Source organism: Aegilops tauschii, chromosome 5 (genome assembly GCF_002575655.3).
Source record: "Aegilops tauschii subsp. strangulata cultivar AL8/78 chromosome 5, Aet v6.0, whole genome shotgun sequence".
NCBI classification, from domain to species: Eukaryota; Viridiplantae; Streptophyta; class Magnoliopsida; order Poales; family Poaceae; genus Aegilops; species Aegilops tauschii.
This window is the reverse complement of record NC_053039.3, coordinates 447,929,991-448,002,079: the sequence shown is the minus strand read 5'-3', so window position 1 is coordinate 448,002,079 and position 72,089 is coordinate 447,929,991. Positions and strand designations below refer to the sequence as shown.

The window sequence follows — 72,089 nt, the reverse complement described above, 5'->3', positions numbered from 1 at the left end:
CGCCCCGGGGCCAATCCACAAAGACTCTCCGTCATCCAGATCCGGCGACGGCAGTACCTTGAACCCACCCAACTCTAAGATAGCCATCTAAGCACTACTACCGTGGCAAACTTGCGGCCCCGCACCCTTACGTTAGACACCAGCCAACCGGCAGCCTAGGAGCTCCGCCGCCTCGAGGGGTCCTGCTTCCCATTGGGAAGCGATTGGCCTAGAATAAAAATTCAGACAACTGATGCCTAAATAAAGTGATTTGAGATGAGGGTGCGACCTATCTGGCAGCATGGTGAAGTAGGCAGGTCCAGCTGCCGAGTCGGTGAGGCCGGCGCGATTGCGGTGGCCACCGGCGGCAGGGAAACAGCTATGTCGCGATGGTCGACGGCTACGGGAAAGCAGCGCTGGGAATCTGGACGGATCCAAAGTTGGATCCGCTCTGGCGCCCTGAACAACAGCGGGGGTGAATCGGCTCTGGTACGGTTCACGCGGCCATCGTCGAGGCAGCTCCAGCAGCACGCAGTAAGAGGCACACGGTCCAGTGCACGACGGCAAATGGACAGCGTCTCCGGCATTAGGGAGGAGGGCGGCTGTGAAATTGGTGCGGTGGGGCGCCATGGAGGAGGGTCTGAGGTTTCGCGGCTCGAGAGAAGGGAGCTTCCGGGCAGAAGGTGATTTGGCGCCCACGAGGTATGAATGGGGGGGCAATTGGGATACGGACGCATTTGTCTGAAATGTGAGGGGGAGTTACAGTTCTACCCCTGCCTTTAGGCTTCTCAGCTTGGGTCTGTGTACTGAGGGTCGGGGATAGTAGAGTAACTTTGCTTCTCCCCAAATAGTGGGCGGGAGCGATTTCGGGCGAGGAGGGCGTGTTTTGAAATATAGTGGGCGCAAGCGATTTCGGGCAAGGAGAGCGTGTTTTGAAATAGTGGGCGCGAGCTATTTCGGGCGAGGAGAGCGTGTTTTGCCGACCATGGTTTATGAATTATTCGGCACATGTCATTTCGGCTGAGGAGAAGGCGCGCTTGGATGAAGTTACGAACCTACCCTCGATGCACAACGGGCCAATTAATGCGTCTCCCACATAGGACGGTAATTTCGCGTCTCCCATTTATTTGCTCGGGCGAATTCCACCGAGCAGAGGATGTTTAACGGTTCGTTCAAAATTTGCGAGAATGAGCATCCACGTCTACCTTACCAAGTCGATTTCAATCAAGCTCGAAAAAAAGTCGATTCGAATCAAATTTAGAAATATTAGCTTGCCACTTCTTTTTTAGATGGAGAGATGATGCTCGGGAGTAATGTGTTTTTACATGCTCGTTGCTAGCGATTTACTATATGACAAATAGTTGACCCACTCAAAAACGGGAATCAAACCCAAAATGAAATATCTTGATTCAATGAAATAGCTCGTTCACCAGGTCAAAATAGTGAACTAAATCCAAAATTGAACACCTCAATCGAATAGCATGTTGTACAGTATTATAGTACTCCATGAACATGTTGAAAGTCAAATTAATGAACTTGTTTGATATACGCATATATCTATTCATGTGTGGATTGCAGACAACATGTTCTCCAATTTAAATATTTGAATACAAGTTTATATCGAAACATGGTTTATATCAGTCTTTAATGCATAAAACGCGACCTCCCCCTCTCCCGGACTCCTGCTCTCTGTCTCTCTCTCTCTCGCCGATAATCTTCAATTCTGTCGCACGCATCCAACACACAAACCTTGTTGGTCCTCTCTCTTTCTCTCCATCTCTCTCTCTCTCTCTTTGTGTGTGTGCGTGGGTGGGGGGTCTTTCTAGTTCGCATGCATATATACTCCATCTATAGGTCTCTCTTGCACACTATGTATGATTCTCTAGTCCAAGCTAGATATCTTGGGTGCACTCATCGTACGCACACAAATTCCTTGGCTCGTTGCCCGTAACTCTCTCACGCACCACTCTGTCGTCTTGGAGCTCTTCCCCCTCTCTCTCAAACTCTCCATCTACCTGGGTCACACATACACATGCATATCTCACTCGCACTCGATAGGCCCATCTAAAACTCTATCTCTCTCCCTCGTTCTCTCTCCATCTCACACGCACACACACAATCTCATGCTTAGCTATCCAAGTATGATGGTCTCTCACTCAATTGTAGGCACACGCAGTCCCCCCTATATGTATATGACTAGCTAATCTTAGTCTCCATCACAAACATGTGCATGGTCTATCTCGATTTCTCTCGGGGCATCTTTCTATCCCGCACGCACCTCCATCGATCTCCCACCCATATAGTCCCCTCACGATCTCGAGGGGTCTCTCTATCACAAACACACCCTCTCGCCCTCCCCGTGCGTCCATGTTCTCCATGTGTCCCTCTCGACCTTTGTTCCTTGTTGGCCAGACCTCTATTGGACATGTGCTATAGGGGTGTCTCTCTCCGTTGCAAACAATCACACACTAGCTATCTTCGTGTATCTCCTCGCCTCGCTTTTCTATCTCGGAGATGCATGTGTGATATGTTCGCCTAAGAAACGAAAAAACACACTCTCTCTCTAATTTATCGTTTGTTGTCACTTTCTCTTTCACACACATACTCTTTTTGCACACTTACTCATTCTCCTTCACACGCACTTGATCCCTCTTGACTTAGGCACTCTCCTCGGTCCATAACATATTGATTTATTGAGAAGTCAAACATCACAAAGTTTGACCATGTACATGGAGAAAAACAATTACATCTGGAACGGCAAACATATACCATTAGATTCACCATGAGATGTAGTTTCGTATGATGTATCTTTGGTATTGAAGATATAAATAACATTTGTGTAAACCTGATCAAAGTTTCCAAAGTTTGACTTCTAAAAAAGTTACATGCACTGCATTATCGAGCAGATGGAATATCTCTTCCCCCTCTCAGCTATCTGACGCACCACTCAGCCTTATCGGGGCTCCTCAATCTCTCTCAAACTTTATATCTCTCTGGTTCACACATACACATGTCTCGCTCGCGCTATACATATAGACCCATCCAACACTCTCCGCCCTTGTTCTCTCTCTATGTGACACGCACCCCCCTAATAAGTATCATAATCCCTCACTTCATCATAGGCACAGGCACTCCCCCCCTAAGTATGATTATCTCTCACTAGCCATCAGGAACACACGTATTGTCTCCTTCCATCCATACGTCTATCTCAATATCTCTCGGGGTATCTTCTATCGCGCACACTGTGACGTCGCCGATTCAATCGTACACTAATCATACACGCAAACGTGTACGATCAAGATCAGGGACTCACGGGAAGATATCACAACACCACTCTAAAAATAAAATAAGTCATACAAGCATCATAATACTAGCCGGAGGCCTCGAGGGCTCGAATACAAGTGCTCGATCATAGACGAGTCAGCGGAAGCAACAATATCTGAGTACAGACATAAGTTAAACAGGTTTGCCTTAAGAAGGCTAGCAAAAACTAGGATACAGATCAAAAGAGGCGCAGGCCTCCTGCCTGGGATCCTCCTAAACTACTCCTGGTCGTCGTTAGCGGCCTGCACGTAGTAGTAGGCACCTCCGGTGTAGTAGGAGTCGTCGTTGACGGTGGTGTCTGGCTCCTGAGCTCCAGCATCTCGTTGCGACAACCAGGAAGAAAGGAAAAGGGGGAAAAGGGGGAGCAAAGCAACCGTGAGTACTCACCCAAAGTACTCACAAGCAAGGATCTACACTACATATGCATGGGTATATGTGTAAAGGGCCATATCGGTGGACTGAACTGCAGAATGCCAGAATAAGAGGGGGATAGCTAGTCCTGTCGAAGACTACGCTTCTGGCAGCCTCCATCTTGCAGCATGTAGAAGAGAGTAGATGGTAAGTTCACCAAGTATCATCGCATAGCATAATCCGACCTGGCGATCCCCTCCTCGTCGCCCTGTGACAGAGTGATCACCGGGTTGTATCTGGCACTTCAAAGGGTGTGTTTTATTAAGTATCCGGTTCTAGTTGTCATAAGGTCAAGGTATAACTCCGGGTCATCCTTTTACCAAGGGACACGGCTATTCGAATAGATAAACTTCCCTGCAGGGGTGCACCACATAACCCAACACGCTCGATCCCGTTTGGCCGGAGACACTTTCCTGGGTCATGCCTGGCCTCGGAAGATCAACACGTCGCAGCCCCACCTAGGCACAACAGAGAGGTCAGCACACCGGTCTAAATCCTATGCGCGCAGGGGTCAGGGCCCATCGCCCATTGCACACCTAAGCGTTGCGTACGCGGCCGGAGAGCAGACCTAGCAACCTCCATTTCAAAGGAAGTTGCTTTACGCGGTCCAACCCGGCGTGCGCCGCTCAGTCGCTGACGTCAAGAAGGCTTCGGCTGATACCACGACGTCGAGTGCCCATAACTGTTCCCGCGTAGTTGGTTAGTGCGTATAGGCCAGTGGCCATACTCGGATCAAATACCAAGAACTCGTTAAGTGTGTTATTTTAAAGTAACCGCGAACGCCGACCAGGGCCAGGCCCTCCTCTCTCCTAGGTGGTCTCAGCCTGCCCTGTCGCTCTGCCGCAAAGTAACAGTCGGAGGCCGTCAGGAACCCCAGGCCCACCTCTACGGGGATGGAGCCACCTGCCCCTTCAGCCCCCATCTCTGAATAGTATCATAAGTAATGTAACAGTATAAAGTTTATAGCATATGCCCGTGATCACCTCCCGAAGTGATCACGGCCCAGTAGTATAGCATGGCAGACAGACAAGAGTGTAGGGCCACTGATGGAATACTAGCATCCTATACTAAGCATTTAGGGTTGCAGGTAAGGGTAACAACTGCAGCAACAATGACAGGCTATGCAACATAATAGGATTAACCGAAAGCAGTAACATGCAACACAACTCTAATGCAAGCAGTAGAGAGAAGGAATAGGCGATATCTGGTGATCAAGGGGGGGGGCTTGCCTGGTTGCTCTGGCAAGAAGGGGTCGTCAACACCGTAGTCGTACTGGGCAGCAGCGGCGTCGGTCTCGGTGTCAAACGAGAGAAGAGGGGGAAGAAACAATAAATATAATGCAAACATAAGCATGACGATGGAAGACATGACAATGCGCGGTGCTAGGTGTGCCCTAACGCGGTAGGAGGTGGTACCGGCGAAGGGGGGGACATCCGGGAAAGTATTCCCGGTGTTTCGCGTTCTCGGACAGATGAACCGAAGGGGGAAAGTTGCGTGTTTGCTATGCTAGGGATGTGTGGCGGGCGAACGGACTACGTATCCGGACTCGCCTCGTCGTTCTGAGCAACTTTCATGTATAAAGTGTTTTTATTCAAGTTACGGATATATTAATTTTTAAAGTTTTAATTCAATTTTGGAATTAACAGATTTTAATTAATTAGAAAAGGTAATTATTGGGTCAGCGTGACATCAGCATGATGTCAGCAGGTCTACAGGTTAACTAGGTCAACCCTGGCACGTGGGGCCCGTTCATCATAGTCTCAGGTAATTAAACATGGTTAAATAGTTAACTAAATGATTAGGTTAATTCATTTTAATTAGATTAGTGAAATAGGATTAATTAACTTAATTAACTAATTAATTAATTAATTACTAAATTATTTATTTTAACTCCTTTTCTTTTTCTTTTAAAAAAAACATTCTGGGGCGGGGGCCCCTTGTCATAGGCCCCTGGGGCCTTAGCGGGCGCTGGGCAGTGGTTACGGGCGCGGGCGCCAGCCCGTTAGAGCTCTCGCCCAGGCCAGATGCGGGGCAGGACTGGCGAGGCGAGGCGAGGCTTGGCCGCGGCGATGCGAGGGCGGCCGCCGGAGGCCTGTGGCAGGGGCGACGGCGGCGCAGCAGTGGGGGGCGCTGCGGGCATGGCCGTGGTGCGCGATGGAGGGCGCAGACGAACGCAGAGGCGGGGCTGTGGTGTGAGGGCAGGGCGCGGTGAACGGGACAGCGCGGCGCAGTGGCTCCGACGAGCGGTGGCGAGGGGACGAGGTCCAGAAGGGGCGCGGTAGGAGTGGGCGCGCGCCGGCGGTGAGAGGCCAGAGGGGGAGGATGCGGGCAGCACGGCAGGGGCGAAGGTGGCCGGCGCACGGAGCGGTGCGGGTGCCGCGGGGTGTTACGAGCTCCAGCGAGCTCGGGCGACAGCGGGGGAGAGAGAAGGAGAGGCTGGGCCTCACTTGCGGTGCAGGGAAACGGAAGTGTGCTCGAGGAGGAGGACGAGGAGGCGACGACGATGGTAGGCGGCTCAGACGAAGCAGTGGCGGCACGAGGCGGCGACGGTGTGCGGCGGCGGCGTCGAGGCGAGGAGGAGGCCGTGGCACGGGCGCGAGGGAGGGGGTCCTCTCCGGCGGGTGGCTCGTCCACCTCAGCAGGGTCGCCGGGTGACGGGGGCGCGGTGTCAAGCCTCGATCCAGATCCGGATCGAGGAAGAGCGACATGGGGTTGTGGGGGAAGAAGTGGGTACGGTTAGGGTTTGGTAGTGGGCAGGGGAGGCATATAGGCCTGCTTAGCTGGGCCGGCTAGCGCAGCGGTCTGCTGGGCCGTGGCCCAGTTGGGCCAAAGTGGGGTTGCTTTCTCTTCATCTTTTTCCTCTTGTTTAATTTTATTTTTTGTTTTATTTTAGTTCCTCTTTTATTTTAGTTTTATAAACTATAAAAGTAGTCCCTAATTTAGTGTTAATAAAGAGGCTACTGCCACATAAGTTTGGGCAACCAAATAAAATAGTTTAATATTTTATTATTGTAAAAGGCATACAACTAATTGTTCTTGCTACTGTTTAAAACATTTTAGAGTATTTTACACTTTTATAAAAGTGTGGTTTCTCCACCATACTTACCTATGCATAATTTGGCTCACCCCGAACATTTTAGTTTTAATAATCGAAAACTTTTATTGTTTGCCTGATTTTGAATTTGAATTTGAATCGGTTTTGTACTAACGCGAGATTAGCAACAGTAATCGAGGTGACGTGGCATCATTAGTAGAAAGTTACTGTAGCTTAATTACCCGGGCGTCACAATTCTCCTCCACTACAAGAAATCTCGTCCCGAGATTTAAGAGGTAGAGTTAAGGGGAAAGAATTGGTTATGAATTCTAACGAGTGTTGTCGGCCTTCATTGCTCTTCCCGAAGACGTTGATCTCTTTCGTTGATGCCTTCATTTCTCTGATTCAGGTCATCCTGATGAAGTCGTCATCATTCCTTCGGGAACTCCATCGTACTTACGAAAGAATAAAGGGTGGGTATTCCGGGAGAACGGACCTCTGTAAGGTTGACTATCTGGTTGATAACATCGGGGAAGGTGGCGGAAAGTAACTCTCGAATTGAAACTTAAGAAATTATCGAGAGCAAAGTAAGAAGGTGCAAAATAGAAGTTTCAATCGCATAGGCAATTGTTCGTTGCCTGAAATGAAGTGTTGAAGGGGTTTAGAGCAATGTGAATAAGCATTGCATCGGATACCAGAATAGATGACTATGCAGGTGGCCCGTGAATTACTTACAAAGTCAAGCGCGAGGAATAACTTTGACAACAGGGTGTACAGGAGAGTCAGGTTTCGATCCTGCTGAACTGTGGGTTATGGGCCCACCATGTGGGTTAAAAGTAGGAAGGGCGGTAACGTCTTGCACGATCATGTAAGCAAGGCATGTCAGAGGATAGCTTGTCAGTTATGTCGGCAACAACATCGGTACCAAGGGCGAGGGACGAAGAGAACCATTTTCCTGCTCGTTGAACGAGGCGGACCAATAGGCAAAGTTCTTGTCCATCGATGGCTACCGGAATGTCATCAACAATAGTAACAGGGTCTTACCGACACGATTGTACACCTAGGTGTTTACATAAGCACAAGAATATTGCTGCTTAGATCATATAGATCACCAGAAAGGTTAAACAAATCAATGGAAAGGAAAATGTGTTTAAACACATATTTCAGGGGTATATCCTTCCCAAGGACAACCAGAGCATGATTTCCATGACAGGATATAACATAGAAAACCCTTTAGGTAAGAGGAGAGAAATTTCATGATATTACCCATAGAAAGGTGTTTGGATAATTGATAAGGAAAATTTAGCATTGTGCTACAAATGTTCTTATTGATGATAGGAGTACCAGATACATGCTTCGAGATAGCATTGACGTGGTTTTCAAGCAAAGGTCAGACTTTGCATGCATAATGGATTCATGAGGAACAACTTATAAAATAAGTCTGACGATTTCCTCATGGAAGAATCGCTAAGCTTGCTAAAAAGGAAACTATAAAAATAGGTCCTCCGGCCAGGTGTGCTAGGCATGACATTACCTTATCGGGTCACATAAAGACCAATGTTATAACTCTTGGAAATATGTTCCAACCATCATATCTGACCGAGATTCAGATTTCATTGGTGTCAGGATACCTCAGACTCAGTATCCTGAGATAAAAAGGTGCGACACGAATTGACAAGAAGACGTCATAAGAATCTCAGGAAATGAACTATGGTAGTGAGTTCTGAAACAAAAGTTAATCAGTAAACCAAGGAGAGAATGAAAAGGTGGATGATAGGCTCAGCGACAAATCATCGAGATTTCCAAAGGATGAATTTCCACAATTATGTGAACAAGGAAATAACCTTTGTCGGATCAAATGATATAATGATGTATGCTCGAGGAAAACATACACAATTTAAACATTGGTTGAAAGGTCCACCCGGAATATGGGCTTAGGTAACATGATCAATGTTCAGAATGATGATCCAATAACCAATACACAAAGAATGAAACTATCGTTCATTATCTTACAAGCAATAAGGTTGCTAGTAATTTTGAATTTTACACCTCACAGTTCAATCATCGGTATTCCGGTTGGAAACAACACGGGGACCAAGAGATGAATGTAGATGGTGGGATGTATCACTTGTACCAAGAATTCTTTAAGAGGTGGAGCAGTCCTCACAACATCCTTGACATAAAAGACAGTAATACTTCAAGGTAGAACATAATATAAGTTGGATAGCAAGTTGCATCCATAACATGAATAAGTTGTGACAAAAGAAGGTAAGGATGTTGTCAATGGTAACTCAGATTACCAAGGGACGAGGTTGGTACTTATCATCATGAATTCAATTGATATCCTGGAAAGAGTCCAATTGTCAAAGAAGATCACGACAATTTTGTCGAGAGGCTCCACGAAGATGTAATCGATCGGCGATGACATCAAGTCAAAGGAATGATGGAGCGAAAGGTTAATGGATCCAAGGGTACGACACAAACTCCAAACCAAGCTTGTTGTCCAAAGCGAAATGATATGACGAGGAAGATCAACGTAAGCTTAGCTCATCGTCAAATAATTGTGCTCCGGGAAGAAGGACCATGTAGCACAGTTAAAATTTAACGTGGTAATGATATAGCCGATCAGGCTAGAAATGGCGTGATCGGGTACAAAATCGTACTTAAGTAAGATTACTACGATTTGTTGAACCGTAGTGCGGACTCGGTTCAGTTATCGGTGTCTTTGAGTGTTTAATAACTCAAAGCCCATGCAAAATTGTAATCAGTGAGAACATAGTACTTAATGAAGAACTCATAGGAAGTTATGCAGTTCCAAGATAATCTCGAGATACCAGGGGGGTAATACTCGATGAAAGATCAAAGTAAAGGTTGGACTGGTGTATTGATCCACAGAATACAAGTGCTTAAACTTGCCCGAGAAATGGGATCTAAGAAGAACATATGGTCGGAACCACGATTGCAAAGGATCAATTCACAGATACCAGATGATATTATATCAACGAAATAGTTATTATTACAAGAAGCTTCTATGGTAGGATCTACATTGTGTCCATGGGCATGAACACAAAGTTCAAGGTCGACTCCCACTTCTTCAATGTATAACCTTCCATTCACCTCTCACTTTCGAAGAAGTTGTAGTGTTGAAATTTTATCTAGCAAAATACCAGAAGAGTATGACTCGCGAAAACTTTCGAGTTCACACATATTAAGGAAGGCATAGGTTCAACCCGTCAGGGTATCGTGGAAACATATACCACAAGCTTCAATAGTAAATACCACCAGCTCGAAAACAGAGCATGGTTGAGAAAGCAGAGGATACAATTTACCAAAGGCTTTATATATCCATGGAAAGGCTCACAAGGTTATTTGAATATGGAGGACACTGCCGGATAATAATCCAACAAGAGGTCTGGTGGTCTACAACAGAGCTGATGTGAGTACCGGTACTCTATCAAAGCAAGAAGGAATGCAAGTGCATCGGATTATAGAAACAACTGACTAACTCAAAGCACAAATGCAAAGGAATTATGAATTCCAAGACAAGGGATCAGAAGCAATGCTCTGATTAGGGATGGATAAGTTGAATAGCCTTAGGGGTACAATCGACGGCAATTTGATTGGTCGAGAACCAGCTCCTGTTCAAAATGACGTCTGAGCTGGAAGGATGAATTCTAGGATCTGATTGAGGATTGCTGGCATTCGCAACATATTGAATCAACGGACTCAAGATGATAATGACAAAGGATGCCAATAAGATTACCAGACTTATGGGATTATCCATAATGCAAGCAAGCAAAAATTTCAAGAGCAATAAGCTACTGAGGATTTTCGGAAGGTTGAATAGTATTTCGAAGACCTTTCTGAAACACATGAACAACTGGGAATGAGCGGATACTCAATAAGTACGAGGAATTATCCGTAAGGGTATTCATGTGGCTAAGAATTGTAAGATAGTAGGCACAAAGTATTCTCGGAACAATAGAGAGAATTTCGAGGTATCTTGTAATAATAAGATCAACGGAGAATGATTGTATGAATGGCAAGTGTACGTGGTTATCCATAGGGTTTATCGATGGAAGGGAATTGCAAAAGCGATGGCACAAAGTCTCGGGAGAACATCAGAGAGTATTGTCAGAATCTTCTGTTGAAGCAGACGATCATCTGGAATGAAGGGGTTCTCCGGGTGGATGTGATCACGAGATCCTAATGTTAGAGTTAGCAAAGTCTTTAACCCGAAGAGAAGAAAGATTAGAATCCCAGAGTAAAGACGAGGAATAAAAAGATCCTAATACCACCCGATGGCGACGTGGGCCTGTAAGGCACACAACCATGTTAGTAAAAGTTTTATAAAGTCTAGACTCGACTTCGGCCAAGGAGTGTGGAAGGGGGATTCCTACAGGCAGTCGGCTCTGATACCAACTTGTGACGCCCCCGGTTCAATCGTACACTAATCATACACGCAAACGTGTACGATCAAGATCAGGGACTCACGGGAAGATATCACAACACAACTCTAAAAATAAAATAAGTCATACAAGCATCATATACAAGCTAGGGGCCTCGAGGGCTCGAATACAAGTGCTCGATCATAGACGAGTCAGCGGAAGCAACAATATCTGAGTACAGACATAAGTTAAACAGGTTTGCCTTAAGAAGGCTAGCACAAACTGGGATACAGATCGAAAGAGGCGCAGGCCTCCTTCCTGGGATCCTCCTAAACTACTCCTGGTCGTCGTTAGCGGCCTGCACGTAGTAGTAGGCACCTCCGGTGTAGTAGGAGTCGTCGTTGACGGTGGCGTCTGGCTCCTGGGCTCCAGCATCTAGTTGCGACAACAAGGAAGAAAGGAAAAGGGGGGAAAAGGGGGAGCAAAGAAACCGTGAGTACTCATCCAAAGTACTTGCAAGCAAGGATCTACACTACATATGCATGGGTATATGTGTAAAGGGCCATATCGGTGGACTGAACTGCAGAATGCCAGAATAAGACGGGGATAGCTAGTCCTGTCGAAGACTACGCTTCTGGCAACCTCCATCTTGCAGCATGTAGAAGAGAGTAGATGGTAAGTTCACCAAGTATCATCGCATAGCATAATCCTACCTAGAGATCCCATACTCATCGCCCTGTGACAGAGTGATCACCGGGTTGTATCTGGCACTTCAAAGGGTGTGTTTTATTAATTATGCGGTTCTAGTTGTCATAAGGTCAAGGTACAACTCCGGGTCGTCCTTTTACCGAGGGACACGGCTATTCGAATAGATAAACTTCCCTATAGGGGTGCACCACATAACCCAACACGCTCGATCCCCTTTGGCCGGACACACTTTCCTGGGTCATGCCTGGCCTCGGAAGATCAACACGTCGCAGCCCCACCTAGGCACAACAGAGAGGTCAGCACGCCGGTCTAAATCCTATGCGCGCAGGGGTCTGGGCCCATTGCACACCTGCACGTTGCGTACGCGGCCGGGGAGCAGACCTAGCAACCTCCATTTCAAAGGAAGTTGCATTATGCCGTCCAACCCGGCGCGCGCCGCTTAGTCGCTGACGTCAAGAAGGTTTCGGCTAATACCACGATGTCGAGTGCCCATAACTGTTCCCGCGTTGTTGGTTAGTGCGTATAGGCCAGTGGCCAAACTCAGATCAAATACCAAGAACTCGTTAAGCGTGTTATTTTAAAGTAACCGCGAACACCGACCAGGGCCAGGCCCACCTCTCTCCTAGGTGGTCTCAACCTGCCCTGTCGCTCCGCCACAAAGTAACAGTCGGGGGCCGTCGGGAACCTCAGGCCCACCTCTACCGGGATGGAGCCACTTGCCCCTTCAGCCCCCATCTCCGAACAGTATCATAAGTAATGTAACAGTATAAAGTATATAGCATATGTCCGTGATCACATCCCGAAGTGATCACGGCCCAGTAGTATAGCATGGCAGACAGACAAGAGTGTAGGGCCACTGATGGAATACTAGCATCCTATACTAAGCATTTAGGATTGCAGGTAAGGGTAACAACTGTAGCAACAATGACAGGCTATGCAGCAGAATAGGATAAGCCGAAAGCAGTAACATGCTACACTACTCTAATGCAAGCAATAGAGAGAAGGAATAGGAGATATCTGGTGATCAAAGGGGGGGCTTGCCTGGTTGCTCTCGCAAGAAGGGGTCGTCAACACCGTAGTCGTACTGGGCAGCAGCGGCGTGTTAGGGATGTGTGGCAACAATGACATCCGGGAAAGTATTTCCGGTGTTTCACGTTTTCGGACAGATGAACCGGAGGGGGAAAGTTGCGTGTTAGGGATGTGTGGCGGGCGAACGGGCTGCGTATCTGGACTCGCCTCGTCGTTCTGAGCAACTTTCATGTATAAAGTATTTTCATCCAAGTTACGGATTATTTTATATTAATTTTTAAAGTTTTAATTCAATTTTGGAATTAACAGATTTTATTTAATTAGAAAAGGTAATTATTGGGTCAGCGTGACATCAGCATGATGTTAGCAGGTCTACAGGTTGACTAGGTCAACCCTGGCACGTGGGGCCCGTTCATCATAGTCTCAGGTTAATTAAACATGGTTAAATAGTTAACTAAATGATTTAAGTTAATTCATTTTAATTAGATTAGTGAAATATGATTAATTAACTTAATTAACTAATTAATTATTAAATTATTTATTTTAACTCCTTTTCTTTTTCTTTTTTAAAAAAACGTTCTGGGCGGGGCCCCCTTGTCATAGGCCCCTGGGGCCTTAGCGGGCGATGGGCAGTGGTTACGGGCGTGGACGCCAGCCCGTTAGAGCGCTCGCCCATGCCAGATGCGGGGCGGGACTGGCGAGGCGTGGCGAGGCTTGGCCGCGACGATGCAAGGGCGGCCGCCGGAGGCCTGTGGCAGGGGCGACGGCGGCGCAGCAGGCGGGGGTGCTGCGGGCATGGCCGTGGTGCGCGATGGAGGGCGCCGGCAAACGCAGAGGCGGGGCTGTGGTGAGAGGGCCGAGCGCGGTGAACGGGACAGCGCGGCGCGGCGCCTCCGATGAGCGGTGGCGAGGGGACGAGGTCCAGCAGGGGCGCGGTAGGAGTGGGCGCGCGCCGGCGGGCCAGGGCCAGGATGCGCGTGCACGCATGCAGCGGCGGCGAGAGGCCAGAGGGGGAGGATGCGGGCGGCACGGCAGGGGCGAAGGTGGCCGGTGCACGGAGCGGTGCGGGTGCCGCGGGGTGTTACGAGCTCCAGCGAGCTCGGGCGACAGCGGGTGTCAGGACCGGGTTTTCAGGATATTAATTTCCCAGAAAATGGCCTTTGTGCTCACCAGCCCCAGGATTACTGTTAGCTGATGAGGTACCAACTTGATACAAGAATTCCAAGCAAGTACAGAATATGTAGTACAAGACCATTGTGGCCTATGAGTACAACACTAGATTTCTAGTGGTTGATGGCGGAAGCGGTTTATGGTTCATCTGCGTCTATGGGACTCCATTTCCCACAAGAACAGCTGACCAGGATAACTCCTATCTTCGCGAGGCTGCTGTCATCATTGCATAGGTTCCGGGGCTGCCATCGCAATGGTCTCTCCGAGCAAGGAATCTAGCCAAGACAATAGCCAGGGACAAGCCAGTGAGTACTTTTGAATGTACTCGCAAACATTAAGAACACGGGTATAATATAACAAGGGATAATCATGCTCCGAAATATTCATGATCAAAACGTCTGTCACGAATTAAACGAAAATATGCGATGCACGCATGCAGGAAAAATATGAACATGCAATACGGGAGTAAAAATAGAATGCACTGATCGAGTGTCTGAAATGACCCCTCGAAAGGGTGCAAATAAATTAACAATGCCGCAGTCGGGCGTCTGAGCGACACCACATAAAGGACTCATAAAGAATAATTAAATAACATGCATGCCGCAGTCGGGCGTCTGAGCGACGCCACATAAAGGGCTTATAAATAATAAAGAAATGACAAACATGCCGCAGTCGGGCGTCTGAGCGACGCCACATAAAGGGCTTATAAAGGATAAATAAACAACAAGCATGCCGCAGTCGGGCGTCTGAGCGACACCACAAAAGGGCTTATAAAGAATAAAGAAATGACAAACATGCCGCAGTCGGGCGTCTGAGCGACGCCACATAAAGGGCTTATAAAGGATAAATAAACAACAAGCATGCCGCAGTCGGGCGTCTGAGCGACACCACAAAAGGGCTTATAAAGAATAATTAAATAACATGCATGCCTCAGTCGGGCGTCTGAGCGACACCACAAAAGGGCTTATAAAGAATAATTAAATAATATGCATGCCGCAGTCGGGCGTCTGAGCGACGCCACATAAAAGGGCTTATATAAGAATAATCGCAGTGGATATTCAGGAGGTAGAACCGTCCCAGGGATACTCAATAATTCAAATAAAGTAACTGGTTAGTCCACAATAATAATAATCATAATCCTCATGCAGACGAAAACCTTAATTTGCACTATTAAAGGAAACCCTACTTCATGCAGACTAATCCATGTCTGGGTTGAATAAGGAAAGGAAGGGACAATGTACTGTCCAAGAGAGTAGGCATCGAACCCGCATCTAGGTTAAAAAGGGGGAAATCAGTAGCTAAGGAACGAGTCTCGTGTCTCTTGGTTGAAGAAGGGTAGAAAGGCATGACAACGCAATAGAGAATGACCAGGTCGATCGGTTTGTTGTCCTCACATAGGAAAAAGGTGGCTAAAGAGAACAAAAATGGGACGTAATCCACATATGTTGCCTGGATATTTGTTGCTCTGGGCAACCATACCTCCCTCACCACTCTATGCGTCCGTGGAGGTACATCGTACTGGTGTGCCCACTGTCTGAATGGGTCTCCCATGCTCTTATTGCCACTTTTTTGCTGTTAGTATAACACCAGTGGTAAAGTCAACCAATGCTACTGCTAAAGTGATGCCACATTTAACTAATGCCGCATTTAGTCTAATGCCACCGATAAATTTAAGCAATGCCATTTAATGTCTCTGGATTATTTCAGGGTTAGCTGTTGATTGTGGATGTATTAAAGATTTTTCAGCTAAGGCATTCTAATGTTGTTGCACAGCCAGTATACCAACGATGAAACTTGTTACTACCTTTAGATTTTTGCACTGTTAATGCTTATAGATTACATACCTCACTTTCATGAGATAAGTCAATTTTTTTGTACAGTGTCACCAAAATGCCAAGGCGCTGATGTCATTTTATTTTGGTTAAACTGCACAAAAAATTATGAAGACAAGAGGAAAGGTCAAGAGTGGGCACCTCCTCCTTTGGCTATTGTATTGATTCGTTCGATCAAGTTTTTATGTTTGATAGATTATCAAGATTGGGATAGCAATTTTTCATGTCCACTTGAGTTCGAAATGATATTTACCTTGAAGGTACATGGTTTGCAATTTTTTAATACTGTCATTAGTTAATAATGCTAGTTACCTTCAGACTTTTGTATTTGGTTTAATGCTCTTGCACAGCTAGTATACCAATGCTGAAACTTGTAACCTTTACATTTTGTATTGTTAATTCTTATAGAAATCTTCCAGTGCTAGAGCTTATGGAAATCTGTTCAGTAAAACCATTGTATTGTACCCTGTAATAAAATAACTACTCTACTGTTCCACTAGCCACTGGATTAGTGTATATTTGTACTATTCGAATGGTGTTGCATTAGCGTATGGACATATATAAAGTGTGGCAAGCTTTCCCAGATATGTGCTCAAGAAAACTACTACCTGTTTTTCTAAATACCGAACGTTTGGGTACTTTAAATTTAACTACGAAAACATCTTATATTAAGGAACAGAGGGTGTAGAGTTCACTCAAATTATCCCGGTAAATTTAGTCACACCTTTGTTAAAATTAATGTTCATTATGTTATCGGAGGAGGTCTGTATGTTTGTCTCTAATGCCTGTCGACTACAAACCTGACATCATGATGTAATGTTAAGTCATTTCCTTTTGTACAGTGTCACTGAATTGTCAAGGCGGTGATGGCATTTTATTTTAGTTGAACTGCACAAAATATGCTTAAAAGAAGAGGAAAGGTCAGGAATCGATCATTCTTTCAGAAAGAACTATATATGCCTTTCTGACATCAGCTGTTGTTGCCTTATTTATTCCTTCAAACAGGTGGTTAGAAACAGTCTTGCTACCTTTTCCCATTAAGAAATTGGAATGCTTATATTTGTGAGTCTATGCTTCAACTAGTGCCACTTTTATAGTAATCACACTTTCAATATCTATGCAAACAGGGATGCTCGATTTTAGTGGAACTGCACAAAAAGTCCAACTGGTTCAACATTAGGAGCATGTTTTCTTCCAAACCTTTATATCCAATTGGTGGCACTATGAGCTGTTCATTACAAAGGTACATGGTTTGCTACTATCTTGCTACTCTTTTTGTACTGTTATTAGATAGTAATACTAGTGGTTTGCATGTGAATTTATTGGCAGGGTGGACCTACATTGGAGGTGCAGGACAGGATTCAATGATTGGATGCTCAATTTCGGTTGTATCGATTTCACCTCTTCCATCACTGCGAACATGGATATCCTTGTCTGATGAAGAATAGGCGCTATATTTCTGCTCTGAACCAGCAAATCAATTCAGTATGAAATTGTCCAGGGCAAAACATGACTGTATCAAATTGTCCAGTGCAAAACATGACAGATACTGAGCGGAAGAGACATGTTTAAACCGAAAATACAAGGTGGGGTATATGTTTACTAGCTGCTTGATATTTGTGCAGACAAAGATGTCTGCCCGTTGCTATTTGGCAAACACATAAAGTGACCGCAATTTTGGTTGAACTGCAGAAGAGAATAGTATAGTCACTGCATGCAGTGCCATTTGAAAATAGACACAAAAAGATTGGATAGTCACTTCATGGACTACAGAAAAGTAGTACTGTACTATTTATTGGCTAACACTAGGTGCTTCATTGCTTTGGTGTTATTATACAATGGGCATCATTTTGCCTAAGTTAAAGTTTGTATTCCGAAAATAGTCTCGCCGTGTGATCGAGAGAAGACCAAATCATATTGCAGCGGATGTTCCTCCATCATGTGTGGTTCATTCTCATGGTTCCAGCTGTTGGTGAAACCACTTACGTTTGCAAGAGGAATTGTAGACTTCACAAACAAATTTGTCTTTCAGTCTGTACTGAATGTTGGCCAAGAGAAGCATCCATGTTAGTAGGAAGAACAGATGTTTTTTCTAGATCTTTGCTTTTGGAGCTACATATTTATATATGATCTGTGAATCATTGAGATGCAGTAACATGTTGATCTTATGTATGGGAATCGTACTAGTTGGTTTTGAATTTGGGCTACTAATGTGAACATATTACAATGCCAGGCCTGTGAGTCTCGTGTGAACATTTTGAATGGATCGGCTCTTACTGTTGTGCACAGCATGATCCTTTGTGTTCTCAGTGTTTACAAGTTACTAACAGTTCCTTATTTATGTTCGCTCAGTGTTTACAAGTTACTGATCGATCACTAGCTAGCCTACTAATGCGCTCCTGGCAGTTTTAGTTCCGACGCAAGATCCGAAGTGGTAGTTTTTTGAATAAAAATGCCTACCTCTGAAGAAACTGACAAGCTGCTCTGAAGAAAATGCCATGCGAATCTGAAGAAACTGCCAGCAAAAACGTTCGCAAATGCCTTATCTCCCAGCGAACGTTCATCAACTAATGCGGTCGTACACGTACACCATCCGACCTACTCGATCCTACACGTACACTATCCGACCTACTCGATCATACACGGATAAATAGCGGATCACGCACGTAATACCTCCTTTCCGGTTTGTAGGGCTCAATTCAAAAAGAGACCTACTCGATCCTACACGAATAAATAGCGGATCACGCACGTACTACCTCCTTTCCGGTTTGCAAGGCTTAATTCAAAAATCTAACCAACCAAGGTAGATGATGAGTGGTGGAATCATATTTTACAAGGAGGGAGTACCTCATCTGGATGATTCGAGTGCACTCGTTTGACCGTCATGCCGGCGTGCGACCCAGCACGGACGGGACTCACCATTGAAGGGACGGGACGGCACAGTCATAATTTCAGTTTTTCTAGTTTTCCACGGCAAGCTGGCGCGCTAAGCCATGCCTGCTTATGCATTGAATTCCGATGACCGCGATGACCATCGCGTTTCCCGCAACACGCTAGTTCGCCTACCTTCCGCCTATAATTACTTTTCCCGGGCTTCTCCGGTGGCACCATCACCCAACTCGCCCTATCCTCATAAGCCCCCACCGGCCCGACGTCGCTCGCCACTTATCCTCGCTCTCGCCACGTCCGCCATGCCCCCGCCCGTCCGCGATAGGCGACACCGGAGGCGGTCACCACCGGAACTAGTGCTCGGTTTTTCACCGGAAGGCGGACGGAGGGAGGAGGCATTCTATCGGTCTTTAGATGGCAATGCGGAGATCGAGGAGTTGTTGGAGCGCGCCCGCCTGGCGGAGGAGCAGAAGTTGTTGGAGCGCGACCGCTTGGCGGAGGAGCAGCGTATCACCGATTTGCGCCGCCAGCGGGACATGGAGCAGCAGCGCACCGACGCTCTGAGTCGCGAGCAGAGCGCCTGCAACTGGGCCGACTACGTGGAGGCCGGAGCCCGGCAAATATCCCTGGAGGCTTTCGGGCGCACGCGTTCGCGACGCGGATTTTTACTACCAGCTCGTCAAGTGGGTTTCCCGCTTAGAAGCCGAAGCTTCGGTGGACCACGCCGGTATGGAAAGGGCCAACGCGCGCGAGCAACGCGCCCTATCACACCTCTGGCAAGTCCGAGGCGAGGCGGAGGACGCCGGTGCCGGCGTTTAGCGTGTACCGCAGATGGCGGTCGGCATCGTCTAGTTAGTACTTGTACGCTACTAGAGTATTAGTGGGAGTACATAGTTAACTTGGCTATGATGGTTGTCAACGTGAAAGTTCAGTACTCTATATGTGGATCAGACCTGTTACTTTGCTCTGAATGTTGAACTTTCCGTTTGAACGTATGGAATGGGCTGTTACTTTTTTAAATGGGTTGTATTTGTCCTCCACGGGTTTAGAGGCTGACTTGTGGGCCTACCAAGTTGATGCGTACACAATCAGGAGATGATTGTACGTGGAGAGGATGACAGCAGGGACCCACCAAGATCATGGCAGTACGCAAGCAAGTGCCTCCTTATTTCAAGCCAATTAAAAAATGGCTCCTCCTAATGGATTTCTGACATCTGGGTCACATGCCATTGGCAACGTATTCAATAAACGAGAGAATTGCACAACGAGCGGCTGACACCAGGGACCCAACAGCTCGCCCAGTTATTTTTGTTTTGGTTTAATTTGATAAATGCCACTCCAAATCTGGTGTTTCCGAGAAATGCCACTGCAATTTCCAAACTTTGAAAAATGCCATTTCTAGTGGCATTTTTCGAAGTCTGGAGTGGCGTTTTTCAAAGTTTGCAAATTGTAGTGGCGTTTTCCAAAGTTTGCAAAAATTGCAGTGGCATTTTTCAAAGTTTGGAAATTGCAGTGGCATTTTTATGAATTGCCATAATTGGAGTGGCATTTATCTAATTTGTTTTTGAGACGGAAGCAGGGTGTCAACTGGGCTGTGCGGGGCACTCTGGCCTGTCTAGACAGCCTTCTCTTTTATGTTTACCACAGACCAGCCCAGTAGTTTTTTTTTCTTTCTGAAAATGGATAGCCCAGTTTTTTTTGTGATTTGCCAAGTAAGTCGCTTTGTGAGGCCTGTTGGGCTGCAAATCTTTCAAGACGAGGAGAGCTTCATTCGGCTGGACGAGAAAATGGCCTATCAGTAATGAGAAATGGGTTGTACATTTTTAAAACACATCAAACCGGCAATTAGTTTCAAATTTCTTTTTTTCATTTTTATATTTTATATTGCATTAATTTTTATGCGTGGACAATTTGTTGGATTTTATATTGATATACATTTATTTTTAAAATCAGTTTGAATGTGACTCGAAATTTCAGGATTAAAAACAGTCCGGACCGCACCGAAATATGCAAAATTTCGTGTAATTTTTTAACCGTGGCCACAATATGGGCTGTAATGCTAACAAGAAGAATATGGGCTCCAAAAAAACCTTAAGAATTAGAAAATTGGCTGTGAATTATTAGAAATAATGGCAGATGGGTTGTATGCTGTTTTCCACGGATTTGAGGCTTTCTAAAAAAAAGGTTGACGCACAAGCAGTGACTGTTGGATGTCCATCCAACGGCCGTCGTGCTTCTTCAATCTCTACTCTTCCTACTCTAGCCGCTCAAACAAGCACCGGCGGGACTGCCTGCTCCCTCCTCCCCGCGGCCGGCTGTGCTGCCGCGCAGGCCTCACCGCCCCACTATACTCCCATCGCTGGCCTAGCCATCCCTTTACTCACCCACACCTGCTGTTATTCTCCGACGACGGCAGACGAACCAGTAAACCCTCGTACAGTCGTACTCCCCTACGCATTGGAAATAACTGTCGAGTCTTCCCTGCCTCCGTGTCGTTCCCTTCCTAGGCCTCGCCGTTGTCCACCGCCCTGGTGCTCTCGGCATGGCCTTGTCAACGTGGTCAACGACCGACATGCATCTGAAGTGGACTGTACGTGGAGAGGCTGACAGTTGGGTCCACGGCCGCATGCAAGGAAATACCTCCTTATTAGGCACAAAATAATGATTCCTCCACCTGACATCTGGGACCCACCGAAAGGACCTCTGTATTTCACGAAAAAAACGTTACCGCCGCTGACAGCTTGGACCCACCAGCTATATCTTTGCACGCAAGGAAGTGCGTCCTTATTACGCACAAAAAAATGAATACTCCCCCTGCTAGCTGGGACCTAGTATAGTGGCAGGCTGACTTGTGGGCCTACTAAGTTGATGGGGACGGAGGGCTTTGTCAACTTAGTCAATATGCACGATTCTAGCTCCAATGACCGTACGATGTCCATCCAATGGCCGTAGTGCTTCTTCAACCTCTGGTCTTGTTGCTCCAGCCGCCCAAAGCAGCGCCGGTCGTGCCGCATGCTCCTACCTCCCGTGGCCGGCTGTGCTGCCGCGGAGGCCTCACTGTCCCCTACTATTCCCACAGCTGGTCAGGCCATCCCTCTACTCACCCACACCCCCTGTTATTCTGCGGCGACGATGGCCTCACACCTCAGCGAACCAGTGAACCCTCGTACTCCTCTACGCGTGGGCATCCACTGTCGCGTCTTCCCCGGCTCCGCGTCGTCCCCTTCCAAGGCCTCGCCGTCGTCCACCGCCCTGGTGCTCTCGGCGTGGCGTGGTCAACGTGGTCAAGGAATGGCTTCCATCGGACGTGGACCGTACATGGAGCGGCTGGCAGCTGGGTTCATGGCCGCAGCAAGGAAGTGCCTCCTTATTACGCGCAAAATAATTATTCCTCCACCTGACAGCGGGGACCCACAGGACGGGCCATCGTATTTTGCGAAAAAACGTTTCCCCCTGACTGCTGGGACCCACCAGCTACATCTTCGCATGCAAGGAAGTGCGTCCGGGCAAAAAAAATGATTCGCCCCCTGACTATTGGGACCCACCAGCTACATCTTCGCAGGCAAGGAAGTGCCTGACAGTCAGGACCCACCTGGTCGAAGCGTATGTAGCGTTGTCATTCTGGTCGCGAATGTGTACGTACATACTGGTCGATGTAGAGGCACGCACGTGTCGTAGTAGAGGCGCGCACGTAGCATGTACACGTACGCACAGCAGCCAGTGTGCAAGAAAAAAAATACGGCCACGTACGTACATACGGGCAGGGTCTCGAACGCCTACTCGCGCATACGTACGGCCAGGGCTCATGTACATGGTTGGGTCGGAACGGAGAAACTGCGTCGTCATCGTGTTCATGGGGAGCCAACCGGCTGGGTCAGAACGGAATGCGTCGTTGTGTTCATCGGGAGGGCTTGGACGGAATAGCCGATGGAAACGAGGCCTGGCGTACCGCAGAACAGAGGAAACGGCCTTGTGTTCGACCGGCCACGTTCGAAACGGGATCCTGTTCATCGGGAGGGGTCTGGCGTACCGCAAAACGGAGGAAACGGACGTGCTACGATCGAAACGGGGGTCCTGTTGATCGGGAGGGGTGTGGCGCACCGCAAAACGGAGGAAGCGGACTTGTGTTGCAGCGCTACGGTCGAAACGGGGGTCCTGTTCATCGGGAGGGGTGTGGCGTACCGCAAAACGGGACTCCACGGGATACTGTTCATCTCCACCGTCGACCCCCTCCAGCCTCCACGGGCTACTGTTCATCCACCGTCGACCTCCTCCAGCCTCCACCTACGACTGTTCATCCATGGGCTCCTGTTCATCCAGCCTCCACCGCGCGCTACTCCACTGGTTACTGTTCAACCAGCCCTCTCCACGGGCTCCTGTTCAACCACCCCTCCACGGGCTACTGTTCATCCTGCCCTCTACCGTCTACTGTTCATCCTGCCCTCCACGGGGTGGTCCTGTTCATCCTGCCCTCCACGGGGTTGTAGGATCGAAAGCATGTCTAGAGGGGGGGGTGATTAGACTACTTTACCAAATAAAAACTTAGCCTTTTCCCAATTTTAGTTCTTGGCAGATTTTAGCAACTTTAGAACAAGTCAAGCAATCTTAACACAGTTCAAGCAAGCATGCGAAGAGTATATGAGCAGCGGAAAGTAAAGCATGCAACTTGCAAGAATGTAAAGGGAAGGGTTTGGAGGATTCAAACGCAATTGGAGACACGGATGTTTTTGTCGTGGTTCCGATAGGTGGTGCTATCGTACATCCACGTTGATGGAGACTCCAACCCACGAAGGGTAACGGTTGCGCGAGTCCACAGAGGGCTCCACCCACGAAGGGTCCACGAAGAAGCAACCTTGTCTATCCCACCATGGTCGTCGCCCACGAAGGACTTGCCTCACTAGCGGTAGATCTTCACGAAGTAGGCGATCTCCTTGCCCTTACAAACTCCTTGGTTCAACTCCACAATCTTGTCGGAGGCTCCCAAGTGACACCTAGCCAATCTAGGAGACACCACTCTCCAAGAAGTAAAAAATGGTGTGTTGATGATGAACTCCTTGCTCTTGTGCTTCAAATGATAGTCTCCCCAACACTCAACTCTCTCTCACGGGATTTGGATTTGGTGGAAAGAAGATTTGAGTGGAAAGCAACTTGGGGAAGGCTAGAGATCAAGATTCATATGGTAGGAATGGAATATCTTGGCCTCAACACAAGTGTAGGTGGTTCTCTCTCAGAAAATGCAAGTTGGAAGTGTAGGTTCATTCTGATGGCTCTCTCCACGAATGAAGAGGAGGTGGAGGGGTATATATAGCCTCCACACAAAATCTAACCGTTACACACAACTTGCCAATCTCGGTGGGACCGAATTGATAAACTCGGTCGGACCGATTAAACAAATCTAATGACCGTTAGGATTTTCGGTGGGACCGACATGCAACTCGGTAGGACCGATATGGTTAGGGTTAGGGCATAACGTAATCTCGGTGAGACAGATTACACAAACTCGGTGAGACTGATTTTGGTAATAAGCTAACCAGAGAGTTGGTCAGGTAAACTCGGTGGGACCGGTTTGCTCATTTCGGTGAGACCGAAATGTTACAAAAGGGAAACAGCGAGTTTACATTGCAATCTCGGTGGGACCGATCACTCATCTCGGTGGTACCGAAACGTTACGAAGGGAAACAGAGAGATTACAATCCCATCTCAGTGAGACCAAGATCCCTATCGGTGAGACCGATTTGCCTAGGGTTTGTGGCAGTGGCTATGACATCTGAACTCGGTGGCGCCGGATAGAAAGAATCGGTCGGGCCGAGTTTGACTTTTGGTTTAGGTCATATGAGGATGTGAGAAAGTAGTTGAGGGCTTTGGAGCATATCACTAAGCACTTTGAGCAAGTAAGCCATTAAGCAACACCTCATCCCTCCTTGATAGTATTGGCTTTTCCTATAGACTCAATGTGATCTTGGATCACTAAAATATAAAATGTAGAGTCTTGAGGTTTGAGCTTGAGCCAATCCTTTTGTCCTTAGTATTTTGAGGGGTCCACTTTTCTCATCCATGCAATGCCAATCATTGAGCTTTCCTGAAATATTTAACTTGAAGTAGCATTAGCTCAATGAGCTATATGTTGTTAGGAATTACCAAAACCACCTAGGGATAGTTGCACTTTCAAGCGTCCTGTTCATCCAGCCCCAACCGGCTCGAACGATCGGGGTCCTGTTTATCCAGAGGCAACGCCACGGGGTCCTGTTCATCCACCCCCACCGGGAACTGTTCATCCAATCCCCCCAGCAACGCTCACTGTTCATCCAGAGGCAGCATCGATCGGCTTCAGTTAGCAGCAGTAGCGAAGGAATCGCTCGATCGGGTTCAGGTAACAGCCATCGATCGATCGCTCGGGTTCAGTAACGCGTAGCCTGCGGTGCAATCGCTCGAGTTCAGTTAGAGCCCAACGCCTCTCTCGGGTTCAGTTAGAGCCCAACGCCTCGCACCCACGCGTGTGCGTGTACGAGAGAAACGCGCATCGCTCGGCCCCGACCACCCACCCTAACCGGGAACACCCCGATATTTTCCTCGCCCTCGCTTCTACCATGGTTTTCTCCGTCATGGACGGCCCAAAGAATGTCATGCAGACGCGTCTCTGGCCCGCCCAGGACGAAAAGCCCATTTTCTGTCATGATTTTTTGTCATAGAAGTAGGACCCCACCACATCTATGATGATACCGTGTTTTGTCACAATTATCGTCATAGAAGTGTCATAAGTATGACAGAAAAAATTTCGTTCGGCCCAAAATGTCACGGATGTGTCTTTTTTTGTAGTGATACCTTCTAACTCAACAGGTGCAATATCATGCATAATTTATTTGTATAAGGAATGAGGAATGGCACTCACACTAGCACCCATATCACAAGCCATGATAACAATGATCTCCTATTTTAACAAAAAAACAGGCATGCCAACAACAGGTCTATGTTTATCTTTAGTATCAGGTTTAGCAATCCTAGCACCTTCATCACAAAAATAAATAGCATGCCCATCAATATTATCGACCAAGAGATCTTTAACCATAGCAATACTAGGTTCAACTTTAATTTGTTCAGGGGGTGTAGGTGTTCTAGTATAACTCTTACGAACCACGGTTGAAGCTTTAGCATGATCCTTTATTCTAACAGGGAAAGGTGGTTTCTCAATATAAGGAGTAGGAACAATAGGATCAACATTATAAGTAATAGTTTCTTCTTCAACTTTAATAGGTTCTACTACTTTTACTTCAATGGGAGGGCGATATTTAACCCACTTCTCCTTAGGGAGATCAACATGAGTAGCAAATGATTCACAGAAAGAAGCTACTATATCAGAGTCAAGTCCATATTTAGTGCTAAATTCACGAAAAGCATCGGTATCCATAAAAGATTTAACACAATCAAACTTAAGTTTTATACTGGACTCCTACCTTCGTCAAGTTCCCAATCTTCAGAGTTGCATTTAATTCTTTTCAATAAATCCCATTTGAATTCAATAGTCTTCATCATAAAAGAACCAGTACAAGAAGTATCGAGCATGGACCAGTCATTATGAGAAAGCCGAGCATAAATTTTTTGAATAATAATTTCTCTTAGAGCTCATGATTGGGGCATGAATATAACATTTACTTAAGCCTCCTCCAAGCTTGAGTGATACTTTCTCCTTCACGAGGCCAAAAATTATATATATAATTACGATAACGATGAACCAAATGCATAGGATAAAACTTCTGATGAAATTCCAATTTCAATCGGTTGTAGTTCCATGATCCAATATCATCATATAGCCTATACCATGTCAATGCCTTTACCTTCAAACATAAAGGGAAGACCTTCTTCTTGATAACATCCTCGGGCATACCTGCAAGCTTAAATAATCCGCAAACTTCATCCAGATAGATTAGGTGCATATCGGGATGTAATGTTCCATCTCCTGTATAAGGATTAGCTAGCAGTTTCTCTATCATACCTGAAGGAATTTCAAAGTAAATATTTTCAGTAGGTTCAGTAGGTTGAGGAGCAACTCTTTTCTCTTCTGGTCGAGGTGAAGATACCCCGAAAAGGCCCCTCAAAGGATTATTTTCCATAGTAACAAGTGACTGTAAATTTCAGCACACTATATAAATGTTTCCTTACCAAAGGCGCTTCACTCCCCGGCAATGGCGCCAGAAAAGAGTCTTGATGACCCACAAGTATAGGGGATCTATCGTAGTCCTTTTGATAAGTAAGAGTGTCGAACCCAACGAGGAGCAGAAGGAAATGACAAGCGGTTTTCAGTAAGGTATTCTGTGCAAGCACTGAAATTATCGGTAACAGATAGTTTTGTGATAAGGTAATTCGTAACAGGTAACAAGTAACAAAAGTAAACAATGTGCAGAAAGGTGGCCAATCCTTTTTGTAGCAAAGGACAAGCCTGGACAAACTCTTATATAAAGCAAAGTACTCCCGAGGACACATGGGAATTATTGTCAAGCTAGTTTTCATCATGCTCATATGATTCGCGTCGTTACTTTGATAATTTGATATGTGGGTGGACCGGTGCTTGGGTGCTGTCCTTACTTAGACAAGCCTCCCACTTATGATTAACCCCTCTCGCAAGCATCCGCAACTACGAAAGAAGAATTAAGGTAAACCTAACCATAGCATGAAACATGTGGATCAAAATCAGCCCCTTACGAAGCAACGCATAAACTAGGGTTTAAGCTTCTGTCACTCTAGCAACCCATCATCTACTTATTACTTCCCAATGCCTTCCCCTAGGCCCAAATCATGGTGAAGTGTCATGTAGTCGAAGTTCACATAACACCACTAGAGGAGAGACAACATACATCTCATCAAAATATCGAACGAATATCAAATTCACATGATTACTTATAACAAGACTTCTCCCACGTCCTCAGAAACAAACATAACTACTCACAAAGCATATATTCATGTTCATAATCAGAGGAGTATTAATAAGCATTAAGGATCTGAACATATGATCTTCCACCGAATAAACCAACTAGCATCAACTACAAGGAGTAATCAACACTACTAGCAACCCACAGGTACCAAAATCTGAGGTTTTGAGACAAAGATCGGATACAAGAGATGAACTAGGGTTTGAGAGGAGATGGTGCTGGTGAAGATGTTGATGGAGATTGACCCCCTCTCGACGAGACGATCGATGGTTATGATGATGGCGGTGATTTTCCCCTCCTGGAGGGATATTTCCCCGGCAGAACAGCTCCGCCGGAGCCCTAGATTGGTCCTGCCCAGGTTCCGCCTCGAGACGGTGGCGCTTCGTCCCGAAAACATCTCTCTGATTTTTTCCAGGGCAAAAGACACCATATAGCAAAAGATGGGAATTGGAGGCCTGCCAGGGGGCCCACGAGGTAGGGGGGCGCGCCCTCCACCCTCGTGGCTGACTGGTGGCTCCCCTGTGGTGCTTTCTTCGCCCAATATTTTTTATATATTCCAAAACTGATCTCCGTGAAGTTTCAGAACTTTTGGATTTGTGCAAAATAGGTCTCTAATATTTGCTCCTTCTCCAGTCCAGAATTTCAGCTGCCGGCATTCTCCCTCTTCATGTAAACCTTATAAAATAAGAGAGAAAAGGCATAAGTATTGTGATATAACGTGTAATAACAGCCCATAATGCAATAAATATCGATATAAAAGCATGATGCAAAATGGACGTATCATGTATTAAGTTCATGAAGAACAGAGTAACGCCCTAAGTAAGATGACATGATATAGAGGAATTAACTCAAGCAATATGATGAAAACCCCATCTTTTTATCCTCGATGGCAACAATACAATACAATACAATACGTGTCTCGCTACCCCTACTTTGTCACTTGGTGAGGACACCACAAGATTGAACCCAAATCAAAGCACTTCTACCATTGCAAGAAAAACCAATCTAGTTGGCCAACCAAACCGATAGTTCGAAGAGAATTACTAAGGTATCATGCATATAAGAATTCAGAGAAGATTCAAATAATATTCATAGATAAGCTGATCATAAATCCACAATTCATCGGATCTCGACAAACACACCGCAAAAGAAGATTACATCGGATAGATCTGCAAGAACATCAAGGAGAACATGGTATTGAGAATCAAAGAGAGAGAAGAAGCCATCTAGCTACTAGCTATGGACCCGTAGGTCTGTGGTAAACTACTCACGCTTCATCGGAAGGGCAATGGTGTTGCTGTAGAAGCCCTCCGTGGTTGAATCCCCCTCCAGCAGAGTACCAGAAAAGGCCTCCAGATGGGATCTCACGGATACAGAAGGTTGCGGCGGTGGAAAAGTGGTTTTGATGCCCCCTCTAGGGTTTTTGGAATATTTGAGAATATATAGGCGGAAGAAGTAGGTCAGGGGGGCTGCGAGGGGCCCACAAGGTAGGGGGCACGCCCTACCCCCCTGGGCGCACCCTCCACCCTTGTGGCCACCTCGCGGCTCTGCTAACTTGGACTCCAAGTCCCCTGGGTGTCTTCTGGTCCAAGAAAAATCATTGTAAAGTTTCATTCCGTTTGGACTCCGTTTGATATTCCTTTTCTGCGAAACTCAAAAACAAGGAAAAAAACCAAAAACTGGCACTGGGCTCTAGGTTAATAAGTTAGTCCCAAAAATAATATAAAATAGCATATTAATGCATATAAAAATTCCAAAACAGATAATATAATAGCATGGAACAATCAAAATTATAGATACGTTGGAGACGTATCATGGGGCACAGTTACTGTCAGTCTGTTAGCATGAGCTTTTGAAGCCAAAGCTTCAGTTCGTTCGTGCTGGTGATGCTCGTGTTGTTCATCATACCGCCGTCACGGTCACGACCAAGGGAAGTGGCAGTGAAGCCGCTGAACTGCTGACCGTAACTCCGCCTCCTGCCACCCACCGTATTGGTAACGATGACCAGGAGACCGGCACCGCCGTCGAAGCATCTATGGTTGAGCTCAGGATGTGGACGAGTGCGCCATCTCCTCTGGCCGGTGGGTGTACGAATACGACGTGGAGCTCTAGGCATGGCGCTCCTCCTCGGGTACGTGGGCGCGTGTGCGGACGACGAGGCCTGGGTGTGCACCGTTGGGGAAGCCATCGAAGACGCACTTGTGGGAGATTGTGAGGCATGGGAGCACCGGCAGGAGAAGATGCCACTGCTCGCTGCTCGGCCATGGATGACATGCGGCAGTGCATGCCACTTCTTTCATGAAATGCCTCAGTCAGCTAATGTGAGAAGGAAGAAGAAAGGGGAGAGAAATACCGCCACGTGGATGAAGACCGGTTAACAACGCTCTGAGTCAGCAGCGATACCGGTTCAGCCAAGACAGGGGACTAAACTTGTCTGGTTTTAAGAATTGGGGGTGCAAGTTGACTGGTTTATGAGTTGAGGGATAAAATCTAGACTTCCTGAAGAGTTGGGGGATGAAAAGTAGACTTTCATCACGGTCGGATTGCTAACTTATCCCAGCAGGCGCTAGATTCAATCATTTGACAAATAATAATTTCTACGGACTGTCTTAGAACCGGATCAACACTTCTGATCTACAACTCTAGGTGTGAAGAACCCCACACCGAGGCCGCAATGCAGGCCGCAGAACCCCACAGGCCACAGCTGCTGCGCGCTCAGCGCCGGAGTCTCTGGTCGCTCACCTCCGAAACCACTCACCGCCCGACTAACGTCCAGCACCGCCGATGACTTGCCGCCAAGCAAAGGCCCCCGTCACCCACGCCACCTTTCACCTCGTGCTCTTTGCCGTCGAGAAGAGATTATTTCCTAAACGGTTAGCAAATAAAATTACCTCGATACCTAGGTGATTTTACAACGTAATTTGGCGGCTTGTACCCACCGATGGTTACTGTAGTACTGTACGAACAAACCGTATGAATAACTTATTCAGGTGCCAGGACCAGTAAATTTACTTCGGGAAGGACAAATCTTACGGCACAGCATCCATCGATGGGGTGGGGTGCGATTCGTGACAACCCAATTCTCTCGCTCGATCATTCGACCGGGGTGAAGAATATATACCCCCCCTTTTATTTTTTTGCGGGGTGAAGGGAGTTTTATTGCAAGTTCATAGAGTTAGAGTCAAGAGGCCACATGTCCTTGATACAACATGGAATCGAGCCCCGCCAAACGGTTGTAGCACGTTCGGACTGGCTATAGGTGGCCAACCGATCGGCAACTCTATTTTGACTACGACTAAATTTCTGAGGTAAAAACTCCCTCACTCATCAACTCCTTAATTTCTAAGACTAACTGGCCATACGCCGAGTGAACCAGAGCATCATTGGACAAACTGGACAGAGCTTCAGAAGAATCCGACTGCAAGACCACTGGACGGTTGGAGTGTTGGATAGCCAAAGCCATTCCTTGCATGATCACATGTAGTTCCGCTTTCAATGGGTCACTGCAGTGAAAAATAAAACAATATGCCGCAAAGACAATCAAACCATCGCTGTCCCAGAGCACCGATCCGTCAGCACCCAAGAAAGAGCCACCAACGGGCAGGGCGACATTGCCTGGCTTCGGGCCGGCCAGGGAATAGGAGGGCTCGCCTCCCTCTGTAGAGGAACAGCGGTTGGCGTGGAGGTCATTTTCCCTTTCAAGATTTCCTCTGATGAAAACTTCCCAGCTAGCTTGATGGATTTGAAGTAGCTATCCAAAACTTCCACTGTAGTAAGGATAGGGGGTGGATCCTTACCATGTGTTATGTCGTTCGTAATTGCCAAATCTGCCATATCATCATTATTAACATGTCTCGAACATCTTCGGAACACCCATATAGCAAGTGCATAAACCATTCCTTTCTGTTGTCAATCAGCAGGTCATCACCTGGAATCGGCCATCTCTTCTGCATATGCACCCAGAGACTTCGTGCATGCATACAGGAAGTCAGCGCACGGAATGTACCTTCTTCTTCCACACCGCATAAAGGGCAAGTCGAGCGAGTAGATAAATGCATGTATCTTTTGCATTGCTGCGTGGGTAAGGTTCCTGTCACAGCCTTCGATGATGTGATCTTCATTTTCTGAGGTACGCCAGAGTTCCACACACAGTTCCAAAGGGTCCGAGCGCCATCTGAGTTAGTAATTGAAGCACCAACTGCGAAGTTAATATTATGATCATGCATGGCTAGCTTATATGCACTTTTCACTATGAAAACGCCACTCTTCTCCGGGAACCACGAGAGAAAATCAGTACGCTGATGAGGGGATGTTCTGATTTTCAGAATATGGTCAACATCCATCGGTCAAAAGAATTGGCTCAGGCGGTCAACTCTCCATGCACCATTGGCATCGATGAGATCAGACACGCGGTTAAGACGACAAGTGCCTTTAGGAGTGATTGGCCGAAATGAAAAGGGGCGAGGTATCCAGGGATCCCGCCACGTACGGATTGCGGATCCGTTCCCCACCCGCCAAATAACGCCCTTCTTCAATAGCCCGAGACCATGCAATATACCTTTCCACACCGCGGAGCCATTGCCTAAAAAAACAGTGTCCAGAATATGACTTGAAGGATAATATTTAGCCTTCAGTAACTGTGCACATAGACTTCCTAGCGTGTCCAGTAATCGCCAGGCTTGTTTGGCCAACAAAGCCTGGTTGAAAGCCCTCATGACCCTATTTTTAAGTCACTATTTTATTTTGCTTTGTACGTACTCCGTGTTGAAATCTCTAAAAGACAGAAATTTAGGAACAGGGGTATATCTCTCCCTAATAATAAAGCAAACAATGCTTCTTTTTGTCCGTCAAAACAAATACTGATGAGGACATGACTATGTGCCTTGGATACGACCAAAAATATTGCATACATGTATATTTGTGAGGTGATTTCTAATGCAAACTATGCAATAATTTATTTATGTCATCCAGGACAAAAATACTTCACAGACTTTTGTGCCATGTCTAATTGCAGGTGTATGGGACATTTGTGCAATCCACATATGAAGATAAGGGAAAAAGAGAAGTTTATGTGTTGTTCAAAAAGTCCTCTCACGTCTCTTTTGAGCCAAGAGAAGATAGAGTCCAAGTCTCTCATGTTCTGGATTCAGATTCGGACTGCACAGACATACCTAACTCAAAACGTCAATAACTCTTTCATACGGACTCCGAATTGGGTGATTTTTTTTGTTGGAAAGTAGATTCCGTGCACTTTCCAACACAATTGGAATCACCTTCAAATTCGTTCAGAGCATTGAGTTATGGACGAAACAATTTGACGTTACAGCAGAATCCGAGTCAAACTACAAGTCCAAAGGTGTTGCATCACCTCCATCTAGTAGCTTTTTCCTTAAGATTTGTTTAGTTAAAAGTTAGCCATTGCAACTTCGTGTACTTCGTTTATGTCCAACGACCAAACCAAGACCGCTTCTGGATCCCCACCTTTATCAATACTTCATATATATTCGCAATATTCAGATTGCTTTATCATATTCTTGCTTGTTCTTCGATTGCTTGCAGGAATAGACCTTCATGGTCAGGTTGATCATGCTCCGGCATGGTCAATAACCTCTCGGAGTTGGTTTAGCGATTTCTAAGGCGCAACGTCGTGCACTTTTGTAGTTGGATCGTCAAAGTCATCTCCACCAAATCGATAGTTATCATCTCATCGAAATATCGGGACACCTCGCCTCTATCAAGTGGTATCAGTTTTCAGGTTGCTCGGTGAGAGTTTTCAGTTATCCCTAGATTAGATTTATTTTCTTACCTATTGTCCAAAGAAAAAGCCACACAAAAAAAGTTAGATATATTCATCTTTTTCCTAGCCAATCTGAGCCTTTGCAATTTTCTTTTCATTGTTTGCATTATTGAATTATCGGTTGCATCGTCGTGTCGAGTTGCTGGTCTTAGTGTCTAGTTCGTTTAGAGTTTCGAGTTCTGTTCACATTAGTCACGTCGCCGCTGCATCATTAGCCCTTCCGCTGTCCAAAACCCCATCCATCAATTTCCACCACATGCTACCCATCGTTCATTGTCACAATCATAGTGGAGGTTGTTCACATCCTCGCTTGATCCAATCTGCATCTTATCTAGTTTGTTTTGGAAAGAGGGAGAGAAAAAAAAGACAAAGAAAAAAAGTAAAAAAAGAGAGAGAAAGAAAAAGAAAAAAGTGTGAGGAAAAAAAGAGAAGAGAAAAAAACAAAATTCGGATCTATCTAGACTCAATCTCGTAGTTGAATTCGGATTGGAATCTGTTTTGTGCACTGTTCAGTAAAACAGGCATAACTTCCTCATGTGAAGTCTGTTTTGACTTCCGCGAGTACTCAAATGAAAGCTAACGACGAGCCGCATCTAAATAGTTGTAAAAGCTAGTTCAATATTTGGCACCTCAAAATCTGCTTCTAAATAGGTCTTTTTGCCCTCCGAAGTTCGCGAACACAACTTATTCCAGTTTTTCAGGCCAGTTTTAGAATTTTCTTACTCCTCATATCAACTTGAAATTGAGTGATTCTTTCTGCACTTGAAAGCTTGAGTCGGTGCCATTCTTGAGAAAAATTATTAGAAAATTGGCACAAACTTTTTCAGAGAAAGTTGGAGAGAAAGTTGTTGATATATCCTGCTTGGCTGTTGTTTCACATCATTATCTTTACTGCTATTGTGATCTTCACTTATATCTTGCTGTTCAGAGCTACTTCATGTTCTTTATTGATGCTAGTTGTGCTACGGCATGACCTCATTAGTGTTCTAGGCTCGTGTCTCTTGTCCGATCTAGCCTAGGACCAGCACAGTAACGTCGTTGAGCGTTTATTCAACATTGCATCTCTAAATTGATTATTGCTAATCTTTTGCTACCATATATTTAAGCCTTACAGGATCCACATATTTCTACACCATGTATACATACGTTCCCCTGGCAATCGCTTTACTCAATCTTTGGAGTTATTTGACACCGCTGGTTGCCTGCCACCACCTGCTGCTTGGTAATAACTTGTAAGATATTGATATTTTCTTTACTGTGAGCGCTTTACTACCACACCCTAGTAGTTCATAGAAACATTATTCTTGAATTTTGTTTCTTGTTTCTACTAATCATGACAGGGTCCGAAGATAGAAATTCTTGGACGACGGATACATCTTCACCATCACGAGAGGTGGGACAACACACACAAGCATATGGTCAGGTTATCTCTTTACCATCATTTGAGGGTAGATTTAATCCTGCTATTTATCTAGCTTGGGAGCTTGAAGTAGAACAAGTTTTTAGTCACCATAATTTTTCTGAACTTGAGAGAGTACGAGCTACCACTAGAGCATTTACTGGTTTTGCTTCTGTTTGGTGGAGTGTACATTGTAAGAAAAACATTGATAACCAACCCACAACTTGGAAAGTTTTGAAAGTTGTAATGAGACAACAATTTTTCCTCCTTACCATCGTCATGAATTGCTTCGCAAATTGGAACAAATAAAACAAGGCAGTAACACTGTTCATGCTTACTACCAAGAGTTTAAATCTTATATGCATCATTGTGACATAGAAGAATCTGAGGATGATACAATGAATAGATTTGTTGGTGGTTTGAACCATGATATCCGTGCAAGATTTCAGTATATTCCTCGTTGCATTACTGGTATGTATGTTCGCGCTTGTACCTTTGAGAAACAGATACAGGAGGATGCATTGGGTGACTACAACAACTACTATTCCAGTTCATGCTCACCACCGCTGGTTGGTTCCTCCACCGTTGCACCTACTAGAGCAGCCCCACCTCGTATTGTGAGTGCGACATCATCTCAAGAGTATGGTACATTGTCAACGTCCGTACCTACATCATCTACGTCTTTGCGACAAGGTAACAGTAAAGGTATTGATGTTATAACTTCACATGAGAATGATGCATGCCTAGTTAACTTGAATGCATAGTGTTGAGTTACCTGTTGATTTGAGCACACCACCTATTTTAGAGAATCTTGTTACTGTCATGAATGTGTCATGTGATCAAACAACTGAAATACCAACAATTTTGAGTGCACCCATTGAATTAACTGTTGATGCAAAAGAACCAATTTTTAATCATTTTGATATGACCTCTAATCTTGGTGATGATTCTGTGTCCAATGACTTACTGCATGTTTGCTTATTTAAGCATGTTGTAGCATTTAATTTGATGAAAGTAAGGTTTATTCACCAATGTTGGGATGGTTTAATGATGAACATTGTCAATCCTTTGATATGAATAAGAGCTTCACTTATATGTGCAAATTGAGTTGCAATATTTTCATGCCTTCTAATAGTTGTGATAATATTTTGGCTTTACATTTTATGAACTATGAAAGATACTCATGTATACATGTGTCATATGTGCAAAAATTAAGTGAAGTAAAAAATGAATGTCGTATACATATACAACATGTACATCTTGTCTCTTTTGTTAGCTACATTTCAGATTAAGCAACGCCGAGGACGGCTTTTTTTCAAGAAGGGGAGGATGATGAGGACATGACTACCTTAGATACGACCAAAAATATTGCATACATGTATATTTGTGAGGTGATTTCTAATGCAAACTATGCAATAGTTTATTTATGTCATCCAGGACAAAAATACTTCACAGACTTTTGTGCCATGTCTAATTGCAGGTGTATGGGACATTTGTGCAATCCACATATGAAGATAAGGGAAAAAGAGAAGTTTATGTGATGTTCAAAAAGTCCTCTCATGTCACTTTTGAACCAAGAGAAGATAGAGTCCAAGTCTCTCACGTTCTGGATTCAGATTCGGACTGCACAGACATACCTGACTCAAAACGCCAATAACTCTTTCATACGGACTCCAAATTGGGTGATTCTTTTTTTGTTGGAAAGTAGATTTCATGCAATTTCCAACAGAAAGATCGTGGATGTCGCCTAGAGGGGGGGTGAATAGGCGCTTTACAATAATTACGGTTTAGGCTTGAACAAATGCAGAATAAACCTAGCGGTTAATTTGACAAGCACAAAACCTACAACAACTAGGCTCACCTATGTGCACCAACAACTTATGCTAAGCAAGATAAACAACTAAGTGATAGCAAGATATATGACAAGAAACAATATGGCTATCACAAAGTAAAGTGCATAAGTAAAGGGTTCGGGTAAGAGATAACCGAGACACGCGGAGACGATGATGTATCCCGAAGTTCACACCCTTGCGGATGCTAATCTCCGTTTGGAGCGGTGTGGAGGCACAATGCTCCCCAAGAAGCCACTAGGGCCACCGTAATCTCCTCACGCCCTCGCACAATGCAAGATGCCGTGATTCCACTAAGGGACCCTTGAGGGCGGTCACCGAACCCGTACAAATGGCAACCCTTGGGGGCGGTCACCGAACCCGTACACTTTGGCAACCCTTGGGGGCGGTCACCGGAACCCGTCAAATTGCTCGGGGCGATCTCCACAACCTAATTGGAGACCCCGACGCTTGCCCGGAGCTTTACACCACAATGATTGAGCTCCGAACACCACCAACCGTCTAGGGCGCCCAAGCACCCAAGAGGAACAAGCTCAAGGGCACCAAGCACCCAAGAGTAATAAGCTTCTCAACTTGTAACTTCCACGTATCACCGTGGAGAACTCAAACCGATGCACCAAATGCAATGGCAAGGGCACACGGAGTGCCCAAGTCCTTCTCTCTCAAATCCCACCAAAGCAACTAATGCTAGGGAGAAAAATGAGAGGAAGAACAAGAAGGAGAACACCAAGATCTAGATCCAAGGGGTTCCCCTCACATAGAGGAGAAAGTGATTGGTGGAAATGTGGATCTAGATCTCCTCTCTCTTTTCCCTCAAAAACTAGCAAGAATCCATGGAGGGATTGAGAGTTAGCAAGCTCGAAGAAGGTCAACAATGGGGGAAGAACACGAGCTCAAGAGATAAGGTTCATTGGGGAAGAAGACCCCCTTTTATAGAAGGGGAAAAATCCAACCGTTATGTGCTCAGCCCGCACACGAGCGGTACTACCGCTCCACGAGCGGTACTACCGCTCCACGAGTGGTACTACCGCTCTGGCGGAAGAAGCAGGGAAAAAGGAGCAACCAAACATGAACCTTGGGGCGGTAGTACCGCTTATAAGCGGTACTACCGCGCACCCCAGCGGTACTACCGCTGGAGGAGCAGAACACGGGACCAAAAATGCAGTAGCGGTACTACCGCCCGACCGGAGCGGTACTACCGCTTACAGGCGGTACTACCGCCCATCGGGGCGGTACTACCGCTTATAGGAGGGACTGCCGTGCCTTACTGCCGTGCAACTACTGCAAAACTCGACACGAAAAATGAAAGACCCAAAATCGAGGCGGTACCAGCGCGGAACCGTAGCCGTACTGCCGCTCTGGCCGCGGTACTACCGCTAGGAAACCAAAACTGCCATAACTTCTGCATATGAGCTCCGAATTGAGCAAACTCAAGCTTGTTGGATTGAGAAAGACGAGTAGCATCAAAAAAGCGAGTGGTTATAGTAAGAAGAGGCAGGGGAGGTATGCCAAAAAATAGAGGAGTGAAACCTCCAACCGAGAAGAACCGGCATAACCTCCAACATCAAAAACATCATAGAAGATGCGAGTGAACTCCGTTTTCGATGAACTCGAGCTTGTCATCAAGATGACCATAAGCTCCAAAACTCACAAAGAGAAGAACCAAACAAGAACCAACAAAGATGATGCAAGGATGCAATGGTTTGAGATCTCTATGAACGATACGATCAAGCTACTCATCGAGAGCCCCCCTTGATAGTACGGTAATCGATCCTATAACCCGGTCTCCCAACTACCATCATGAGACCGGTAAAATAGAAAACCTATCAAGAGCAAACCTTTGCCTTGCACATGGTCCACTTGAGCTAGATGATGACGATCTTGACTCCCTCAAGTTGGACCACCTTTCTTGGTTGTGTTGGCTCGATGAAGACTAGTTGATTGCTCCCCCATACTCCACTATGGGTGAGCCACTCTTCCGCACATCTTCACCAGTCCATTGTCACCATAATGGACGGCAAGCTTCAAGCATTTGATCTCTTCATGATGCTTCACTTGAACTTGCACACCACAACATCTTCACAAGTCCATTGTCGCCACAATGGACGGCAAGCTTCAAGCATTTGATCTCTTCATGATGCTTCACTTGAACTTGCACACCGCAACCTAACACCACAAAGAACTCTCACGAAGATCATGGGTTAGTACACAAAGCGTAATTGACAATGCTTACCACACAATGGGATCGCTTGATCCCTCTCGGTACATCTTGTGCGCTTTGTGTGTTGATCAACTTGATTCACTCTTGACTTAGTCTTGATCAACCTTGACTCTTTCCAACTCTCTTCATTCGGATGATGTCTTGAAGGTAAACATGAATGATCACACAATCTTCTTCTTCAAGACATGCTTGCAATAAGCTCTACTCTCACATGACCAATCTTTGGATAATTCCTTAATAACACCTTGGTCACCACATAAACTCCTTGAAACCAACACATGGACTTCAAGAAATGCCTATGGACAAATCCTTCAAATATAACTCAAGGCAACCATTAGTCCATAGAGATTGTCATCAATTACCAAAACCAAACATGGGGGCACCGCATGTTCTTTCACCAACACAATTGGAATCACCTTCAAATTCGTCCGGAGCGTTGAGTTATGGACGAAACAATGTGATGTTGCAGTAGAATCCGAGTCAAATTACAAGTCCAAAGGTGTTGCATCACCTCCACTTGGGCCCATGAGCCTTGTACGACCTAGGGTTGGTTTTAGGATGCCTTGGGACGTCCTCCCACCTCCTTGGCTGCCACCCCTTACTCCTATATAAGTAGATCCATCTAGTAGCTTTTTCCTTGGAATTTGTTTAGTTAAAAAGTTAGCCATTGCAACTTCGTGTACTTCGTTTCTGTCCAACGACCAGACCAAGACCGCTTCCAGATCCCCACCTTTATCAATACTTCATATATATTCGCAATATTCAGATTGCTTTATCATATTCTTGCTTGTTCTTCGATTGCTTGCAGGAATAGACCTTCGTGGTCAGGTTGATCGTGCTCCGGCGTGGTCAATAACCTCTCGGAGTTGGTTTAGCGATTGCTAAGGCGCAACGTCGTGCACGTTTGTAGTCGGATCGTCAAAGTCATCTCCACCAAATCGATAGTTATCATCTCATCAAAAGATCGGGACACCTTGCCTCTATCAAATACCCTCAAAGTTGATATAAATTACCCACTATGCCATCCATAAGTAAAGAAAACGATTCGATTATATTTTCAAAAGTCACTATTTTATAGAGGCAATTCCCTGACAAACCAAAGACACACAAGTGCTCTAGTGGTTGGCGTTTTGCTATGTTAGCCTAGAGACCATGGTTCAATACCCTCTTTTCACGATTTTTTCCTTCCTTTTCTCACGCGCGTACGCGTTCATGGGCTGGCCTTGACATCCCTTTTTTTTAATTTTTTTCTTTTCTTTTCTCATTCTGTTTTTATTTTTTCCTTCTTTAAATTAATTCGGGATTTTTAAAATTTAAAAATTGCAAGTTTTTAGAAAAAAAATTAAGAAATCAGAAAATGTCTGTGAATTCAGAAAATATTCGAGAAATCATAAGAAATTTGCGGATTCAAAAAATGTTGGTGATTTTTTGAACTGTTTGCAAATTATAAAAAAATACAATTTGAAAAAAAAAAGACAGAAATTTAGGAACAGAGGGTATATATTAATTACATCTCTCTCGATTTCTATTTCAAACAAATAGATTATCCCTGTCATGGAGAACATGACCACTCTTCGGAAAACAAATAGGTTTCTACAAGTCATCCTAGTTCGGAAATCTCTGAATTCTTCAGATAAAACAGATGCATTCTTCAGATCAAAAAGTTTGAATTTTTCAATTTACTACTCTCCATTCTCAAATATTTGTCTTTCGAGATATTTCAAATGGTCTACAATATACAGATGTATGTAGACATGTTTTAAAGTGTAGATTCACTCATTTTACTTCGTATGTAGTCACTTGTTGAAATCTCTAAAGACAAATATTTAAGAATGGAGGGAGTATAAGAAGATGCCTTCCGTTCCGGACTATGTCACTCAACATGAATACGTTCACGTGTAGGATCAACCTAAATATTGTGACCACGCAGTTTTACACAAGAGGCATAAGAAGACATCTCGACAGCTAGAAGCAAAGAGATCAAACATCATAGAGTAGAAGATAAATCAAATGACAGGATAAATATGTAACATGCAAATCACCCACTTTACATTGTCACAAGTACTCCCTCCCCTCCGTTCAGAATTACTCGTCCAACAAATGAATGTATCTAGATGTATTTTTAGTTGTAGATATATCCATTTTTATGACAAGTAATTCCGAACGGAAGGAGTACTTGGTAGTGATAAACTGCAAAACACGGGAGGCAACAAAGCAAATTACATTTGGTCGGTGAAGGAAGAGACAGAGTACTGTTTAAATTATTCATGCATTTATACTTAAATATCTCATTTTCATCAACCTTAGAACCATGCAGCAAATGCTCCCTTGACGCCTAATCAGTTACCATAGCCGACAGAATTGGAACATTGCGCAAACATTTTATCCATTTATAGCCATCACTACTACTATTCACTTTGTAAACTTTTTTGCCAACTTCGAGCAGAAAACAGGAGCTGATGTTCCGCCTCCTCAAAAGTTAATGGTGCTACTTTGTTACACAATATATATAATAAACAACAGAAAAAAGAAAGAAGAACAAACAGACAGACAGACAATAAACCGTTCTTTTCTATCTAATCTGAAAATAAACAAGTTGAGCTGCAGCCGAGGTCCCTAGGAGAAACTACAGGTTGAACATGCTGGAACACATCTCACGGGCCTCTCTTCAAAATTTCACAGTAGCTACCAACTCTATATCTCTATTCAGGACAACTGACAAGGGGGGGCTGAATCAGTAGCCATTCAGGCACATTTGGTTAGCCCGGGCGGCGGCGGCAGCACTCAAGTTTCCGTCGCGGGGGTTTCAGTGTTCGGGTCCTAGGCCTGGCTGCGACTGCCCGAGCGTTGTGCCGTACTGCGACGGCATCTGCCCCTGCCTAAGGCCGCCCTGGTGGCCCTGCTGCCCCTGGTAGCCCTGCTGCCCTTGATAGCCATACAAGGGGTTGGCAGCAAGAGGCGGCATTCCTCGCGAACCAGCTCCATGCATCCACATTGCAGGGTTCTCGCCCTGCACAGACAAACATGGAGGTTAGCAATTTTCCTAATATAAATCTAGTTCCCCCACTCTTGCGTGAATCTCTTACCTGCTGTAGAGACATGTAGGGGTTTCCATCCTTGTATTGGGAGGGCATTGCTCCATCAAACCCAGGAGCTGTGGTTGCCGACGGATTGCTTTGGTTCAGGGCAAAGTTTTGAGGCATGCCATTTGCAGTTCCGAAACCTCCAACGTAGTTGGAGAGCATCGAGGCTGGCTGTGGAAGGCTCCCAAGAGGAACATTGCTCCTGTATTGTGGCATTGGGTATTTTATGCCCGAGTTGGGAGCTGCAGCTGCGCCTTGGTGGAATAGACCACTGTTCATGTATGCTTGCTGATAGGCAGCAGGCGGGAGATACGCATAGCTTTGCGGCAAAGATGGGTATCCGGTCATGTTTTCATATCCAAGGGGAAGCCCTCCTTGAGCATAAGGATGAAGGGCAGCAAGATGGTGAGGCAGAGGAGGACCTGGGGCAATGTCGGTGCTTCCCTGAGAGTGGGTCAACTGTGGGTTGGATAAACCACCTTGATTAACATTCTACAAGAACAAACCATATTAGAATGGTGCTGCAGAAATAACTAAGAAAACTGAACATCTAACGTAACAAGAGAACAGCAGAATTGCAGCTTTTTCAGTAACAAAAATAACAGCATAATAAAATCCTAATGAGTAATACAGCTACAATTTAGCTCTCTAGAGCAAAAATGCCCACGCAGAATTAGGCACAAATGTAAGTGTTGCTAGCCACAAGACACAGAACTGAACAAAATAAAGCACGAGGCAGATGTAACTACAACAGGATTTGACCAAACATGACCAAAAAATTGATTGCTAACACTCTGGGCATAGTTAACAATTAACATGCAGCATAGCTGCACTAAGAGCAGTAAGCAAGACTTATCCTGGTTGCAGGCTGCAACTTCCAGACACATTTTAGAGTGCAGCAAGTAAAACTGTATACAACTAACCCATGTTCCTCACCAAACAAATATATTTTACCCTTTTACCAGAATTCGTACATATAGAATTTGTAACACATGGCTACTCTCAAAAGAGTTGTCGTCTAGTCCATGATTCAGTGAAGTGTTCATACCTCTTGTGGCTGTGAAGAAACAGTTGCATTGTTCACGGACAATTGTGGTGTACCATGAACCATTGTAGCCAATGGAGGGTTAGTAAGCAGCAGTGAGAATGCTGGATCCAACTCACGGAAAGGCGGCATTGCTGGTGCATTGGCAGGCATCATGGAGCATGATGCATTGAGTGTCCCAGACACAAAACTACCGAATGTCAAGTGCGCAAAATCAGCATTGGAAACCTGAAGGTGGCCTGGGATTATTACAGCTGGGTTATCATCAGATGGTTTTGGTCTGTTTTCCTCATGTATGGTCAAGTCTTCCAACTGATACGCTGTAGTAGACATATCACCATTTGAATCTGCATCTAGAAGGATGAAATCATTAAAATTGAGAAAGACGATCTATATAATTAACAAAAGAGAAAGTGACTAGAAAGACAGGGAATTCTGGTCAGTTAGACAAGGAGAGAGCATGCAACATGAAATACAAAAAGAGGTATGCATAAGCTCTACAGTCCGGGAGACCCAAGGTAAAAAGAATTCAGAAAAGAGGCACAAAAATCAAGGTTTGATGTACCACATCACACTGAACCTTGTGTTTGGTAGGTAAGGCATGCTTGTTTGCCAGTGGGTGAGCTGATAATAGGCAATAAACATGCATCAAAAAATAAAAACAGCTCAGGGTCATACAGAAATAGTAACTCCAACATGTCCTAGCATAACAGATCTTCACATAGGCACAAATGAAAGTACAGATAAAAAGAGGTAAATGACATCTTTCATAACTTACTTTGGTTGTGTTCAAATGAATGTTCATCGGTTTTCTCTATCAAGTCATTATTCAAGACCGCGCCTTCATCAGATGGGGATAATGGTCCTAGAGATGCTAGGCCAGTGGCATTGCTTGCACTTGTCTCCTTAGTTTGCTCGTTGGCATCTCCAGCACCGTCATTCTTGACCTCCAGGGTAAATGATCTTGGTGCACTCACATTTGCGGAAGCAGCACCAATGCCTTCTGGCACATCAGACCCCTGTCCTGGAGGTAATATGCCAACAGAGTCCTCCTTAGGTACAGAGGGGGGCTGAATAGTAATAACTCGAGGCTCGAGTATCCTCAGCTCCTGTTCTTCTTGTTCCACACGACAGCTGTTAGCAAGAGTCTTCCCAGGTTGTTGCTTGGCAGTTTTAGAAGGATTCTTCTTTCTGTGAAGAGATAAAGAAGGTGCAAATCTTTTAGCGTAAAAAGACAACCTCAGGTGATAACCTGCTTACACTAGTTGATAAGATGTCACATGTATATTGGCAAGGAAATAGCAGGTCCAAAGGACGACATCACTCTGATTAAAACACTTATTGGGTTACCATTTGTGTTTCCACCTTCAAATTCCTGCTTCATTTTATTTTGACGAGACCTAGAACCACCCCCCGTTTCCCTGCCATATTTGCAAATACCACAGGTTTACGCAACTATACTTGAGGGGCCAAAACAAAGACATACCTTGCAATGAAGGACATAAACCTTACTGTGACCAAATAGTTACTACTAATCTACTCGATCCAATGGCAGGTTGCCCCCGCTATCCAGGGTTAGTGAACTACTGCCTGCTTTAGTCCCGTAATGTCGACCAAGTGCAATACTATTTCAGAAATACTAGATAGACGGAAATATATGTAGTAGGACTTGCGTGAGGACCTTTTGCTTTTGGGCGGAAGGTTGAAGACCTCGGTGTTTTCGCTTGTGGCCACCAGATGGTTGGAGAGGTCACTTTGCAGGTACATGAATCTAAAACCCAAGCTTCTTTTACTGGTGAGAGCAGCCACTCCTTTTAGAGTCTTGTTCCTCATGTCAACAGCAAGCATCCACAAGTCGTAGTCCATGTGGTAAACCTTGGCCATGATGTAAACAACATCATCATCATGCAAGCTGAGAGTAGGATGCCCTGTGTGAAGTCTGCTCAAGGTTGCATTCTTCGTTGTGGCCTTGACATCATGCTGAGGAAGCAACTGAGAGTGAGTCTCGTCCACGATGATGTCAGAGGCTTTGAGCTTGAGGTCGATGTGCCACTTCTTCTTGGACTCCAGCCATGTCAGTATGGCAGCACCCCAGTCCTCGGAGATGTAGGTCGAGCCAGGGACAGGATGAGTCCACACCTCTGAGTATTTGATGGAGCCGTCTCTGCCGACAGAGACGTCCCGGTCACAGGTCAAAAAGAACGGGTCCATCTTGTTGGGCGCCAAAAGCACGGGCAAACGGATGAAGCGGAGGACGTTGTTGTCATCGCCGTCGCCGCCGGGGAGCAGATCACCGATGAGGATGCCATTCCATAGGTCGACCCAGCCGACTGAACCGCGATCGCCACCGAGGGCGATCACCTTGGTCGGAGTGCGGTAGTAGCAGTCCTCGTGTGGAGGTTCTGTACGCATGGACCTGGTGTTCCATGTGCCTGACCGGGAGTCAAACAGGTCGAGGGCGTACTGCCCAAGGCCGCAAGTTGAACGGAGATTGGCGACCAAGAACCTGCCGTCGTCGGGGCAGCGCAGGAGGGCAACTGACGGGTCGGCGAACAAGCGGGTGGGGTGGGTGGGGAGCACCTCAAGCTTGTTGACGCCGGCATGGTAGATGATGTAGTTGTTGTGGTCCCGGTCGATGTATGAAGAGCCGATGATGACGCGGAAGAGGGCGAGGTCGCCGTCGGCGCGGACAAGGCGTGGCAGAAGGAGGAGCGAGGTGGCGGATCCGTCCTGGAGGAGGGTGGGTAGGTGGACGGTGAAGTAGGAGATGAGCGGCGGATGCGCGGGCCAGAAGGTGAGGCGGATGGCGTCGCCGTTGCTGGTGAAGCCCTCGGCGGTGGAGGCGTTGGTGCGGTCGTCGGCGTAGACCAGGGTGTCGAGGACGACCGACTTTGGGGGAGGATCGCCGCAGTCGTGGGGGGCGTGCGGAGGGAACCAGGACATGGGGCGGGAGGTCCGTATCTTCTCCTCTTGGTCGTCACCGACTGCAGTACGATTGGCCATGGAGGATCCCTCAGTCGGAGTCATGGAGGAAATCCGCCGGTGGGGGTGGGGGTGGGGGGCCGCGGCGGCGGCGGCGGGGGGATTCAATGGCGTGCGAGCGTCGGCAACCTCCTCCTCCTGTCTTTGTTGGGCTGGGCTTCTACCACCTTCTGGACGGGCTCCAAACCAACCACGGCTGGGCTTCCCTTCGCGGCCAGCAAATTCTTACCCTAAAAAAAGAACAAGCCCAAGCCCACCGCTAAATTAAGGATTGCGCTGCGCGTTATCCGACTGCGTCCCCACTTCTGATCAACTCCCACCATATGTCCCGCTGCGTCCCCTGGTCCGCAAACACTGATGATGTTTCCGAAACATGGGCGACGTTCCAACCGCCGACTTGCATCAACGGCTTATATGCAACATCGAAAATGTTCCTGTAGTTGTAGCAATGTTACAATCCCGTCCGAGCTCTGCATCACCGGCGTTGTCTGCACTGGTCACAAGTTCATGCCGCGGCAGCATGGCCAAGACGGTCAGAAGCCGACAAACCATGGGTGATCGACGACGTCGGGTGAGGGAAAGGGGAAGATGGAATGAGGGAGGGTCGCGGTGTGAGAAGCGGAGGATTTGTGTGGAGGGAGTGGATAAGAATGAAGGGATTTTAAGGGTGCCACTCTCAGGAAGCCACGCCACTAGTACGGTTTGTGAGTGATGTGGGCCAGCACGGGGATTACCGGTGGTAATATTTTTCTATAGTGTGAGTGGGAGACATAAATTTTCAAATATGTTAATCAAGTATAAACATTTTGATTTTTTTTATGGTGTGCTGATCTAACCTTTAAGGGATATACTAGTAGAAAACGGCCCATTAGTCCCGGTTCCAGAGGCCCATTAGTCTCGGTTCAGCAACAGAGGCAAAAAGAACGGGACTAAAGCCCAAATATTTTAGTCCCGGTTGGTCTACGAACCGGGACAAAAGGGGATCCACGTGGCTGCTGCGCAGCACTCACGTAGGAGGACCTTTAGTCTCGGTTGGTAACACCAACCGGGACCAAATAGGGTTCTTTTTTAAGGGGGGTTTAGGGGTTTTGGAGGGTTTAGGGGTTTCATATTGTGTTAGCTAGCTACTACATATAAAGAGAAGTGACATCTCTTTCTCCGTGCTTGGTCAACCCTGTACTATGTAGCTAGTTAGCTAGCGATCTTGGTTGGTTAGTTAGCTAGTGATACGTCTCCGTCGTATCTATAATTGTTGATTGTTTCATGCCAATATTATTCAACTTTTACATACTTTTGGCAACTTTTTATATGATTTATTTGGACTAACTTACTTATCCAGTGCCCAATGCCAGTTCCTATTTGTTGCATGTTTTTATTTCCTAGAAAATCCATATCAAACGAAGTCCAAACGCGATAAAAATTTACGGAGAATTATTTTGAAATATATGTGATTTTTAGGAGGTGGAATGAACGCAAACGGGGGCCCACAGTGCCCACAACCCACCAGGGCCCAGGCGCGCCTTGGTGTCTTGTGCCCTCCTCGAACGTCGGTTGGAGCCCTTCTTCTGGCGCAAGAAAGATAATTTATGGAAAAAAATCGTGTAAAAATTTCAGCGCAATCGGAGTTATGGATCTCCTGGAATTTAAGAAACCATGAAGCACTACAAAAAAAATACACTTCCCTGATGATACGTGTTTGTCACAGTAGGTCACGTTTTGGGCTGGGCTTCTACCACCTTCTGGATGGGCTCCAAACCGACCACGGCTGGGCTTCCCTTCAGGGCCAGCAAATTCTTACCCTAAAATAAATAACAAGCCCAAGCCCGCTGCTAAATTAAGGATGGCACTACTTTATCTGACTGCGTCCCCACTGCTGATCAACTCCCATCATACGTCCTGCTGCGTCCCCTGGTCCGCAAACACTGATGATGTTTTTGAAACATGGGCGACATTCTAAACCTCCGACTTGCATCAATGGCTTGTCTGCAACATCAAAAATGTTCTCGTAGTTGTAGCAATGTTGCAATCCCGACCGTGCTCTGCATCACACCGGCGTTGTCCACACTGGCCACAAGTTCATGCCGCGACAGCATGGCCAGGACGGTCAGAAGCCGATGAACCATGGGTGATCGACGACGCCGGGAAAGAGAGGGGGACATGAAATGGGGGAGGGCGGCGGCGTGAGAAGCATAGAATTTGTGTGGAGGGAGTGGATAAGAACGAGGGGATTTTAAGGGCGCCACTCTCCCTACTTTGGGCCGGGCCAAATTTGTGGCGTTAGCTCAGGAAGCCACGCCACTAGTATCGTTTGCGAGTGACGTTGGCTAGCATGGCAAATGCCGGTCGTAATATTTTTCTATATTGTGAGAAGGAGACATAATTTTTAAAATGTGTTAATGAAGTCTAAACATTTCGATTTTGTTATGGTGTGCTGATCTGACCTTTAAAGGATATAGTTAAACTATTAGAGTGTTGCTCACAAGTTCCCTGATGTCTACTACGCAACCTTCTTCTTGTAGACGTTGTTGGGCCTCCAAGTGCAGAGGTTTGTAGGATAGTAGCACATTTCCCTCAAGTGGATGACCTAAGGTTTATCAATCCGTGGGAGGCGTAGGATGAAGATGGTCTCTCTCAAACAACCCTGCAACCAAATAACAAAGAGTCTTTTGTGTCCCCAACACACCCAATACAATGGTAAATTGTATAGGTGCACTAGTTCGGCGAAGAGATGGTGATACAAGTGCAATATGGATGGTAGATATAGGTTTTTGTAATATGAAAATATAAAAACAACAAGGTAACTAATGATAAAAGTGAGCGTAAACGGTATTGCAATGCTAGGAAATAAGGCCTAGGATTCATACTTTCACTAGTGCAAGTTCTCTCAACAATAATAACATAATTGGATCATATAAGTATCCCTTAACATGCAACAAAGAGTCACTCCAAAGTCACTAATAGTGGAGAACAAACGAAGAGATTATGGTAGGGTACAAAACCACCTCAAAGTTATTCTTTCCAATCAATCCGTTGGGCTATTCCTATAAGTGTCACAAACAGCCCTAGAGTTCGTACTGGAATAACACCTTAAGACACAAATCAACTAAAACCCTAATGTCACCTCAAGTATCCGTGGGTATGATTATACGATATGCGTCACACAATCTCAGATTCATCTATTCAACCAACACATAGAACCTCAAAAAGTGCTCCAAAGTTTCTACCGGAGAATCACGACGAAAACGTGTGCCAACCCCTATGCATAAGTTCATGGGCGGAACCCGCAAGTTGATCACCAAAACATACATCAAGTGAATCACGTGATATCCCATTGTCACCACAGATACGCACGGCAAGACATACATCAAGTGTTCTCAAATCATTAAAGACTCAATCCGATAAGATAACTTTAAAGGGAAAACTCAATCCATTACAAGAGAGAAGAGGGGGAGAAGAAACATAAGATCCAACTATAATAGCAAAGCTCGCGATACATCAAGATCGTGCCAAATCAAGAACACGAGAGAGAGAGATCAAACACATAGCTACTGGTACATACCCTCGCCCCGAGGGTGAACTACTCCCTCCTCGTCATGGAGAGCGCCGGGATGATGAAGATGGCCACCGGTGAGGGTTCCCCCCCTCCGGCAGGGTGCCGGAACAAGGTCCCGATTGACTTTTGGTGGCTACAGAGGCTGCGGCGGCGGAACTCCCGATCTATTATGTTCTTCGAAGTTTTTAGGGTACGTGGGTATATATGGGTGAAAGAAGTACGTCGGTGGACCTCCGGGCTGTCCACGAGGCAGGGGGCGCGCCCTAGGGGGTGGGCGCGCCCCCCACCCTCGTGGGCAGCCCGGGACTCCCCCGGTGCACTCCCGGTACTCCGTGGGCTTCTTCTGGTCCAAAAATAAGTTCTGTGGAGTTTCAGGTCAATTGGACTCCGTTTGATATTCCTTTTCTTCGAAACACTGAAATAGACAAAAAACAGCAATTCTGGGCTGGGCCTCCGGTTAATAGGTTAGTCCCAAAAATAATATAAAAGTGGATAATAAAGCCCAAATTTGTCCAAAACAGTAGATAATATAGCATGGAGCAATCAAAAATTATAGATACGTTGGAGACGTATCAAGCATCCCCAAGCTTAATTCCTGCTCGTCCTCGAGTAGGTAAATGATAAAAAAAAGATAATTTTTGATGTGGAATGCTACTTGGCATAATTTCAATGTAATTCTTCTTAATTGTGGTATGAATATTCAGATCCGAAAGATTCAAGACAAAAGTTCATATTGACATAAAAATAATAATACTTCAAGCATACTAATAAAGCAATTATGTCTTCTCAAAATAACATGGCCAAATAAAGTTATCCCTACAAAATTATATAGTCTGGTTATGCACTATCTTCACCACACAAAGTATTTAAATCATGCACAACCCCGATGACAAGCCAAGCAATTGTTTCATACTTTTGACATTCTCAAAACTTTTTCAATCTTCACGCAATACATGAGCGTGAGCCATGGACATAGCACTATAGGTGGAATAGAATGGTGGTTGTGGAGAAGACAAAAAAAGAGAAGATAGTCTCACATCAACTAGGCGTATCAACGGGCTATGGAGATGCCCATCAATAGATATCAATATGAGTGAGTAGGGATTGCCATGCAACGGATGCACTAGAGCTATAAGTATATGAAAGCTCAACAAAAGAAACTAAGTGGGTGTGCATCCAACTTGCTTGCTCACGAAGACCTAGGGCGTTTTGAGGGAGCCCATCATTGGAATATACAAGCCAAGTTCTATAATGAAAGATTCCCACTAGTATATGAAGGTGACAAAATGAGAGACTCTCTATCGTGAAGATCATGGTGCTACTTTGAAGCACAAGTGTGGTAAAAGGATAGTAGCATTGCCCCTTCTCTCTTTTTCTCTCATTTTTTTATTTTTTTTGTTTGGGCCTTTCTCTTTTTTTATGGCCTCTTTTTTTTCGTCCAGAGTCTCATCCCGACTTGTGGGGGAATCATAGTCTCCATCATCCTTTCCTCACTTGGGACAATGCTCTAATAATGATGATCATCACACTTTTATTTTCTTACAACTCAACAATTACAACTCGATACTTAGAACAAATATGACTCTATATGAATGCCTCCGGCGGTGTACCGGGATATGCAATGAATCAAGAGTGACATGTATGAAAGAATTATGAACGGTGGCTTTGCCACAAATACGATGTCAACTACATGATCATGCTAAGCAATATGACAATGATGGAGCGTGTCATAATAAACAAAATGGTGGAAGGTTGCATGGCAATATATCTCGGAATGGCTATGGAAATGCCATGATAGGTAGGTATGGTGGCTGTTTTGAGGAAGGTATATGGTGGGTGTATGACACCGGCGAAAAGTGCGCGGTATTAGAGAGGCTAGCAATGGTGGAAGAAAGAAAAGTGCGTATAATCCATGGACTCAACATTCGTCATAAAGAACTCATATACTTATTGCAAAAATCTACAAGTTATCAAAGCAAAGTATTACGCGCATGCTCCCAGGGGATAGATTGGTAGGAAAAGACCATCGCTCGTCCCCGACCGCCACTCATAAGGAAGACAATCAATAAATAAATCATGCTCCGACTTCATCACATAACGGTTCACCATACGTGCATGCTACGGGAATCACAAACTTTAGAACAAGTATCTCTCAAATTCACAACTACTCAACTAGCATGACTCTAATATCTCCATCTTCATATCTCAAAACAATCATCAAGCATCAAACTTCTCATAGTATTCAACGCACTCATAAGAAATTTTTACAAATCTTGAATACCAAGCGTATTAGGATTATTCAAGCAAATTACCATGCTATTTAAGACTCTCAAAATAATCTAAGTGAAGCATGAGAGATCAATACTTTCTATAAAACAAATCCACCGCCATGCTCTAAAAGATATAAGTGAAGTACTAGAGCAATAACAAAACTACTCCGAAAGATATAAGTGAAGATCAATGAGTAGTTGAATAATTATGCAACTATGTGAAGACTCTCTAACATTTAAGGATTTCAGATCTTGGTAATTTATTCAAACAGCAAGCAAAGCTAAATAAAACGACATTTCAAGGATAGCACACATCATGTGAAGAAGCAAAAACTTAGGATCAACCGATACTAACCGATAGTTGTCGAAGAAGAAAGGTGGGATGCATACCGGGGCATCCCCAAGCTTAGATGCTTGAGACTTCTTGAAATATTATCTTGGGGTGCCTTGGGCATCCCAAGCTTGAACTTTTGCGTCTCCTTAATTCCTTTCATATCACGGTTTCCTAAATCTTGAAAGCTTCATCCACACCAAACTCAACAAGAACTCGTGAGATAAGTTAGTATAAACCAATGCAAAAACCTTATCATACTATACTGTAGCAAATCACTAAAATTATTATTCAATATTGCATACTAAATGCCTCTGCATATTTAATACTCCTATCCTCAAATAGAATCATTAAACAAGCAAACATATGCAAACAATGCAAACATAACAACAATCTGCCAAAACAGTACAGTCTGTAAAGAATGCAAGATTCATCATACTTTCCTAACTCCAAAAATTATGAAAGAAAATTCCCACTGTATTAAATTTATCAGAGCTTAATATGCAAAAGGTTTCATCATTTTATCACATTCTGACTTTTCTAGGGAATTTTTGCAACAGCGGTAAACTTTCTGTTTTGAAACAGCAACATGTATACTTGCAAAATAAGCATGGTAAAGGCTATCCTTGACAATTTTATTGAAAATAAAGATGCAAAACATTAATCTAAACAACAGCAAGCAAATATTAACAAAATAAAATGACGCTCCAAGCAAAACACATATCATGTGGTGAATAAAAATATAGCTCCAAGTAAAGTTACCGATGAACGAAGACGAAAGAGGGGATGCCTTCCGGGGCATCCCCAAGCTTAGGCTCTTGTTTATCCTTTAATATTACCTTGGGGTGACTTGGGCATCCCCAAGCTTAGGATCTAGCCATTCCTTATTCCATAGTCCATCGAATCTTTACCCAAAACTTGAAAACTTCACAACACAAAACTTAACAAAAAAAACTCGTAAGCTCCGTTAGCGAAAGAAAACAAAACACCACTTCAAGGTACTGTATTGAACTCATTCTTTATTTATATTGGTGTTAAACCTACTGTATTCCAACTTCTCTATGGTTTTTAAACTATTTTACTAGCCATAGATTCATCAAAATAAGCAAACAACACACGAAAAACAGAATCTGTCAAAAACAGAACAGTCTGTAGTAATCTGTATCAAACGTATACTTCTGGAACTCCAAAAATTCTAAAATAAATTGGTGGACCTGAGGAATTTGTCTAGTAATCATCAGCAAAAAGAATCATATTGTGTAAACTATTTTACTAGCCATGATAATTATTTGTGTTTAAAAACTAAAATTACGAATAAAAAGTAGCTTTATTACACTCAAACAAGACAGTGATCCCAGTGAACCGCAGAATTGAGAGACACAAAAATAATAGAGACCTTAAATGTCTTATATTTGTTTAGTACAGTTACCTAAAATGTCTTATATTTGTTTAGAGAGTGAGTACTAAATATTGGATCCTTATATATGCAAGGCATGCAACAAACCGATGTGTAGTGATTTGGGTGGCGCCATTCTTTTTACCCAAAAACTATTACTTGTAAAAATTATAAGAAAATTAGTATATATAATTCTACATGAATGTTGTCAAATTCCTGCAAATGGCCTTAGAAATTACTAAACCACTTCAACCAGAAAACCATCATCTAACACTCCTCTCAAATGCCAAAAAAGAAAGAAAGAGAAAGGAAAAGTGCATAAAAAAAGATCCATTGGGAAAATAAAGCGTCCTCTGCGACCGCAAGGGGTACCCAATAGACGCACACCCAACTCCTTAAAGCCGGCGAGGAAGCCCAGGAACAGCCGCCCACTCCTCCACTTCCCACTTCCCACCTCCGAAACCACCCAACCATCTTCCTCCCCTTCGGAGCCCGATCGACGAGCTCCGGTAACGGCGCAAAAGCTGGTCGTCGTCGTCTCCGGCGACGATGGCGGCTGCACGGGCGCACATGGAGAGGCTCCGGCGGGAGCGGTACTACATCGGGCGCGGCGAGCAGAACCCGCTGGTGGAGGACATGCACCAGGCGGTGAACTACCTGAGCCAGGAGCTCTACTCCAAGGACGTCCACTTCCTCATGGAGCTCGTCCAGGTGATCCTGCTTTCTTGCTTTCTTCTTCCTTCGGCACTCTGTTTTTGTACTACTGTACAATGCTACTATACTACCAGTACAAAAAATTCTTCAGAGTGTGGATTCTATTATGTGCGCTCAGATGAGTGTGGATTTTGTTTCTATGCATTTTCAAGAAAGCCTACGGATCTATTTGTTTTTTTCCTAAAAATGCTTTCATAAATTATTTTTATGTGCATTTGGTTCATCTTGTGCTCGTTGCATATAGAAATCTACAGTTCTGATTAACAAACCCGGTTATTTTTTTCCCGCAAAAAAATAAATAAAATGAAATCCTGCTATTTCCCCTGTATTTTTAGCAATTTTCCACATATCTCTGTACCTTCCCTCTTTCTCCAATACGAAGCAACAAATTCTTTTTTTCAGATGGAAAAGGAAGCAATATTTTTATTTTTACTATTTTTCTTATATTATCTTATTAATGCAGAGTAATTTCCTTCACTTTTCTAAGCACTGTTTAGTGATAAGTGACTGTTGGTTTCTCTGCTCACAACAATTTCCTGTGAGCTCATTTGATGTCGAGTAGGGCCTACCCTTCAGTTGCATAGTATAGGATCAACTGATAAAGATGTTTTCCTTGGGACTAGGCACTCTGAGCCTATAAACTTGCATTTTTTGTGTTTACTTTGCATTTTCAGTTTTCGCACCACAGTACATTTATTCAACTCGTATTTTGCTTCTTCTTTTTTATTTTTGGCGGGGGGACTCGTATTTGGCTTTTATGGTGGCTTGGTGGCCGTGTTCTCCAAAAAATGGAGGGCTAAATGATCGTATTTGTATTTATGAAGTAACTGTTTTAGGAACACTACTACAGTAAAGAAAAGAAAAGAAAAAAGACCAAATTCAGATCCAGTGTAACCATTTTCTGTTTTACGGAAAACAGAGATCTCCTTTATTTCTTTTCCACAATAAGAAACTATTGCAGATCCGTTGTAACCATTGTAGCTTTAGCCTTGAGAACATTTTCAGTTTGACTATTGCCTCCATGCCATTTTGCAATTTACCTGTTTGATTTGATAACTTGATACTACAGTCTACAATTTTTCCATCAAGACTGTTGAAATAACTGTGACTCTGCCAAACTTGTGTGTTGCTACATGACCTTGTTTTCTCAAATCTCATTAAAGTTTTGGTATACATATCGCATTTCAGATTAATGCACTTGATTCAGCTTTATTTGCTCAATATCACATTCATGTTAATATTTTATTCCTCAATAACTAGAACGCTGAAGACAATGAGTACCCTGATGGAGTAGCACCGTCATTGGAGTTTCTAGTAACATCAACTGACATCACTGGGTCTGGTGCATCGTCAACTTTACTCATTTTCAACAATGAGAAGGGCTTCTCTCTGTCGAATATTTAGTCTATTTGTGGTGTGGGGAAGTCGACGAAAAAGGGAAACAGGGACAAAGGTTACATTGGAGAGAAAGGTGAATCTTTGCAGCTCATGAATCCTTTTGTGTTCACTCGGCCAATTTGAAGCATTTTACCTTTTAATGTTAGAACCTCAATTTTGTTAGTGCATCACCGGTTTGAACTTTCCCTGTCAAACGTTATGATAGCTGCTATATATCAAATGACATATACGATGGGCAGAATTTTATTTAGCACTTAATCTAGTGCTAAGTTAGAATGGTGATGGAGCAAATATTCTCATAATGTATATGTATTTTGCAAAACAAATTGTGTGCAGCATGCACAGTATTGCTTGAGATGATTTGTGGTGCAAGATATCATGCGTTCATTCCTGACACTCAGAAACAGAGATGTGTGCATGTTTTGAAATATTAGTGTAAGAAAATAGTACTGACCACAAAATATTACCACTGGCCTTTTAAGGTCCATTGTATCTAGAAGTAAGACTCATTATTTATCATATATATTACTACATCAAATCTTCTTGATGTTAAGTTGTCACTTCTGCATTTCACCATTGTCTCCAAAGTGTGTGGATCTATTTCTTTCTTAGCCTTGCTAGGTAAAGTTTAGTTTTTGGCAGGCTCGTAGAAATCGGCCTTTGCATGGAAAATTCATGCACATGGCACATCAACTTTATTAACAATTTTTTCCCTCATGTAGTATGTTTCTGATTGAAAAACATCACTCTTCATAAATAACTTACTGAAGCAGATCCATCAAATACAAACTTGGTATAAATAATATTAAGCATGCATCGCTTCACTTTTGTTTTTAAGGCATGCTGGGCAATTGTTTCCATTCGTAGAAAGATAAGATGTGCAAAAGATACATAGGCCCATATGGATATAACAATTTCAGCCATTTCATTTGGAGAGTTAGTCTGTGGATATGTACATGCTTAACGTATATGTTCCCCTTATATTGAAACTCACAAGTTGTAATATCAATGTCTCTTTTTATATAGGTATTGGATTCAAAAGTGTGTTCCTGATATCAAGCCAGCCCCATATATTCAGTAATGGGTATCAAATCAAGTTTAATGAGAAGCCGTGTCCAGAATGCAATATTGGATACATTGTCCCGGAGTGGGTTGAGTCCAGGCCTAGCCTTTCAGATATCAAACAGATATATGGGTCTACCAGAGACCTTCCAACAACCTGTATCGTCCTGCCTTTGAAGGATGAGAAGGTCACTACGGTGAAGCAGCAGCTGTCAAGCCTGCATCCAGAAATGCTACTGTTTCTGTCAAAGATCAGGCGGCTTTCTGTCCGTGAAGATAACGGCAACGCTAAAGGCAGCACTGTTAGTGAGATTGCAATATCGAGTGAGAAGAACTTTGAAGTGAGGAAGAACATGCACGCGGAGTCTTACACGGTCTTTTTATCTGCTCAAGAGAATTAGAGTGAAGCATTTTGGGATATCCTTGTCAAGGCAAGAGAGTCTGGAGTGGACCTTAAGAACCTGTCAACCCATGGAACCTACATTCTGAGTTCCCATTTTGACAAGAGTGCATACAATAGTGTTCTTACATTTCTGGATGTCAAAAGTGTGAGCCATGAATGGTATGCAAAATGCATCGAGGGGTCTAACCTTGTCAGCAATGTAGATGAACAGCTTTATCTTGAACTTCTATCTTTTGTCGCAGACAGTTGGCAAAACTTGTCCAGTACAAAGATGATGCAAATTCCTCTGCTGAAGTATGTTGACAGGAACAAAAATGTCTCTGTCTGGAGCATATCCAGAGCTAGTCAGTGGAGTGATAGACTGTGTATTGCATCTGATGGGAAGTGGATGTCATGGCTTATCAGCTGGAACCAGGAGTTTCCATCTTCTAACCGCCTTTTTGTGTCTCCCCGTACACAAACAGCTCTGCAAGGTTTCGCGCAGAAGGAAAAAGTGACATACTGGCTTCAGAGCCATGCAAAAGTGGAGGTTGTATCTGTATACAATTTCGGGAATATTGTGGTTAAATCCTTTAACTATGATAGAAGGCCTGCCATTGCTTTTTCTCACTTTCTATACCATTCATCCAATAAGAATTACATGGAGAGCTACCAGTTAGCAGACCTGTGTCATATCATGCCGGTAATTGACAACTATGGCAATGCCGTCACGGAACGACAAAGCATTCTAGTTCCTGCAAATGGTAGCAAATGGGTTGGACTGATGGGCATAAACCCATGGAGGAATGAGAAATACATCAAACTGTCAGCAGATTACAAGTCAGCAGGTCATTTCGCCGGGAACTACACACCTAAAGATCAGATCTTGGATTTTCTCAAGACAAAGGTGCAGGCCTCAGATGTGCCGTTCATACACCCCCCAAATGCAAGTTTTCCTACAGCATCGTCACATCTGACTGTGGACAATGCAATCTTGCTACTGCAATGGATACGCAATTTGAAGTCAAAAGGTGTACAACTACCAGCTAGTTTCTTGGCTTCTGTGAAAGAAGGAAGTTGGCTGAAGACATCAGTCGGATACAAGCACCCGGTTGAATCATTTATGTCCAGTTCTGAGTGGGGTAATCTCTTGCAAAATGGGTCTTCCTGTGTTGATATACCAATGATCGGTCAACAGTTCTATCAAAACAAAATGCATGCGTACAAGGAGGAACTTCAGGTGATCGGGGTAAGATTTGAATTTGGGGAGGCATCCGCTTACATCGGCAGACGGCTCATGTCGATGGCTGCAAGCAATATGCTGACCAGACAACATGTATATGAGCTGCTTCGGCTGATTCGGTTTCTTCAACAGAAGGTTCTGTCACCAAGTAAACTAGTCAACAGCGTGAAAGATGGTCGATGGATGAAGAGTACTCTGGGCTACAGGTCTCCTTCTTGTTGTATAATATATGATTCAGACTGGGCAGCTGCATCTTGTATCAGTACCCAGCCATTCCTTGATGTTGGATTCTATGGCGAGTCCATCCTTCACTACAAACAAGAGCTGAAGTTGCTTGGTGTTCAAGTTGGGTTTGAAAACAGTGAAAAGATTTACAAGCTTGTAATTGATAATTTCAAGTTCAGTTCTTCATCCATTACTTCAGATGCTACTGCACCAATCCTCAAGTGTATCCGGTATGCTAGCCCATGTGATGATTTCTTGAGGAAGCTCAGAGATTTGAAATGGCTGAAGACCAACGTAGGATTCCGTGCTCCTGGTGAATCTTTTTTTCTGGATCAGGAGTGGGAGTGCCTTCTAAAGGTGTTCGACGTAGTTCCTATAGTTGATTCTTGGTTTTATGGGAGTAATATCAGCCCGTACAAAGAAGAGATGAAGAAGACAGGGTTGATCAAAAGATTTGACCAGGCATCGAAGGCTGTAGCAAACATTTTCAAGCAGATGGTCCTGAAGTCATCGCTTACAAAGGCAAGTGTCCTGGCTCTTCTAGCTTGTTATTGGAAGCTGAGAACACGCGACCCAATTCCTGTTGATCTTTTCAACTGCATGCGGAGTGAGAAATGGCTGTGCACATCACTGGGATTCAGGTCACCGTCGGAGGCAATCTTATTTGATGAAGGTTGGCAGTCTCTGTCGCCAATAGCAAGCTTGCCTTTCATCAATGATGGTGACTCTAATGGTGGTTTGGGCAAAGAGATACATGGTTACAAAGCTGAGCTGAAAGATTTAGGTGTCACAACAGAAGTGAAGGCTCATGTTGCTAGGCCTACCGTCACTGGTCTCAACATTTGTGATAACCCTGTAGACATTTCTGCAGCTAGGTTTGTCATCAGTGGTCTCAACATTCCCGCAGACCCTGCAGCCATATCTGCTGCTACCGTGTTGTCACTGCTTGGATCTGTCAAGAGCTGGCTAGCCTGTACAGCAACATTTCCCAAGGAATTTATGAAGGAAATCACTAGCTGCAAGTGGTTGAAGACAACACTTGGATACCAATCTCCTGATGGAAGCATACTCTTTGACCCAAAGCAGTCTTCCATCTGCATAACAGATGGCCCTTTCATCGATGAATCTTTCTGTGGTTCAGAGATCGCCTCATTCAAGGATGCACTGGCGGCAATCGGAGTAACTGTGGATGTTCAATGTGGGCATGGCCTTGTTGCTCAGCATCTGAGGAGCCACAAAGAAACTGCTACCATCTCCAGGATCTACTTGTACCTCAAGGAGTGCAGCTGGGGGCCTGAGAAGAACAAAGAGGGTAGTGACTGGATCTGGATACCAAATGAAAAAGGAGGTGGAGAATGGGTGAGCCCGGTAAGCTGTGTTCTTCATGATCAAAACAACCTCTTAAGCCAGCAGATGCATGTGTTGGGCAGATACTATGATGACAGGAAGCTGCTGGACTTCTTCTCATCTATTCTCCGCGTGAGGCATGGCCCCAATGCCGAAGACCACTGCAAGCTCTGGAGCGCATGGGAGAGCTATGGCGGTGAGATATCCGTAACCAATTGCTCTGCTTTATGGCAATTCACCGCAAGGAACTGGAGCAAGAACACGGAGAAGCTTCTCTCTGGCTGCATGAAGGTCCCGGTTTGCACTGATGGGAAGATCATCTTATCGCAGAAGGAGGACGTGTTCATTCCTGATGATCTTCTGCTTAAGGATCTGTTCGACAAGCTTCCTCGACAATCCATTTTTATCTGGTACCCGCCTTCCATCTCTCGAGCAAGGCTCAACAACGTGTATGGCAGCATCGGTGTTCAGGCAGTATCCAAAGCCGCCGAGAAGAGCGATTCTTTTGTTGCCTTGGGCCAGGATGGCAGTTGCAAAACGGTTGCTGGCCAGCGTGAGGTGATCAATGCCGGTCTGGTCCAGATAGTCCTTGCTTTCCTTGCTGATCCAGCTCTTGACATTGCTTCCAAAGAGCGGCACACCATGGTCCCTCGCCTGCTGAATGTGAGCATCCTGGAGACAACGAAGCCGATCACGATGGGGTACCGCGTGAAGCTGTCCTCTGGAGAGGCTGTGGACGTGGAGGCCAGCCAGATGATCAGGTGGGAGAGGGAGAGCTCAAAGCTGTATGTTCAGCAAAGCAATGGTGCTGGTGCTGCAGCTGGTTACAAAGAGAAGATCAAGTTTGCGACGAACTTTGCTGACGAGGTAGCCCGAGGACTGCTCTTCGAGACGCCGGACCGCATCCCTTGGCTTGCTGAACTCGTGAAGGTCGGCAGCCTGGTGGACTTCCAGGATGATGTTGTTAAGTACCTGCTGAAGTCGAAGAATCTGCAGCTGTTCCCTGAAGACGAGGCGTTCCTGAACGCTGCATCACTAGGTCTGTCCCTCCCTGACAAACTCAGAGAGTTCATCTCACTATAGCACGTCTGGATTTTTGCCTAGTGATGATGCCACTTTATACAAATCTAATCTTTGATTTGCTGAATTATCACGCTAGTTTTCATTGAGTAGTTCATTTGGGAAGCCAGGGTTACCTCTGAAGATCCAAGTGTTTGCTTAGTAGTTGCAGAGTGAGACGATTGACTAATCATGCTCACGGCCACTTGCTTGTGCGCAGTGCTTCTCATCTTGGAAAAACAAGACAATGTATGAGTTTTCGACAAAAATTGAACAATCTGTCAAGAAGAATAACAAACGGACCTTGATCATAATCCTTCCAGTTTGTCAGCTGCGAAAACTTGGCGTCAAGTTTGTTTGAGTTTGCTCCGCTGTTTCATGTGCATGTAGAAAACATGGTGCTCTGACAGCAGATAAGGTGTTTTCTCTTGTTTCTTTTTCGAGGAAACGACAAGGTCTTGCGATCTCAATACATGGATAGAAGAAGAAGCAAAAAACTCTGTTCCACACCAACAAGGATGACCCGGGTTTGCAAGAGCTAGCTAGGCGGCACCGGAACAATCGTCGCCTACCGACCATCGCGCCCACACCCCCGCGGATCTGACGTCGTCAAAGATGGCCCTTATCCAGTTCGTCATGTGGATGCTGAGAACAGAATAGACAGATCATCATTACTTTCTAGAGTGTGCAACGGGGCAAGAAACAACTGTGCCGTGTGGAGTGACCAGCAAAAAAAGCTGACTCGCTGTTGGAGCAAATTGGACTGGCTTTCCACCGTGGCAACTCAAGCGATTACTAAAATTTATTTAGTCTACAAAACTGCCCTTAGAATAAGAAGAACCTTCTGTTCCAACACTCATCAGCAGAGTCACTCACGCTACTTCATTAAAAAAAGTGCAAGGTGGTAAGGCTATCACTGTCTCTGGGTAATCAGTCAGTAGGACTCTTATCCCTCTCTCTCTCACACACACGCATGGACATTGAAGGTTATGCTAATTAAGTACAAATTACTATTGTCATTCATTATGCAATGCCCAAAACCTAGACTAATCAGGAAACTGCGTATAATTATCACATGAATCGGAAAATTTTCGTTTCAGGTGTCAAAAGAACATAAATATTCACTGACAACAAAAAAATAAAGCTAAAGGTGCTCAATAAAGAGTTGCATTTATAGTTTCGGTCGGTTATTGCCGTGTACTGGAATTGCATGTCTTTTTCGTTTATCAAAAAGATGAAACAGAAAATCAAAACTAAATCTACAAGGCAAGTGTTGCTGTACTATAGTTTAAGAATGTTTTTACTGCCGTGTGTGAATATTCTAAGTATGAACTGAAAGTGACTGGCATCCATCTCTTCATGCTGCTCGGCCTATCTTAGTTGAGATACTAATCCAGCATTAAACTAATCGCGGCAGCTTTCAAACAGAGAATGAACTAAAAGTGATTATTAAAGGAAGAACAAGACCCTTCAGACCTGTGGGCCTCATCCAGCCGCTCCAGGTAGCATATAAGTACATCTCTCGGCCGGTGATTGTCTTCACCTCAGCTCAGCAGCTTCATCCCAAGAAGCCATTCACTACTGCACAAGCTAGCATTTGTGGGATTACAATGGAGGGCATAAATGATGTCAACATGGACAAATCAGATGAGATCATCATGCCGGGGTTCCGGTTCCATCCTACCGATGAAGAGCTCGTTAGTTTCTACCTCAAGAAGAAGATCCAGCAAAAGCCTATCTCTATTGAGCTCATCAGGCAGCTGGACATCTACAAGTTTGACCCGTGGGACCTCCCAAGTAAGATTGCATCTTCTTACATCTCCTTGTTATACATATTTTTTTCTCTCCTTAACAGATTGGAACACAATTGACTTTTGAGAATTCCAAAGATTGTACTAGTATCTTCCAAGGAGAGGCTAGGAATTAGGATGCTGATTCAACATAAGTTGGTTTCACCCTTAATATTTAGTTAAGTAAGTCTTGGGCTCATCCATTCACTGGAGGTTCAATTGAACGAAATCAGTAGTAGTATTGACCATCTTCTCATCACAAGCTAACCTACAGTACATAGATGGGTTACTCACCTTACTACTGCAAAGTCTAACTTCCATGTCCCTTCTCAACGACAGAGCTTGCGAGCACCGGTGAGACGGACTGGTACTTCTACTGCCCAAGGGACCGGAAATATCGCAACAGCGCGAGGCCAAACCGAGTCACAGCAGCTGGGTTCTGGAAAGCCACAGGGACAGACAGGCCGATCTACTCCTCCGAGGGCACGAGGTGCATAGGCCTGAAGAAGTCCCTTGTCTTCTACAGAGGCAGAGCAGCAAGAGGGATCAAAACCGACTAGATGATGCATGAGTTCAGGCTTCCTTCACTAACCGATCCATCACTTCCCAAGAGACCGATCGACAAGAACATCCCGCTCAATGTAAGCACTTCATTTCATATTATGTAGTTACAGAGCTAAATTCAAATGTTATGTCAAATTCTTAAGGTCACTTTTCTGTTGCCAAAAACAAGACTGTTGGACCATATGTAAGATCTTCAAGAAGACCAGTTCGATGGCACAACAAATGGCGTTGTCCCACACTTGGGGGCCTCCACTACCTGAGACAACTGAGCAAGATCTCTTCTCCGCAATGCAACCGATGCAAGCTTCAAATTTTGCTTCACAGAGCTCCTTCTGCTCATCGCAAGTTGCAGAGGCACCAGCAAGTCAGTTCAACAGCAAACATGGGTTCCAGGGACAACAACAGCTTCAGAAACCCAGCAACACATAGGATGGCTCTTCATGCAAGGTCATAAGCTTTAACTGCAATCCCACCATCTTGCCATTCCAAACACAGCCATCACAGAAGCCCGAGCACACTGCACCGCCGCTCTTCAACATGCAGTTTGGGCAGCCTGAGCAGCAGATCACTGGATTTCTGGCTGATTCTTCTGCAGATGTAATGTTGGCATGAGCAGCAGGAACCAAGATTCATCCACAATGAAGCATGGCAATACTTTCAGTATGAACAATGAGTTGGACGCTCCGGGGAGACTCAACTTCCCATTCGATTTAGGAGCAGACTCTTCAGATGACTGGAAGTGCAACATACCTTGGGAATCCTTTCTTAGCCCAACTGTCCCTGCTGAAATGCCACAGTACTAGATACCTTGCCCTACACAGAGTCAGAGGTGTGCGCCACCTTCATCTGTTAGCATTTCTGTTAGAAAAGATAGACACCAGCTATTGTTGTTCAGTTTTGGGTTAGATGTACTGTACATAGTGAGTTATATATACCCTTGTTAACAGCAGAGCTAACAGAGAGAAGATGGGTGTATTGTGTATATCAGTATATATTTTAAGCTGAGTGCTATTGTGATGCTGTACTTTGTGTGGAGAGTTATGAACATATACAGAAATTACAATATGGGCAGCTTCACAAACTAGCAATGGACTGACTAACTCTGAAACTGATTTTTTATTTGAATTTTGAACCGAGATTATCCTGTTTCCAAATTCATGTTTTTATTCTTTTCCTCTAAATGCATATTACCCTTATCAAACACAAGCTCTTTCCTTTAATCCGCAAATACCAACTAAGAATATCCGCAGCCAATACATGGTCACACAATGCAGAAAATCATACAAACTTACAGTTCTAAGTTCATCGCCAAGGTCAATCTCTCCGATAAATGCAACCAAAGATGGATTTTATTGGTAAATGACAAGTTAAATCAAGCTCAACATGATACTATTACACTACGAGACAAAGACAGTATGAAGTGTTGGAAGGAAAATAAATCACAACTCGAGAATGATCATCATATGCAGTACCTGAACTTTACTAGCAAAGGTCTTGGATTCATAAGAAACAACAGCTACAGCAAGCCCAGCCCAGTATTTCGAAATCAGAGGCATGCTCAGTTAAGAACATCTCAGTAAGATTCAGAACAGCTTGCACACCAATTTCTGACATTTCAAATACACCATCTGACCAAAAAAAAGGAGGCATAAGTGGCATACATTTGCTTTAGGGTTAGTTTGTGGATGATGCACTGTGCAGTGGAATTGTTACTAATCCCAGTTTGATGCTGTTATTGCGCGAACAAAAAAATTGGAGAGGATTTTATTTCTATTTATTTTCATTTTTTAAGAGACTATTAATTTTTAATTTTTATTTTCTTTAAAGTAGTTTTGCCCCCCCCCCTTCTCTTTAAATCCCCTTTATGGCCATTTTCCTTTTCTTTTCGAGAATCCTTTATGGACTAAAAAATCGGGTTGCGGTGGTACCTAGCACAGCCGCGCACGCACTTAACGGAGTGGCCACCGGCCGGCGCCTCCCCCCACTTCCTCTCTTCGGCTCCGTAATGCCGAAGACCGCCGTCCCCAAATCGCGCGCCTCCCTCCCCCTCCTCCTCCTATCCGGTTGCCGGCTCTCGTCTCCGGCACCATCCAAGAAAGGCAGACTAGTCCGTCGAGCGTCGACCGCGGTAGCCCGACGGCGGCCGATCGGGGATGGATAGGTGGCTTCGACGGAGGAACTAGGACGGCGACAACTAGCGACGGAGGACCCCGGCCGGCCGGCGACGTGTCTCCGATCTCCGATGTGGTGGGGGGTTCGAGCAGAGCATCCACGGGAGTGAAGAGGAGCTCCGCTAGTGTGTGGTAGCGCTAGCCCGCTCGGCCCATGCAATTGAGGCCCAGAAATGAACCCGCGCCAGCGAGGCAGCGACTGGGCTGGTTCTGGAGAAAAGAAACCCATGCAATAAAAAGATGTGACACAAGTTTTTCTAATTAGCTACCATAACACTGAAAGAAACAAAAATGGGCACACAAAAGACAAATGTGTGTTAAATTTGTCAAAAAGATCCCGTATTTTCAGCAGTAGATGTATGAGGTAGGGTTGCTACTGGGCCGTACTAATAAGAAAACTAATTAGGGCATCCACAATGACGCTATCTTAGAAGTGCCATCTAGGAAACATGCTGAGGTGGAGGAAAGAGAAAGCTAAAAAAAGATTTGCCCTTTCTTAATTAAGAGATGATTTCTTAGCAACAAATCGATCACCACATATTTAGGGGATATCTGTTTGGTAGAGATAAGGCTAAGAGATGTGGATCTCTAAGTACGTAGGGCATTTCGTTCATTCGCTTCCACCTCTCCCTTGAACCTAACCCCTCCCAAACGATTTTCATGATTTTATATAGTTACCATGGCAACAATTTAAGATCCTCTTTCCAAACCACCTTAAATTTCGTAATACATATACAGACGTGTCATGGCAATCTTATTTTGTATTCAATCTATGTTCATTTGAAGGAAATTTATTTTGCTTTTTAAACTATAAATTATCCATGGCAAACTTTTTTTGGATGTTTTTGCAATGGACAACTTTTGTAAGTTTATACTACATTTTAAATAACTGTTCTCATGGCATTTTTATTGGATTGGTCATGGCATTTTTATTTATGGCTACCTGCAAATGTATTTAAAACACCACGACAATTGTGTTGACAATGACATTTTACTTATGGCTACCATGGGGGGAAATACCATAGCTATTTTATTTACACCTACAATACATGGCATTAAATATATATTTTGAGATGATCACACAACAATTAAGAACTCACATGGCAAACAAAATTATGTCAACTTAAAAGAAGTCTTTTGAATTTTTACGAAGCTTCTTTTACTTGGCACCTTCTCGTATATAGAGCATGACATGTTTTTATCTATACCATGGCAATTTTATTTTTAAATGCATGGTAATTTTATCATTTGGATCATGACAACTTTCTATTTGTGATCTTATGTTATGAAAAAAGTAGATCATGCCATTTTTATTTTTAAGATCATGGCTTTTTTATTTTATTTTTATTATCATGGAAATTTTATTATCTCGATCATGGTAACTTTTTTATATTATATCTCTAACTTTACCATCCTTTTTTCAAAAATAACAAATTTATTTTGAAAAATTTCAATAATTTGAAATTTTGAATTTTCTAGAGAACATTGTTTGGTAAACTCACCATGTGCAGTTATACTATAGGTACCTTAGCTTTGGTTTATTTAGACAATAGTAGTTTTATTGTAGCTAGCATTGCACCTTTATTATGTGGACCTTGGCAATTACATTAGTATGATGGCAATTAAAGGATTTTTTAGTATGTGTTCTTACATGCAATTGGAAAATTCATCCTATATATGATGGAAAATCTTTTTCTTTCTTTTTTTGTTTGATGGAAAATGTTCCTTTTTAATATAGAATTTTTGCCTTGTACATTGAAGTTTATATGTTATTTGGCAAATTAAATTTTTAGATCTACGCAAAAAGTTTGCTTGGTATTTGGCAAATTTTCATTTATACACATGAAAAAAATATACTTTAGTTTTAAAGGCATGTGTTTTGTGGTGCTAAAGCTGGGTCTTTTTTTGGCCTTTTCTTCCTTGCCCGTGTTGTAGCATCAAAAAGACCTGGAGAGGCTCTCGTTGAGTTGGTTTCGTTCGGGAAGATTAACAATAATGCTAAACACATGAAGGTTTACAGGTGTTTACACGTTGACGGGATCTTTTCAAACTAACTAATCCCCCCCCCCTAGTTTCACGAGGATTAATCCCAGCTAACATCATAGTTTTCCCGGGCTGTGTTTTTCGAGCGAACCAAGTGTTCACTCACACGACGTCTCCGGCTGACGTTTCCCAACTATTGGCATCCATAAATACAGTAATTCATACGAATGTAAAAGAGAAAACAGTGAGCCAAACTAGGAGAAAAGAGATTATCCCGTGCATGTCTCAGTCGTTCATTTGGTTGGAGATCTGCATGCATGCCTATTTTTTTTGTCTACAAAAAAGACATAGGAGTAATTAACTATGGAGGGCCCATGCATAATGCATGCACGCTTTTGTCATAGAGTTACATGCGCCATCCATCTCACCCCTATGACTTTTTCATTTCATCTTCTAATTTAATTTTACTGTAACTTTTGAACCAAAATCTAAATTAAGTTTTGTTTACATATTTACGTTCGTCGCGAAGAGAACTTTCGAACAAGACCCATTTTAAATAATTTTTGACAACTTCAAAAAAAATATGTTTCAAATACTAAAACTCGATAATAACAACATTGTTTTACCAAGTTTTACTAAATTTCATGTGCTTTTAGGGTTTTAGGTTTTCGGGCTTAGGGTTTTAGGGTTCAGGGTTTTAGTTTTAGTTTTGAAACTTGCTAAATTTATGATTGTTTTATTAAATTAGTAGTTGAAACTTGCTCGACTACCCAATTTAGCTCACGATTCATAAAGTTGTTGGATTCCGCACAAGGGCACACCAAGTTTTAAGTTTCAGTTGCTGAATTTGCGAGAAACTTAGTGAATTAAAAAAACATATTCAAAATTGATCTTATTTGAAAGCCTTCATCACAAGCAACATGAGTCTGAAAACAAAAATTAAATTGGACTTGTGGTTCAAAATATATTGATGGGAGATGGGATGGGTGGAGCTGCAAAAGGCTGCATGCAAGGGGCCATTCCAAAGTTGTACTAATCTATGCACAACCTCGGGTGTGCACGGGAGAAAATCCACTCTCGCCAAACCAGCCTATTATCGGCTAGGAACTTTTTGAACCAAACTGTGAAACCTTTTTTTTTTGCGGGTGTAAACTGTGAAACCTACTCGTACAAGATTGGTGAATGCAAAGAGAGAGGAAACAAAACAAAAAATCTAAAAAGACCGTGCAAGTTCAGGTCTTAATTATTTCCTGTGCTCGCGCGCGAGCATTTTCGTAGCAGTTCAGTTGATCGCCCCGTGCTCACTTGAGACGTAGAAATCGGTGGTACCTTCTCACCAGGTTCTTAGCGAGAGCCGGCGTCGCCGTCGAAGGTGGCGGCGGCGGCGGCATCGTCGTCCTCGAGGGCGGCGATGCTGCTGCTGCTGCTGCTCACGAGTCTTCACCGACAGGTCCACCATCTTACGCATGGCGGGAGTCGCGTACCTCGCCCTCCCAACTTTGACCGACGTGCGCTGCTGCGAGTGCGCGCTCATGCCGCACAGCAACGACGCGCGCCCCGACAGGTCGTACTCCCTCCGGTCCCCCACGCGCTCGCTCAGCTCGCCCAGCTCCGCCGCCAGCTCCGCGCACCCGGCGTCGCCGCTCGCGCCCAGCGGCGACTGCCTCAGCGCCATGCGCCGGCGGCTGAGCATCTCCGACGCCTCCGCGTGCTCGCCGCGCTCGGCCGCCGCCCGCGCCGCCGCGATGTCCTCGGCGGCCTGCACGCGGAGGCGCTCCCGCTCGACCTCCACGTCCGGCTCTGCCTCCGGCGCCTCGACCGGCCTCTTCACCGCCACGTCCTCGCCTGCCACGTCCACCGACTGCCCGGTCGCCACGTCGCGGTATGTGCAGCTCACCTTCATCAGCGATGTCACGTCGTCCGTGGCGCCGGCCGTCGGCACGTCCACTAGCAGCAGGAAGCGCCTTTCCTCGTCGGCGTATAGCTCGCCGATTTCCACCGCGGCGGCGCGCCCGTTGGCATCGACGCGGCTCTTGTAGCGCCCCGACTTGATGGACCGAACGCGAACGCCGGGGCAGACGCACTCGACGGCGACGCGCGCCTCCTGCGCGGCGACCGAGAGAAGCCCGCCGATGCACTGCGCGAACGAGTCCTGGATGACGGCCTCGTTCTCGATGAAGGCGAACGTGCCGCCGGTGGCCTCCGCGATGGTGTGCATGGCCGCCGAGTCGTGGTCGGTCCCAAAGCCGAACGTGTGGATCGGCGGCGAGGACCCGTCGCCCGTGCGGATCAGGGAAGGTGGCACGAGCACGCTGTAGTCGGTGGCCACGTCTTGATTGTAAAACCTTGAAGACAGCGTGTAGTTGTCTTGGCCGTCGGAGAGCAGGATGACGCCGGTGACGGCGTTCCTGTAGCGGCGGCCGTCGATCACCTTGGCCGCCTCGCGAAGGCCCTCCTTGATGTTGGTCCCGCCACCCGCGGCCAGGGACTCCACGGTGCGCTCGGTCGAGGCCCGCCCGGCGTCGGACATGCGCGTGAGGCGGGTGAGGCGGCGGGCGTCGCACGAGAAGGACTCGAGGCTGAGGCGGTCGTGGGGGCCGAGCTTGTCGACGACGAAGCCCACGGCCTGCTTAAGCAGCGCCAGCTTGCGGCCGCCCATGCTCCCGCTGACGTCGAGCACCATCACGAGATCAAGGGGCGCGCGCGCCGCCTTCGCCGCGGCCGGAGCCAGCGCGGGAGCCTTGGCGTGCACGAGCACCGCGAAGCCGTCGCGGCTGGCGTCCTTGGCGATGGCAGGGTATTCGCAGTGCGTCGTGATGGACATCACTCCGCCGCCGGCAGTCGTCGTCTCCGTGGCGGCAGCTGCGGGCTGCGGCTCGAGCGGCTCGTCGTCGCGGAAGAGCAGGTCCCGGGCGGGCGCCACGCCCGGCACGTCGCGCCACGGCGTGAAGCAGAGCGGGCAGGCGGTCTGGTGGTGGACGCAGCGGAGGTGGAAGCTGTGGGAGCACTCGGCCGTGAAGGTGGCGTGGCCGCGGCCCATGTCGCCATTTCAGACGGCGCACCTCGTCTCCATGGGATTAATCATCCTAAGCTCTTGGATTCGCCTTCGTCTCCGATGAAACGTACTATAATTTTGTTCGTGCGTAGCAATGGATCTACTATAGCTGTGGGGTCTGATTTAATATAGCACCGAATCATGATTAATTAATTAGTTGTAATCCCTAACTTTGTGCGTGCTTCTTGGCTTCAATAGCATCCTTGGCTTCGAGACCAAGCAAACCGGTTTTGGAAGGTTATAAGATTTGTTGCATTTTTTTTGCGAAAATGATCGGTTTTGGACCATACTGTTCCACCGTGGAAATAATTTGGTGATTGTTAGGAAATTAAACTAATCATGTTTAAGTTTAATTAATCTTGATTCTATACTAGTACTACTTTGTTGGAAAGTCAAAGTCTTTTATGTTTGACCGTATTTATATAATAGTACACCAACATTTCTGCCATCAAATTAGTAGCATTAGATTCATGATAAAATAGCGAATCAACCTGTGATTGGATGGTTAGAGGGACTGCGATATCCCCAGCCCACCAGGGTTCAAATCCTGGTGCTCGCTTTTATTTCTGGATTTATTTCAGGATTTCCGGCGATGCGCATCTAGGTTTATATGTAAGACCTAAACTGATCAATACAGTTTCTAATGTCAGATTTGGGCATATAGATGGCTCTTAAGAGCATTTCCAATAGATGGTCCAAAACCGGAGATGTAAAATTTGGACCGCCAAAAAATGCGTTTTGGGGCTCCAAAAAAAGGCCAACTCCAACAGATGGTCCAAATTCATGGTCCAAAAGAGCAACTCCAATAGATGGTCCAAATTCATGGTCCAAAACACGTTGGAGATGCCTTGGGGAATTCAGTCGAACACCTTGTGCGCGCGGTGGAAGACGATGGCCGCCGGTTGGATTGGCTGCTTGGGTCAGCTCCGGCGACGGCGGTGATAAGAAATGAGCTTGGAGGCCGGCCAAGAGGAGCTTGGCGGGCGGCGAAGAATAGTTCGGCAGCCGGGCGAAGGGCTTGGTGCGGCGGTCGTGCGGCCGGCGCAACGGCCGTGGACAGGCTCACGGACGACGGGGAGGAGGTCGGCGGCAGCCTAAGACCCGGCGGAGGCCTACCGCGGCAGCCGGACCGCCGGAGGCGCCGAATCCCGCGCCGGCTGCCTCCCGATTCGGCGGCGTCCGGGGGGCTGCGAGCCGGCTAGTGGCGAGGGAGGCGACGGCGGGGATGTGGGGTGGTGGCGGCGCCGACGGCGAGGTTTTGGGCGGCCGCGGCGGCGGATTCCGGTCGGCTGGTCTTCGGGCGGGCGGACGGGCGCGGGCGGGAAAGGAAATGAAGTGGCGGTTGGGCGTTCGCGGGCGGCGGCTGGTTTTGGACCAGATGCACCTCGTAATGTAAATTTGCATCGTGAGGTGTTGTATTTTACATCACGAGGACGCCGTGGTTCAATTTTTTTTGCATATGGACCGTCTGTTGGAGCGAC

At 45.3% G+C, this 72,089-nt stretch overlaps 3 protein-coding genes and 1 pseudogene across 3 annotated transcripts; 2 read left to right on the top strand and 2 right to left on the bottom strand.

Moving 5' to 3' along the window:
* Positions 1-41,430: 41,430 nt before the first annotated feature.
* Positions 41,431-46,213, bottom strand: LOC109767161 (uncharacterized). The gene is made up of 5 exons (XM_040390767.3): positions 44,765-46,213; positions 43,862-44,274; positions 43,087-43,430; positions 42,042-42,530; positions 41,431-41,965 (listed from the first exon to the last, which is right to left on the bottom strand). Exons 1-5 carry the CDS (start codon positions 46,108-46,110, stop codon positions 41,762-41,764), a joined length of 2,796 nt encoding a protein of 931 aa, XP_040246701.2. The 5' UTR covers positions 46,111-46,213; the 3' UTR covers positions 41,431-41,761.
* A 7,951-nt stretch (positions 46,214-54,164) lies between these two features.
* LOC109767158 (uncharacterized) lies at positions 54,165-61,069 on the top strand. Its single transcript, XM_073499274.1, has 3 exons — positions 54,165-54,326; positions 56,969-57,091; positions 57,191-61,069. Exons 1-3 carry the CDS (start codon positions 54,165-54,167, stop codon positions 61,067-61,069), a joined length of 4,164 nt encoding a protein of 1,387 aa, XP_073355375.1.
* Positions 61,070-62,655: 1,586 nt separating this feature from the next.
* LOC109767162 (protein FEZ-like) lies at positions 62,656-64,202 on the top strand (annotated as a pseudogene).
* Positions 64,203-68,445: 4,243 nt separating this feature from the next.
* On the bottom strand, positions 68,446-70,855 carry LOC109767159 (E3 ubiquitin-protein ligase WAV3-like). The gene has a single exon (XM_020325925.3). It carries the CDS (start codon positions 70,591-70,593, stop codon positions 68,887-68,889), a length of 1,707 nt encoding a protein of 568 aa, XP_020181514.1. The 5' UTR covers positions 70,594-70,855; the 3' UTR covers positions 68,446-68,886.
* Between the last annotated feature and the right edge of the window lie 1,234 nt (positions 70,856-72,089).

Excerpts from the sequence above, each read along its gene's own strand:
- LOC109767161 (XM_040390767.3), bottom strand. The coding sequence starts at position 46,110 with ATGACTCCGACTGAGGGATCCTCCATGGCCAATCGTACTGCAGTCGGT. Across the intron at positions 42,531-43,086 it reads TTTCTTCACAGCCACAAGAG|AATGTTAATCAAGGTGGTTT; the intron begins GTATGAACACTT and ends TTGTTCTTGTAG. Across the intron at positions 41,966-42,041 it reads CCTACATGTCTCTACAGCAG|GGCGAGAACCCTGCAATGTG; the intron begins GTAAGAGATTCA and ends TTGTCTGTGCAG.
- LOC109767158 (XM_073499274.1), top strand. The coding sequence starts at position 54,165 with ATGGCGGCTGCACGGGCGCACATGGAGAGGCTCCGGCGGGAGCGGTAC. Across the intron at positions 54,327-56,968 it reads TCCTCATGGAGCTCGTCCAG|GATGAGAAGGTCACTACGGT; the intron begins GTGATCCTGCTT and ends CTGCCTTTGAAG. Across the intron at positions 57,092-57,190 it reads GCAACGCTAAAGGCAGCACT|AGTGAAGCATTTTGGGATAT; the intron begins GTTAGTGAGATT and ends CAAGAGAATTAG.
- LOC109767159 (XM_020325925.3), bottom strand. The coding sequence starts at position 70,593 with ATGGGCCGCGGCCACGCCACCTTCACGGCCGAGTGCTCCCACAGCTTC.